The 72089-nt window shown below is 37.0% G+C and overlaps 2 protein-coding genes across 2 annotated transcripts; one reads left to right on the top strand and one right to left on the bottom strand.

Annotated features, from left to right (window-relative positions):
- Positions 1-40922: 40922 nt before the first annotated feature.
- Positions 40923-46649, top strand: LOC129278205 (uncharacterized). Its single transcript, XM_054914416.2, has one exon. It carries the CDS (start codon positions 40923-40925, stop codon positions 46647-46649), a length of 5727 nt encoding a protein of 1908 aa, XP_054770391.2.
- A 7920-nt stretch (positions 46650-54569) lies between these two features.
- LOC129256895 (cadherin EGF LAG seven-pass G-type receptor 2-like) lies at positions 54570-63376 on the bottom strand. Its single transcript, XM_054895117.2, has 2 exons — positions 60175-63376; positions 54570-55609 (listed from the first exon to the last, which is right to left on the bottom strand). The coding sequence occupies exons 1-2, from the start codon at positions 63053-63055 to the stop codon at positions 54585-54587; spliced, it is 3906 nt and encodes a 1301-aa protein (XP_054751092.2). The 5' UTR covers positions 63056-63376; the 3' UTR covers positions 54570-54584.
- Between the last annotated feature and the right edge of the window lie 8713 nt (positions 63377-72089).

Here is a 72089-nt window from a genome sequence, read left to right as displayed (position 1 = left end):
CGCTGTCCTAAGAAAAATATATTTCTACATAAAGTACAGTTCTCTGCATGATATTTGTTCACATAAAAATGAAGGCGTGTACATGACATAGGAACCAGTACAGAAATTTAATTTAGTGCCATCATCAACTTAAAATGTACTTCTAGAACATATATTTTCAAGGGAAAGACAAATAATAAACAAATATATCAGGCTTTGAGAAAGTATAGTGGAATTATTTATCCGAGGTTGGTCTGGCAATTACTATTTTTTCCGAGGGGCAAAGCCCCATGGGAAATATAGTAGTTTTGCCAGTCCAACCGAGGATTAATAATTTCCACTATGCTTTCGAATAAAACGCCTGATTATTTGTTTTATATCCTACTTTTAATAATTTTTAACCAAAATCTATGCGCTGAGCTTGCAAAGTCGGGTTACTTGCGTTGAATTACCTATTTTTCTCCGAGCCACTGCGCTCAGCAGAACGCAGATTAGTGCATGCGCCGACGCATCACGGGACTTGCCCGGGAGAAAGAGCTCGCTGGCCGGTGTGCCCAAGAGTTAAGCTTAATATCCAGTTTTCTGAAATAATGACGTCAGAATATTGGTATAGCGAAAAATATATCAAGGTCTGACGTCACGCAACATCATAGTTGAAATATATTTGGTCACATGATGCTATTTGAACCAATCACTATGCAGGATTCAATCTATGTAGGATATAAAATGAAATATGCAATGATCAGCAGAGAGAGAGAGAGAGAGGCCGGCCAAAAATAGGGAGAATAACAGATGTTATCTAAAGAAGATAGGAATACATTCAAACAGCTAAAATAAGACAGAAAGTGCCATGCGTCAAGTCATCTTGAAAATATAATGAATAACTAAATTTCCATTTCTGTTTCCATTTCTCACAAGGGATAATGGAGTCCTTCCAGTGATGTCACTGAAATGGATGTAGTCCACTTAGCATGCAATTCAATTTACAATAAGTCCTCAGGGTTTGAGGGTAACTTCAAGCATCCATTATCCAGAAAGAGAGAGATAGGAACCAATTCATTATTCTAACACAGAGGTCAATGTGTGGGTACACAGTGACATTAATCTATAAAGAAAAAAATAATCAGAGGTCTCAATATCCTAATGAATATCAGGTGGATTATCAATCCTTTTAAATGTTCTTGTCAAGATGTAAGAAAGAAATGAGAAAGATTAATTTTTTTTATTTCTTCATAACAAAAAAACTTATCAAATTTTTAGAAAATAAATACAAATTTAGGCATAATTCATATGATAAACTTGATACTCATCATATCCTTTTTGTTAATGTTTATTTCAGTACTATTCATTTTTTAAATATACAATTATGATTTCCACTTCTATTCTATGCATTTTAAAGCAAAATGTAAAAATTGCAAAAGGTTTTGATTTTCAGCAAAAAAATTAAAACAAATCTTTTCTTGGGAGTAGACTGGTTGATATGCATTTTCAAATATTTTATGTTGTTTTCTCCTTTTTTTCTGTACAAATGGGTAATTGATCTGTCACCTCAAGACCAGAGTACAGAGGAAAGGTAAAATATTATGAAATGGCATGACTCCCAATTGGATTTATCTCCTATGATTTGTGATGCAGTGGGGACATGTTTTATTGGATCTGACTGTCTTACGCCCAGCCCGAAACAGCCATCAAATCCACTTAATAGTTAGCCATGATAAAGGTCTGTATTCATATTGAAAAGTTGACTACAAACATGACTACAAACATGAATATCTGAAGTTATGAAGAGCAGGTCATGACCTAAGTCTAAATGAATACACACGTAATATCATATGTTAAAATTTATTCTGGATTGAGGTGTTTCTTCAGTATTTTGTATTTAAAACATTATTTACCAAGTTAAATAAAAATAGCTATCAAACGCTGTGTGGTTTGTTGTGTAATATATATATATAACATTGATTAGAATACACCCTACTGCACGTTGTGCATATGCACATGATTTCTCAGTAGCAAATCATTTTCAAGATCCAGAATAACAGCTTGATAACCCTATCTTTGTATTTTAATATTGACAATGTGAACAGTGCCTGATGGGATGAGAGGCTAAACCATTTAGGTTTTCATGTGAGCTGGTTGTTCCGCCACCAGGCACAATTTCAAATTGATGTGCAGTATGTCTGGCAGACCTGTTGGTGATTTATTGGCGCTTTATCATCAGAGTACTAGGGAGAGACTGGTGGATGGTAAATCCGCTTGATTAAAATTAAATGATCAATCAGGGATTCATTTGCCTTGAGTGGAAATGCATGCAGTTTGCACATTTACCTGGAAAACATAAAGCAGGTCATTCTCTCCATAACAAATATCACACTGTTGCTTCTCTTGCAAGAGAGACTAACAAAAATGAAATATCCAAAAAGGAAATGCAAGCCTGCATTTCCTCCATCATAATGAAAACTGCTAGAAATTCTCACAAAGTTGCTAATGTTTTTATTTCTATCAGTTAAAACTTTCATAAAATTCTGTTCAAAACTTCTACATCAACTTGTCTCCAGTTCTTGAGGTACTAAATAAAGATGTGGTGAAGGAAGGAAATGATAGTTAATGGAATGTGGAAATTAGGAAAATTCACAAGACACATAATGAACTTACCTATAAATCCTTCTTCACAGAGGCAGGTATAACCAGCTTCTTTCTGAACACAAACTCCTTGGTTCATGCATGGGTTGGAGTAGCAGAAGTTGATCTCTGTCATGCAGTAGTTCCCTGTGAACCCGGGAGGACAATCGCATTTGTAGATCGTCTCTGGATGGATGGAACGGAAGATGACCGAAGTTGTTGCGATGAAACCACCTGGTGTCCAGAAGACAAGAGGGGCAATGCACTGGTAAAAGTCGCTGCAAATCTCATTGAGGCAAAGGTTATCCCCAAATGGAAGAACGGTAGCACCTAGCGCTTCAGAAAGCTGGCTACGCTTGAGATAGACCCTTTCCTGTAGGTATTGAGAGCTGAAGAAGGATCCATCAGGACGTTGTGCAGCAAAGGTGATGTTGAGGATCATAGTTTCCTCATTTTTTATGCTGAAGAGGTACACCAGGTCCTGGTTGGCAGGAATTATACCAGCAAGGGCATCAATGAACTGAAGAAGCTTTGGAGACAGGAATTCATGAGACTGCATATCTTCTACCTGAACAGTGACACTGCTGAAGAGCATGTCGTGGGTCACCATAATCATGCGGAACTTACAGGTTGCCGTCTCAATGTTTACACCATCTGTAGAGGAAAACAAAAAGGAGGACGAAAATGGTAAATCATCATCATCACAGTTTAGAACTAGGTACAGTAGTATTATATCAAGAATGAAAGTGTATTACAAGCAGTAGCTATTTCAGCTAATTTCCTTATCAAGAATATTCAAATGACTTAATTCTTTTTTTTTTTACAATTTATATTTTACATTCATATTTCCCTGAACTTCTATTAGTTATTTTTCCAATACAAGTATTAATCTAAGCTAATAATACGTGACTCTAATTCATGTATCACTGCTGATACAACATCCAAGATGGCAGTCATCAATCTATTCATTAATATCATAACATTTAAATCAAAATTTCCTCTAAATTTACTATAATTCATCCTTCATATCATTTAAAATTCATCATCGATTTTCAACAAACACAAAAAAAGGAAAAAAGAATAGTGCCCCCAAGAGATTTACAAACACTCAATTTAAACTGAGCTTGCAAATATTTATTGAGCTCTTGCCAAAATATTGCCTCAACTCTCACATAAATATTAGTTTCCTTTTGATTCCATTCAACAAAATTCTCTCTATGTGAGCATCGGGCATGATTGTTTGCAGAGCCTGGCTATGAGCTATTTTTCTTCTTTTCATGAACACAGATTCCAGCGCCATAGTTCTTGATACATGAACTTACCTAATACTATCCGTGTTCATGCATGAAACAATCTAGCTCTCAAAGTGTCTATATTGGACTATAAGCACATCTTGAAAATTGTGGATTTCTGATAATTATACACTTTACAGTGTCTACATGTTTCAGAAGCACTCAGGATTTCCTAAACTCACAAGAAAATTCTACAGGTCAACAATTTCTAGTTCAATCTAGTTGCATTACATGGACATAGTATGTAGATAGGCATTCAGGAGGAGAAAGTGAGGAATCTAATTGAAGGTAGATATCCAACTGAAGAGGAATATTGCTTTGAAAATATAAGCATCATCCAAAGAAACATCTTCTAAAAAGTGCAACATGCGCACAATTTTTGAAGAAAAAACTGGGTAACCTCTTTACTTTTATAAAAGACTACTGCCCTTACGGGTCCAACCATTCTAGATTTATTATAATGATGTTCAGACTACAGACAAGTTCATAACTTCTTTCTACACAATGATTGAAATAATCGTGTAAGTCTGAACACAGATATCATATCTGAAAGAAGAAGAACCAGAGAATGATCCCAGTGCTTGATACATCCGGTGACATTTGGGCCCCGGGGTTACAAATGTTACTGATGTAGCATTCCATGTGCAACCCAGGTTGGCCTCAAGGGTGTGAATATCACAGCTCCTGGTTCAACCTGAAAATGGGAAGCTATAGTTACCTAGATCCACTCACTGATATATACTTGATCTTCTCAATGTTTCACTGTTGGTGTCAGATAGGGTGATTAGGTATGGAAGTGTAACAAGAAGACCAGCTCGCAATGTACATATGATGGATTTAGCTTCATATATTTTAAAGTTATATCCCCTAAAATCCAAATAGATCTTAAAAAGTGCCAACATAGTTTAATGAAAAATGTATTACTCATGAAAAACTAAAAAAATAATAATTAAAACTTAATAATTCATTCAAATGATCAGTACAGCTTTGTAGCTGTGGTGTATATATCACTTTTGATTATATAATTGCAATCCACAGCACAAAATGAATTAGTAAAGACTTCCATTTATGGACATTTCTATTGGTAACATTATCAAACCTTGACTATTAAAGTGAAATGACTTCACATGTTTTTAAAGGTATTCAGCCTTTGGATGGGTCTTGTGTCTGATAGTAGTCTATGGTGTGCCAATGTCTGATTATTCATGTTGTATATTTTCAGCATTACTCTTGTTTCAGCTAGTTTTTTTTATTATTTCATAGCATTAAAATTGATCAATCTATTTCAGAAATTATTGTGAATGGTGATGACTTGAATTTGGCTTTCATGTTATTTGTTAGGAAAGAATCAATATTGTCCCCTAAAAAAAATCTCATGGAATGAGAGGTTTGCTTATTTTTTTCCTAGTGTTCAACCAGCAATACCTGAATGTTTTAGACAAAATGGTAGTATCTTAAAAAGCAATAAATAATCAAGGCTTATCAATATCATCCTACACCATGCCAAGTAGTACAAAGGCAGTTGCAGCACATGGAAAGCTATAACTATGAGAATTCTTTAGGGTACATTATTGAAACATGAACATTTTATATTTAAAGGTCAAGTCCACTTCAGGAAAATGTTGATTTGAATCGATAAGGAAAAATCAGACAAGCATAATGCTGAAAATTTCATCAAAATCGGATGTAAAATAAGAAAGTTATGACATTTTAAAGTTTCGCTTACTTTTCACAAAATAGTTATAGGCACAATTTAGTCACATGCAAATGAGAGAATCCATGATGTCCATCACTCACTATTTCTTTTGTTTTTTATCGTTTGAATTATACAATATTTCAATTTTTACATATTTGACAATAAGGACCAACTTGACTGAACCATAAAATGTTGAAACAATGGTATTTCCACATGTTCAGGGAGAAATAAAACTTTGTTTCACAGGACAATGAGGAGAAAATTAGAATATTTCATACTTCATATAATAAAATACAAAAGAAATAGTGAGTGAACGATGTCATCAGTACCCTCATTTGCTTACCGCCCCGAATGTGAATATAACTATTTTGTGAAATTAAGCGAAAATTTAAAATGTCATAACTTTCTTATTTTCCATCCGATTTTGATGAAATTTTCAGTGTTATGCTTGTTTGATTTTTCTCTTTTTATTCAAATTAACTTTTCGTTGGGGTGGACTTGTCCTTTAATATATGAATTTCTGCTAAGTAAAGCTCAGATGATTGCTACCTGACATAAATGTCTGCATTACGATTATGATGGATGCAAGAAGGGTGATTTTCTTTTTACATCCTGGACAAAGTTCAAATCAAAACCTTGCATGATACCTTTAATATTAGCATAAGTATTCCTCTTGCTTACTACTGTGTCTTCCTTCTAAGCATTCTTCTCCCACACCTCTCTCCTAATCTTAATACTGGCCCCATAGTGACACACTCTATCATCTCCAATTCAACCTCATCTAACATTCACATGCTTCAAACTATCCTAATGTCGATCTGTGCCTTACATGTGTGAGCATTCTCCAGCATTGCTCCCCCAGCTTTCCTTTTAAACCCACTATTAAGCATGTGGAAATTGACACTGCCTTTTCATAAAAAGGGGTTCACAAGAGAGGGTTATAAATACATCTTGAGGCATCTTTCTAAATATGAACGAGTTCCTACACTTTTTTTTTTCCAAAAAGATTATGTGAAGCATGTTTGCATTAATGTCAATATGAGGCCATCATTGGTATAGCTCCGATTTGAGTGTACAAGTCATATAAAGTCCACTTCAATATGATGTTCTCAAAATGAGATGCCACAGTTCAAACAGAAAGCAGTGCATTCATAAGTGTTAATGTCAATATGAGGTCATCGCTTTAAATTACCTCTCGCATTTTAGTTTACAAATCTCATTACTTGATATGGAAGTGTACATTATGACACAACTATAAGAGGTTGCTCTCTTACTCACGTGACAGCCACATGGTGGCTTGTAACAGGGACAGATCCAAGATTTTTCAAAAGGGGGAGCACATTTTCCGAAGAAAAAATTTGACAAGCAAAAAGAAAAAAAAAAGGTCTACACTTTCAAAGGGGGGGGGGGGCCACTTTTGTTTTACTGGCATTTTTACATTACAAATTTTTATTGTGCCTCTCAAAAGGGGGGCACGGGCCAGCTGTGTCCCCCTCCCTGGATCTGCCAGTGGCCTGTAATGATTTGTACCTACTTTCATATTCATGAATATTTTTTATGTTAATATCTAAGTCAGAATGTTTAGGCCTAAACATTTACTTGTCAAAAAAATGTAGCAAATACAAATGATCATAAAAAAGCAAATCTATTTAATATGGTGAACATAATAATAAAACATCACTGATCACTTTAAATATAAAACTTTGTACAAAGTAAAAAAAAAAAGAATTTTATTTTTCATTAAAAATAGAATAATGATCACATTTCAATGCAGAGCAACACAAAACAGGGGAAAACCTTTTTTGTTCTAAAATACAGTGATGTAGTAAATCAGTTCACATTTGAGAATTTCATTTAAATATTTTCTAAACAATTCCATTGTATCTAACAATCACTATAATGCAATTTTCAGGAATAGTACAGACCATCATATCTTATATATATCTCCTGTGATTGTCCTGCATATTGTTTCACATAAGTACTTTATGGTTTAAGAACATGAGAGTGGCACTGGCAAACAACCCTTGAGACCAAACTTATTTATCCAGCCTATATCGCCATGTTTCTCCCGAATACCTCCGAAGACCCACTTCCTCTCAAAAAATTTCTCATCTAAAAAGGTCAGACAAGTTCACCATGGTTAGAAGATTCATACAACATAGCTGGGAAATTGACACTCCCCAATAAAATCTGACATAATACTGCATTCAATTTGGTTTAGATTTGTCATCAGTATTGAAAATGTTTGAAAACAAGTAATTTATTTTCAACAAATATAGTCAAAGAATAATTTGGAAATCGTTAAAACTTCAGAAAATTATTGATAGACATTCTTATTCTCCGTTCCAGATCATTCCATATTCATAACAACCACTGTTATCATCCTTGATATGACTTAAAGAATGGATCACATCCAATCAGATTTCATAAAGTTAATTGCTTATAAATGGTTTTGACATTGATATCAAAGAACATTTTTTTGTGAGACAGCTCTTGATCTCTGTTGAAATTCACTCGTTAGGAAAGGATAGATCCATTTCTACTGGATGGTCTCAGTAGCCAATCCACGCCATTAGACTGAATTGGGTGGATTGATTTCTGATCTATCGTAATAGACAGAAATAGCTATGGCACTGCCATGATTATGCATAGTAGCGAAGCTCTGTCTACCATTTCATTAGGGATCATGGCATCATGGTGGTGCATTATCAACAAAATCAATTGACCCTTTATTGGCATCGAGCTGCATGTCCATGAACAGACAGCAATTCTCATGTACCGTGACAAACATTATGAATAAATTGATTGATTTCATTTGATTTTGTATGACAGAGTTTACTTGCATGAAAGAGCAAGTCTGTTAGAGAGGATCAATGCAGCTCATAAATTCTCCCCATATTCAATGTGCTCAAATTTTCTGGAGCAACAGGAATGATAACAAAATAGTTTTGTCATATTCATTCAAGTGATAAATGATGCATGGTATCTGTATGAAATACAATTTTCGAATAGCCCGCATCAGGAAAATTCTTGTTGTTGGGTGATAATAGAAACAAAATTTAAAAAAATGCTACATGTAGTAATCATGTAGTAATCATCTATACGTACATTAAATATTATTTCACAAGCTTTTAACAGAAGAGATAAAACCATACTCACCCACAAATGTCATCACATGGTCAACTCTATCTATTTTGTTGTATTAATAACTATATTTAATTGAATTTCAATCTAGTTACTCCCCTCTCCTCTTCCTTATGCATGCTTACTAACCCATATAAATACATAGAAATTTGTAAAATTGCAGGGGATGTAAAAATATAACTAAGAAATTTATTTCAAATGTCATATTCCGCTCACGATCTAGCATTCAGTTATGTAGGCTAATGGCAGATTGGGGAAAACAGAAAAGTAAGTGAGTTCTTTTCATGACAAGGTCTTCTTCTATAAAAGTCAGCATCGTGTCTGCATCTTGATGCGGGCATCGATTGGGGTAAAATTGATTACAGAGTAGGAAGGAATGAGATTAGTATGCGAAAGACCCCTTCTATGATCGAGGGAAGAAATGGATGGGGTTGGCAGTTTATTGATGGATATCTATTGATAAACAGGGTCGTAATGCTCTTCATTTTCTGGAATAAGAAAAAAAACACTTGCAGTATTTGTTGTTATTTTACATTTTTATCAGTGCTTTTCTATTCTTTTATTGATGTAAAGAAAATGGGTTTTTTATTCTTTTATAAAAACTTTACTAATGGTACTACAGTACATGCATGTTAAATTTTAACATAGATATAGTTTTCACTTTAACAAATAATGGATTTTGATCCAATAATTAAGTGCAAAATTCCAAGATGCATGTATTTATCTTTCCTTATAACAGAAAATGTGGCTTAATAAATATAATGACCAGGAAAAGATATTATCACACTAGCAGAAGTTACATTATAAGCATTTAAAAAAGAATTAAATATTCTCATCACTTTCCAATTGAATCAGAAAGCATCATTTCCTTAATACATCCAATTATCACAAGATTAAATATCCCCCCCCCCCCCCCGACTGGTGTATTGTTGATGTAAGATTGATGCTATTTGGAAATTTTAACAATGAAATAAAAAGGATTTTAACCTTGACATTGATTTTTTATCAACCTTTTCGAATAATCTTTTTCTAAATCTATTGAATCAAAGCAGATGGCACCAATTTTGAAGGCCGATAATATACCTAAATGAAATTTAAATTGCTATTCATACCCCAGTATAGTAAACAATATCCTGGTACTCCACTCATTGGATGGCTTTCTCACGATAATGATCAATTGAATCAGAATGGTTAGACTTAATTTGGAATGATCTACCATCGGTGCAGTGGCATCAAGACAGATGACAAAACTTGTCAGAGTAGATATGAATCTAGGGTTGATATAGTGATATCATCATGTTATCATAGACAGAAAAAGATTTCCTCTATCTCCACATTCTGGAGTGCGTTTGCATTTATTTTAAATATTGTAATTAGATTGTCCCAAAATGCATTTGAACTCAGACTCACTTTGCCATTCACAGGGAGGAATATCTAATTTGTGATCAACTTGAAAGGCATAGTCAAACAGTCAAGTGCAACGTCATGTAAATACATAGCAAACATGTGTATAGTGTCCCAGATAAATCATATATCCTACACCTTCTAAAAATGAACATTTTGAGCACTTGATGTCAATCAGCATTCTAGATTTATATTTAAGGAATTGGAAAGGATGCATTTTGTAATGCATATTTTGGCCCCTATCTTGGCATTATTAAAACATATTTTCAACAAACTCCTCTCTTAAAAAACAACTGAGATCTGACAATTTCTTAGTTTATATTGAAATTTGGGTTTTGTCGGATAATCACTTAAAGTGAAACAATGGAGTACTTGATTCTTATTTAATGTGCTGCTTTTGAATGTATATGTCTGTGCATATGTTTGAGTTTCATTTTAATATTATTGTCAATGTAGTTCGTGTGACATATTACATTGATTGTTGTTGATACTTAGTTATCATTGTTTTCTTCACTAGGGCCAAATACTTAAATGTAAAACAAAATCACTATAATTGTGAATACATTGGTGAATCACATAGATGGTGATTTGCACAAGAGTTATGCAAAGTCAGGTTTATCAGACTTGCATTCATGATAAAACTATGAGCACTACATGCACTTGCAGATATAAATGTGTAAGTGGGGGGGGGGGGGTAGTGAACATCTATCACTCTTGATTTAAGAACAAATGCATAATGGGATAGCAAACGGACATCGTTTTTCGAGTGGTGCTGAGAAGAGGTCCATCAAAATAAGTATTGCTTGAGGCCAAACAAGTCATGTGTGCATTTGCATTTCTTTACGAATCTAGAACGTTGTTGCACCTCTGGGCTTTCAACCATTTTATGGCAAAATTTCTCAGTCAGAGATTTCAGTTCCCCCTTGCAAGCCTGTGCTTTGTGGGGTCAGACAGGGTAGTATGCTCAAAAGTTAACTGAAAGGGGTTCACTGCAAATACTTTTGGCAGGGTATAGTTGAATGGATTATAAAGAATATATCACCTGTTGCAAGCCTGAAGCAAATGTTAAGTATCTTATTGAGTACCAATGTGGTTCAAAGCATATGATGCACTGTACGTCATTCTTGTGTGTAATTTCATGTGTTCTGTAAAAGTGGCTGTTGAGAGCTCAAGTCTTTCCATTGTAGGTCCATGACCTTCCAAAATTAGTAACCAGATTCAAACCAATCCTTTCATCTGTTCATCTGAAATACACTTCCTCTCTGATAAATTTATACCAAAGCAACATGCATGTAATACCGCTTTCAGATGATATACGATAGGACCTAAATGCTCTTATCATTCAACATAGGATGTAAATAAAAGCAGTGGTTTGGGTAAAACATTCTTAGGCAATTGTCCTATATCCATAAAACATTTATTCACCTCAGAATACTCAAGTACATGCCATAGAAGAGGTTGTGTATTTTTCATAACACACCCTTTTAATGTTTTTGTGCAATCTTTGGCAACTCAGCAGTACAACCATGCAAAGCCTCCACAAAGTTTGTATCATGCTATGGACTTGTATAGGCCTATATACACATTATACACCATTTTCATCATAATGGACCACATTATTCTTTTTCATTCACTATGTTTAATTGAATTTGACATCTTAAAACAATTATTAGACCTTACAAGACAGAAGACATAAAAACATATGCAATGAATATAAAATTTTCATATCAAAATTGGAAATATGATATATTGTTAAGGGACTCTCCAAGACAGGTGAAATTTAGCTGTCATTCTATGTCATCATTCTATGTCAAATTGTCAATCATATATCCTAGATTCACAACCTAAATCTTGAATATGCATTAAACAGAGACAGGAAGATGCACTTCACTCTTTTAAAGCATGACAAGCTACTTGCCATTGGCTTTATGGAAGGGGTGCCAAGAAAATGAAACGAGAATCGGAAACCGTCAAGAAGCCCATAATAATCTGGAGCATGGCTTGAAGCTTTGAAACACCTAGCCACTTTTGTTTGTCGGTATTTCTCGAGTTTGAAATAAATTGGTATATTAGTTGCTTATGAATCACCAGGCTAATGTATTCCAATCATGACAGGTTCTAAAGTAAGTGTGGTTGTCATTATCCATTCTACATTTAGGAGATATTAATAAACAGAGTACCGGGTACTGTAGTTAGTTAGGCTTACTCTTGCTTTACATATCAACTCATTATCATTTTTTTTTCAAAAAATAAAAAAAGCTTTTTTAATGATGCCATAATAAGGCATGCAATTAATTAACTTCCACAATTTACAATATGTAGTATGCCTTGCAATCGAGTCTTGGAACTCTTGTCCGAATGCTCCCCAGGGAGTGTAAGTTCTTACGTTGTATGCGGGCATGTCAGGATCCGATGACCAGGGTAATATATATCTGTAAAGCACTTTGAGGCGTTGTTCTGATGTATCAAGCCAGGGCTCGATTTTAGCGGGAGCCCGGTGGCAAAAGGCTCCCTAAAACCTCTGCGGGCTCCTTAGAAAGTAATTGAAAAAGCCCGGTGGGCTCCCTAAGATTTTCTAGTACCAGCCACCAAAAAAGCAATTTCTTACCAGCACACTAATCCACGCTTTATAAGTCTAAATTATGTTTTCAAAATCATAAAAAACCTTGAAAATAGCGAAAATAGCGAGTTTCAAATTGCTTAGCTGCGTCTTTTTTTCTGTACCACGTTTTTCCGCACACATGGTACCTATGGAAAAAAGAATCGGGCTACACCGGTGCGAGAAACAGTTGCATGTACAGGGGTCCATTATCATTTATGCCGTGTGTAATTTTCAATGCACACATTTCCCTTAGAGATATCACGATTCTGTGTCATGTAGACTTCGGCTCTGCTTGTCAAAAGGGCGCCTATTAACATCCAAAATAACTTACCTCGGTAGTGAATTATTCCTGAAAAATCATTTGTTTCATTTTTTCAAGGGAGGGGGTAAATATCAGACAGTAAATCATCAAACATAGCAACATCTGATTTTAGGAGGACGCCGGATTTTACTCACGCACGCACTGACACTTGTGCAAGTCGGAGCTCTCTCTCTCTGCCTGAGCTCTGGGGGACAATTCGATCAGTAAAGGCCTCAATGATGGTGATTTTCTGTTTCAGATAGAGTTTACATTTCAGGTTTTTTTTTTTTAACTACCAATAAAGTTGGATGGTTTCTTCATTGTGATATATATTTAAGTTATTGATGAATACTTTTTCACCGAATTTAGACTCCCCCATAGAAAAATGCAATTTTCGTGGAGATCTGCGTTTTCAAAGAACTGCAGGAAAAGTTAGGGTATACATGTACATGCATGTACATGTAACATGTGCCTACATGTGACATACTTAGCCTGTGTGGTTTTTGTACTGATATAAACACAATATTTGGAGTAGAAATTAGATGATGAATTAATTTCTTTAACATATAAATGTATATCCAAGTCCACCGCACAGTCACACCCACACAAACACACACCAACCCACATCCATGATGCAGCATGAAAAAAAAATCAATTTTGTTTATGTATTTAATTTATTTCCTTTTTTTTATTTTATTTATTTTTTTTTTGAGGGGGGGGGGGGCATTAAAAATGAAAAAAAAAAGTCATTGACTTATGTGTTTGTGACCGGTGTCTAAGTGTGTTGGGGTGTCAAAATCTGATTTACCCTGAATAAATACAACTGGTGCTGATGATTATTAAACAAAAAACGTATCGTGATGGTGTGCTTTAATATTTTAATAGGTAATTATGCAAACCAGTATTATGCAAACAAAAGGGATAAACTTGGGCTCCTTAAAACCCATGCGGGCTCCCTAAAAAAGTGCTTGAGGAGCCCGGCTGGCTCCCTAAGAAAAAAGTAAAGGTCAGGCCCTGCAAGCGCTACATAAAAGTGGATTATCATTATTATTACATATAGGCCTAGTGGTGGATATTTTAGAAAAAAAAATTAATTAAATTCATACCAAAGTCTGTATAAGGGTTTCTTATTCTAACATCTACTTTAACTGCACAGAAAGGTCACAAAAATAAGAATCAAGACAGATGGTGAAAATATGAGTCATTTTCTAGGAGTCATAAAAAATCCTTTATCTGGTTGCATTTCAAAGTGAGGGTGTTTTTAACATATTTGTAAACAATAGAATGAGTACTACTGACTTTAACGTTATAAGGTAGGTTTTGCGTCCATTACAGCAATTTTAAATTTATTTTAAATATGACTGGTACTATCAACAAAAATTAATTTAGAAATGCTGACAAGTACCTTGCAAGTACACTACAAACAGGGATTAAAAAAACAAACTTTCTCTTTCAAAAATCATGGTTTGTGTTCTCTTGTGTAACACAGTGTAAGCCATATAGCCCACGTTTCACAAACATTCGAGAGATATACACCAAAATAAACATGTAGGACTGAAGGATGAACAGTGTAGGACAAATAACTCTAGCTAGACACTGATCCTCCTAACCTGGGAAGGATCTGGGATAAAGGTATCTCTCAGTGCACTTGTGAAGAAGCCGATGTCATCTCACTGACGAGGTACGTGCTGGAGTCGCTAGTGGGTCAGGAAATGGAGGTGATACGTGAGCCTTGCTAATTCAAATCAATATTAAAGAATGCATATTGAATTATGAATTTTATATGAATCACCAGACAGGTAAATCTGATATTTTGGATTGTTTTCACCATTTTTTTCATATTGAAATGGAATTTCCTCTGCATTCTAACTAGTTTTATAAAATATAATCTGATATGAAAAACTTATAAAACTTCATGCCCAGCATCCCTACCAATCTCTTTCCCTACCATTATATCTCACCCCACCATCTCTCTTTTATATCTCATTGTCTTCTTCTCCCTTCCGCTCTGCTCTACACCTATCTCCCCGTTTTCTACTATCTCTTTCTAGATTTTATGCAGATATCATTTATTTAAAACCATCTCTTATCACACTGTACAAGCAGCCCTATATATTTTACATTTTGAACTGTAATGTATTTTTGTAGGGCATTTGTTTGAAGGATTTGGTTCAAAGGCCATGCCTGACAGACCTGAACCTTTATCGTCACTAAAAATTTCTTACATCTTTATGTCTTAGCATTGGCTAATTATCTAACTTGATCTTCCCATGATGCATGGTTCTTTCACCAAAATTACACATTAGTGTAGTTACCCAGACAAGAGAAATTTGTGAAGGACTCATTTCCCCTGACATACGTGTAATAACAGGCATATTTTCTTTAACTTTTCTAACATATACTATATAGTGCATCACTTTCCACAATTCTCATTGTTCCATTTATTTCCAATCTATTGGGTTCCTCCATCTCTTCATCACTCCTTTTCTCACTACCTTTATCATCACATCCCTCACTCTTATTTCCTAAATTAGACAAATCAATCCTGCTGATGTTGTTGGTTGCCAAATCTATCTCAAGTGCAGATATTCATGATGAGCATATTTCTTCATCCTAAATCAAGGTACATGGATGATAGGGAAGACTATTTCCTCAAATTTATCATCAGTGTGTCTGTAACTCCTTGAAGGCTCTATGACCTTTAGCATTCCAATAAATCAATAGTAATAGCCTATCCTTCTCTGCTAAAAGAGAAAATATGGACCATTTAGTCTTTCTCCCTTCCATGTTTCCAGTATCTATATGAATCCTGCCCATGAGATATGGCTAAATGTCTCAAAATTAGAATAGATTTTATGGAATGATTGGCATCATAAAATGAAATGGAATAGATGAACATAAAAAATTATCATTGTTACAAATTTATCTTTTCACGATTGTATTTTTGTCACTTTGTGAATTCAACATAGAAACTTGATCCCTTACATTTCCAATTTTGTTCATCACCTCTCACTTTCTCTTTGTCAACTCATGTTACTTTCTCTATCTACCATATCCATTTTTCTGTCTTAAAACGATATTGAGGAAACTTTGCAAGAGGAAGCAACTTTTTGTGTAGAAAAATCTTTGTGATCAGAAGTCACATTTATGTTTATCAACATTTCAGCACTTTGCAGATTGAAAGAATAGTTGAATAAACAGATAAATGATAAGAGCTCATAAATATCACCCTTCTGAATTTAAACAATTGTCATGAGATTTAAAAAAAAGAGTGGAGATAAATTATCAAATAGTGAATGAAGTATAAGCTTATTAAAAAACACAGGATTTCCTTTTGTACATAGGCAATTCAATGGCCATTATTCAGGTTTGAGTGCTCCATGTACTTCAGAATAAAAATCTGACACTCTTTATGATATAACTGTCATAGAAAAATGGGTGGTAAGACTATTTCATTTCACAGATATGATTCCTGCAATATGAAATTCCATTTTGCATGATCTGGTGTTATCTTAAAAAAAACTTTTAACATAAACGCAACATCTATGCATATTAAACAGAAATATCTATCAACTGATTGCTGAATATGCTGTAAAACAAAGGAAAACCTTTTTTCTAAGAAATTAATTATAAGCATATTCATCCATGCTTCATGAATGAATAGTACAGCCTGATTCTCATGGTCGGTTTTTCTTTATAAAATCTACTTCTTCAAATAAGAAGAATTTCAGGAATAAAGATATCTTCTTTGCTGCGAAAGTGATAATAATTTTTTTTCATTGATTCTTTTCTTTCAGTAACAAACACTGATGCCTTGTAAATGAGATGAATTTCACTATATTTCAAAATTCCATGTCTATCTTTGTTTCTTTTCTTGACAATGACAAAAGCTATGGAATGGATTAATTAATCAGTGGTGCTTTAATCTTACGCTGCTCTGAAGGGCTGTCAACATCACGTTCAATGACGAGTACGACTCCATGGAGTCTGCGTAAATAAGGAGATGATTTTCAAGAGGGAAAGAGGCGAGATCAAGACTTTCCTTTCTAGATGCCAAGTCGGCCATGTCGTGAGGAGACAGACCGATGCACGCAGTATTCCTAATTGCATCTATTTCACAAGTCATGGTAAATACAGATGTTATATTGTGTGTGTTATGAGCACATATCTCTCGCAATATATCATTAAGATATCTCCCATGTGAGCAGTTTTAAAAACAAAGAAAGCCAACTCATTTTTTTTTCTCCAGAAAATGGGTGGTTACTAATTACAATAATTACAAGTGTTATCTGGTCAGTGATAGGCTGATCTTATAAAGAAAATTAAACTGAAATATTTTCTGCAACAATCAACAAAGAAAATCTGCAAATTTAGATCAATAAGTACACTGCATTTTTTTTTTTCTGGTGGTGATGCATGTACCTATTACAGGAGTTAAACAAAATTCAAAATATATGTAGCCTACACCAAATTACCATGTATCATTTTAATAAATCAAATAAAACTTTCTGTTGTACAGCATTCCAAAAGCAGAAGATTACCTAATACCACCATGCATGATGCATGATGTGTGGACTCTAATGTTTTAATAAATATTTTGAACAGGTATTATTTGTTTGCAGTTGAGGAGCGGGCTTACACTAAACATGTTCCATTTGATTTGCCCAATATAATAGTAATCATTGAAGCTTTGACTATTAATATGAAAGAATTATAACACTTAGAAAACAGATAGCTTAATAACTGACCTGGAAATAACCCCCAAGAATAAAAATGTCCATGCTTTAGAAGCCTCCTCTCTAAACTGTTTGTGAAAGATTAGAGGTTCCATCCATCAGAACTGACCTCATTGGGACGCATTTTGCTCAGCCGGACAATAGAACCTCCAAATACTCACAATAGTCGTGCTAGTCAAGCAATTTGTACTCATATTTGGGACCTATTGAACTCATTTTGAAGTATTAGATTCAATGGAGGTACTTTAATAGAAACTTGTCAAACATGGCATATTTGGCTACACACAGACATGACGGTTGTTCAAATATGTAATATTTTTGACAATACTGTAAACACCTGCATATGTGTTAGCAATTTCAGCTGGGTAACTTTTTCTCTCTTTTCCAACTCTTAATCTTCCTTTTCTCCCATTTTGTTTTTGTCTTAGTATATTTTCTTCCTCACTTTTTCTCCAGAATAACATATTCTCCCAGGATTATCTGATAGTTTTTCTATAGTTCTGCATAAATTAAAGATCACTCCTATCATAACAACTAAATTCAGGCGAGAAAATAAGTGATTCTACTAAAAATAATATGATGATCAAATTCCACTTGGATATTGGTATGTATAATTAATTTTTCAGGGCAACACACCAAGACTAATATATAAGAAATAATACAGAAATATTGAACAGAAGTGATGAGATGCTCTGGAAAGAAAAGATGACAGGTTAAGAACCTCGACCAGGGTGAATAACCTCCTCCAGATAGTCTTACAGAGAGATTGTATTTGTCTCTAGCAGCTAGGCTTTCAACTGATGCACATGACATGTATCAAAGACACATATGAGGCAAGATTTCTCTTCGCACCACACCAGAGTATGCATGAACTTGATTAATGTTGTGCTTTAAGTGTTAAAAGACAGAGGTGTTAAGGCCCCAAGCTATGAAAATGATTTGCAAACATGATGCATGAATGTTTCAATGTATAACAAAAAGAAATTAAATATGGCTGATATAATATACGAATGCAGGGTCATTACCCAGTGACAATCTTAAATTTGACTTGACGAGGAGAAGCATGATGAATACAATAATCATATCATGATTTTTTTTTTTCAACAGCTCATGATCTGAATAAAAGATTGTACACTTATTAATGACAAGAAAGAAAATGGAAAGACTTGGTAGATTTCTACAAGCCCTTAGTAGGTATTCCTGAATAAAGGTTCTTTGCATTATTTTAGTTATTACACTTTGGTGGAAATGATACACAAGTATAAGACCTAGTAAGCAACTGGCAAGCATATCAAACCAGGCATTTTAAATCAAATAATGAAATTATGTTTGATACACTGTACATGCATATTATACTTGGATAATTAAATTTTTTTTAAGATGGATAGATGGGTAGACATTTTTTTTCTTCTCTTCTCAGAATCTGCCTGCTTGATATAAGTGATTCTGCTTAATCATAATGGTTGACTGTTTCTTGGAATCCTAGTAACAAGGTATTCCTTTAATCAATCAATAATTAATAGACTACAAAACTTAGAATGCAGTCTGCATACATTGCTTTTTGCTATGTCTGGCAGCCCTCATGCAAGCTTACAGGTCAAGAATAGCCCTTGTTTAAAAACTTTCATGAAAATATGGTAGTAGAAATGACATTTCAGATAATTGCTAATATATAATTTCTCTGGTTCAAGTGTAATACCAAATTGTCCAATCAATGTTGGGTTTCTGATTACTGTCAAAGTTATATGATTGATCCAGACTGGAAGCATTGCCATGAGTAAATATGAAGGAGCCTACGAACACATTCCAGACAAGCAAATAGCAGTGAAAACACTTTGAAGCTGAATACATTATTCAACAGACAAAGTGCAACTTGGGAATATAGGAAATGGAAGATATCAATGCAAACAAAGGAAGGGCAAGAGCTCTCATCTGGAACAAACCTCTAAAAGAGAAATAATACCTTGATGTCTATCATCCAGAAGGAATATTATCGAGATCAATAGGAGACCAGCAACATGCAATCAATACTGCTCCCCAGGACACCTAAACATTCAGACAATTCATGCAGAAAGAGATTCTTAAATGCGATTAAAAGCAGAATCGTGAACTGCCTTTGGAGGAGGAAATGCTGGGCCGATTTTGGCCTTTGGTCTAGGAATCATTAACCAGTGACAAATGGATGAAGAGCAGATGCACCCTCTATCATTGTTTCATCTCCTATTGATCACCTGATGAACCTGGCTTTGTATCGCCACGGCAATAGCGTACTGGATTTTTCAAAGCAGTCAACGATGATGACTCATTCCAGTTTTGTGGATGCATGCTGAAGTGTTGAGTTTATTAACACTTAAGTGAAGATGGTGTTCAAAGAAATAGGGTACATACCCTTTCTCCATCAAATCATTTTCACTGCTGGGCTGAATACAGATTAATTTTTAGAATCTTTAAGATTTTGTAACGTTGAGACAAATTTGTTGAAGATGCTGAAAAGGACCTCATGCTGGGAGCAAAGATTAATGGATGCAATTTACATCTGAGATTCAGTAGTTAACAGTTTTTGCAAAGACACAGCTCTTTTCTCTTAATGCATCTCTAATCTAATTCAGGGGGATAGAACAGTGATGATTCATTCAAACAAGAGATAGTGCATACACTCTCCTTTCTATTTATGACATCATTAACTGGTTAGGAACAGCTAGTGTTTAATCTAGATAGCGCTTTAACCAAAGGAAATTGTGTGCTTTCTTCCTTTCATAGATCAGCCTTGTGAATCTTTGAAGTGTGGCAATATTGATTCTGGATGGCTTGAAAAGCATATTACATGTAATCAAAGCCATCAAGTCATGTTACATGGATGACACATTACAATAACATGAATTTTAGCATGCCTGTCTCCTACTCTTTCACCATCATAATACAATCACAGCCATAAAACATCCTATCATTTGTCAGTAATTGAGAAAGCCCCCATCAAGAAATATGGATATTTATGCATGAATTTGAGCCAAACCCATAGGTTGAACTCTCTTTAAAGCCAGGGAGGATACCCTCAAGCAATAGCCAGCGGGCAGAAGGAGAGACGACACAGGGTGGGTCAGGTTTTAATATGGATGTGAAAGGCCTTATAACCTCTACCCAATGCTGTTCTCTGCAAACGCGAAGAACAAACAATGGGGTTTTACGGGAAGGAAGCGAGCAGGCAAGAGATCCTTACAATGTATGCTTTGGAAGTGAAAAACATACAAGGAAGCATCGATAATGAAGATGACAAGAATATCAGACTAAATCTTCAATTTCTTTTAGAAGACACAAAGAAGATACAGTAATCTATAAACGAATCATTAAACAGAATGCTGTAATCTATGTTTTCACAAGGGTCATTTCTTTCTGTCTAAAGGAGAGTACACTACAGCTATCTCATTTGGAATGTAATATCATTTCAAATTAATTCAAACTTCATTATGAATTACCAGTATTAGCAAGGTTAATTTATAATAAATTTACATAAAGTATAAATTATAGGGCACTAATAATTACATATATTATAAAACGAACAGATCAATATAAAGACCTCAAAGATAGTATTTGATACGGAAATATTGAACTGCATTTCCAAAAGTAAACAATATTCTTTAGAAATCAAATTTGGGCTCATGCTCTTAATTTTTTTTTACCACACAATTTAGAGCTACATTTCATCTTACATGTATATTATTGTTTTTCACAATTTCTTTAAAATATGTAAATAATCCATCTCCCTCATTTAACAGATCAGCAATGTATTTATTGAAATGATAAAGCAAAACCTGTATATCCAAGTGCACTGTGCTCTGTGAAGTAACAAACACAAAGTATTAATTAAATGTCTTCCGATCAGGTTAGAGGAGTAGTATTTTACTTAATCCCTGCCGGCAATATGCAGCCATTCTAAAGTTTGTTCTCTGATACTCTCGTCTCTTGCTTAAATAGCCCATTCGCTAAACTTTGGAGGCTATAATAGCTACCCTCACTGATCGATAAGCACTGAAATGCAAACCAGCGGATCACGTTCAACATTTAAAGAGCCTAATGTTATGAAGAATCCTTCAACTGAACTGGTACTTCCTATCCTCAAACGAATGTACTAATAATAATCTGATATTTTCATACGGTAACCACAGATTTGAACATGAACAGAATTACATTACCATTTCAAAAGGCTAATCATGAATAGCTAGAGGGGTTGAGCTAAGCTTGCCTCATGCATGTTCAAAATTAAGCATTGCATGATGCTCTATTGCTATAATCTGATAGTCCAAGTCCACTTTAAAACTATTCCCATAATGGATGATAATTGGAGAAAGGATCACATTTATGAAGATATCAGCCATTCCATCAATAACGACACATGAATGAATAATGATATTACAAGCACGTGCATAAAAGCAGCTTGGAAACACGGCGAACGAAGACAGAACCTGAGCATCCACCTTGAGCATGCACCGAGGGACAGCACAGCGTTGGGTCGTATTACAGTGAGACATTGACAGGAATGCAGCAACACATTCAATCTTGAGAAGTAATTCATGGAACAAAATTAGTCAGTAATTTTCACTGACAACTGTTATAAGCTACTGAAATCATAGTATATGATCAACTCTAAACAAATTAGTCAGTGAAAACGATTGAGAAGATGCTTCATAAAACACTAGCTTAGTTCACTCATTACAAAACATTATCTTAATGTTAAATGGCATGAACATTTACTTGAATATTCCATCTAACAGACTTTATGACATGTAGCTCTCCTTTCATGACCACATTGCATGCATCTGTTCTAAAAAAAACTGCACCCTATAACCAATGAATTTTCAAAACCATCCCCTCCCCTTCACATTTTCTCATGAGGGCGTAACATCAAACCGACTCTCAGCTTTCTGTTGAATGAAACCAAACATAAGGAGAACTCTTACATGCTCCCTCTTGCTTTCAATCTACTCCCTGCATCAGCTTCCACAGGAAGAACTTGGCAGCCACATCTTAATTGGAAATTTTGTGCTTGGTGACCCAGCAAAGGCAGATTACATCCTTCATTTCACAACCACTCATCAGCAATCACTGCATTTTATCATTCTGACAGAGATTTCAGTTAAAACTGAAAAAGAAATCCAGTAAGGTGACCATTGGTGTAGTTCCTAAGGAGCTCAGAGGCAATTTTGAATGGCTCAATGCCTTAGAAGAGGACATGTACCATTACCAAGGCCCTGCAGTTTGATTTCATGCTTTCATCAATACCAAAGAGCAAGGCATGAACATGGAAAGTCAGTAGCTGCCACCCCCCCCCCCCCAAAAAAAAAAAAACAGCCCAAACGTTGAGATAGTGTTGGTTAAAGGTTATTTTCATGTCTATTTGTTCATATTCATAGAAGAGCACAATCATAAACAGATACAAGAAACCTACATGATATTAATATAAGGAATGAAAGTATAGGCCCTAATACACCTTCCAGTTGACAGGAGTGCCATACAACTGGTTCTTGATAAGAGTAAAACCACCACAGCTCTACATTGCCAGAGCAGTGTTATTCATATCTAAGTATACCTGTTCCCCAATTTTGCAGTACTATAACTTCTCCATCTGCCAAAAACAGAGAAAACATTATACATGTACATATCTTGATCACTCAACTATGATCTACACTACTCAACTATATTAAAACTTGATGAAGATTGATGATGGAAACTTTATCTTGTCAAAGCACACCACATTCAACCCTCACCTCCTCTGGCTAGAGTAAAGGAGGTAGAGACACTGAATGGGGTATTCAAGGAATAAACAAGTGTTGTTGAGTGGCCCCAGAGACCCATACAGGCTGGCAAAATGTTCTCATCTATCACTCCAAGGAGGAGGCCCTGAAACATGAAAAAATGGCACTTAAAGAGAAGCTCACATTCTAGACAAAATAATAATCTCTTTGACAGTCCAATAAAGATACATATTAAAATGGCTCATGAAGAGAATTGGTATATTCTGTTAATATTGAAAATGTGACATGTTACTGCTATCTGGACCAGGGAATTGCAAGCTAGACCAAATTGTTAGTTCATAAGGGCCTGCACATACTTGTAGTTTCATATAGGCCTACCCATTTTGTCAAGATCAAGTCATTTTTAACTGATCAATCATATGATTTTATTATGAGCACCAAACAACACCCCAGCAGTATTCTATATATTTCAATTCATGTGTGGTATTACCTTTCAAATCAAAGAATAATATAACCTACACCCTAAATTGCTGTGAGACTTTTCTTATTGTAAATTATAGAATTTATCTTTAAATACACAGTCTCCAGATTTAAGGGCTTGTGATTGCAAATCATTCATGGAAGGTGATTGTTGCATTCACATTATGCGCTGAATGTAGCATGTAGCTCTTGAAAACTAAAACAGGATTCATAGAAGGTCAGCTCATTCAAAGTTACATCAAACATGGAGGAACTGAGAATCAGAGTGGAAGTAAACTTCACAAATAATTTCCAAGCCAGAACAATAAATACATTGTTACTGAATTACAAAAATCAAGTCTAAATAATGCAATAATACACAGCATCATAAATCCCCATACCAACTTCCAATTTAATTATATGCCTACAAGTGATGAAAATTGTGTTTCTAAGGAATATTCCTTACCCTTTTTTCCGACATATTTCCTGTGAAAGATCTCATAAAACAAAGAGCACAAATGTGAACAAATTAAGAGCCATTTTGACCTTTTCACAGGAGCTCTGAAGCCAGGCTCACAAGCCCTGGTGATTTACGAGTCTATGGCTCATGAACTTGGTTAGAGAAGAAAAATATCTGCCCTGTTCTGCTACCCCTAGCAAAATAAACTGTGAGTTGAGCAATATAAACCAAGAGAGATAGCTTGCATGGAACTGAGGATCATAAATTGACTCCGGTGTTTTTGTTCAAGTGATATAAATGGAATAGAAACAACAAAAATTTAAAAGATTGCATTTTTAAAGCAACAAATGTGTATTATGAATTTGACAAAACTAGTGCAATACCATTATGTCATTTACTATTTCTATAATACATTTCCAAATACATTGTAAACCGTTTTTTTTGTAATATATAATGTTATTTCAATTCAATATAGGATGCCTACAAGTAATCAACATCGATAAGAAATTCAGAATTTTCTTTTCATTTTCAAAAGACGCTGCAGTGTTAAAATATATTTTTCTGTCTCTTTTGGTAATCTTTGACAAAAATACACGTATAACGAAGCAATACTGTGCTTAGAAGAATTTTAATTTGACTATAGTTTCATCCTATATGACCTGATATCATGACAAAAATTGTAACAACCACTTCTTTAAGACTATCTTCAAATCTTGCAATGTGTATTAATATCCAATATTGATAGCAGAAGCTGAAAAGGCCTATACTTGCATGTATGTGAAGACAATTAACCCATACATGACTGATTATTCACACACAGATTACATCAAATTCTTTCTAAAATAATACAATCAATAGTGTTAGAAAAACAGTGGTTCACAAAAGACTTCCCTTTTAGAAGTGGAAGCTACACCATGGGGTAAACAAAAGAACTATGCAGCGTCTGGGAAGCTCCAACTATGCACAATAAAATAATACAGCCATGGACAGCCAATCGTGGAGTAAAGGGTCCTATACAGGGTAGCATACTGAGTGATAGGCTCAGTTATATTGGTTAATAAGATCGGACAAAACTGCAAAAAAATTGAAGATCATAAAATCTGTAACATCATTCATACATAAATTGTAGATTTATCTGAAAGTCGTAGAGTTTGATTTAATTTCATTACATTCTACCTTATTTTTCATGCAAACAACTACATTCCAATAGTAGGCCTACAATTTGTAAATTCTTCGAATGCGTTAATAGCCCAAACAAAATAGAGAAGCCGGTTAACTCTCCACTATCAAAGACGTTGCTAAGTGAAATGTGTAACTTTGGCAATGGTATCAAATTGGTTTAGAGTATCTTATACCTTTATTTGTTTGTATGTTGCTGTCTGATACTAGCATACACCATTCATGTACTTGTTGGTCTATTTGTATTTTGTTACCCATGTACTATCAACAATACGAGTATCACTTTCTGTTCTGTGTAGTAGTTTGAGGTCTAATATGGATCCTTCCTTTGTGAAAAAGGTTATGGGGTAGAGTTAAAAACATGATCCCCCTCTCTATAGGACTGAACTTGAGATTTGAAACTATACTATGTCTTCTCCTAGATACCATACATCTCACTACAAACTGTTGCTGGTTGACACATGCAGAACATCTTCACTGAGCACGATCAAGTACACCATGCATGTAGGCCTACATATCAACATGAATTCTAATTAAGACAGATGGGAATGTCGTAAAATTATCAGGTATTCATAAGGTGGTTTCAGACCGCCTCGAAGTTCGTCAGTTCCAGGTATTCTCGGATCGGGAAATTTACCCCAATCAGAAAATACCAGGTATTTTGGTAATGTGAAAGCAAACTACGCGTAATTTCCCCGAAAGAAAATACCCGCTAAATAGTAGGTACTTGGCGAAATTACGAGAACTTTCGCAGGGATTTTTCCAAGGTCGCAGGTATTTTGGCAATGTGAAAGCAATTAACGGGAACTTTTAGCCCAGCGTGTCGTTGGGCGCGGGCGCCGTGGGTGGCTGCTGGGCTAGTGGTTTTGAATCTCGCGCCTTGCCTGCTTATAATAGAGAAAGATACTCCTCAGTCAAAATTTAAGCCATCAAATGTAAGCCCCAAAGTCTCAAATTATTAACTGTTGTTTGTTTGACTTAAGATAACACTACCGTTTATATAGCAGAATGAGAACTCATTACTGTATGAAGCCTTTAGCCTGTCAAGATGAAAAAAAAATAGAGTCAAGACAACAATGCTAAATCTCCAGCATCAGCATTACAAGATCAGTAAACAAGAACATATTGAGCAACTGTTCTGACAATTCTCCTCATTCCTTGGTTTACATACATACACACCACATCAATATCAAATGTCACATATATACGTCAGGTGTAAGTCAGCTCTGATCCAAAAGAGAACAATCATATCAGACAACTTTTGAATTTAAGAAATGTTTCTCTCATATCTGCAATGTCAATAGGTCTCACGATCACTCTGCATTTGAACAATCGCCAACATACACACCAAAAATAAAATAGTTTGATGTATGACATAGAAAGCTAATAAGGCTTTAATATGATGGATCAACTTTAACAAATAATTTCCTAATTGCATTTTCCCAAGATTTAGTTCAAAGTAGAATGGTTGTGTGGTTAATATTGTGAAGACTACTAGATTCTTTAACTCTCTGTCATTTCACACACCTACTCATCCACATTATGAACTGCACCTGAGAGATTCAGTAATTTCAGATTAATAAATGCCTTGATGTGGTAGTAAAATATGAGTGCTTTTAGATTCCTAGAAAGCATCTGCATCAACAGATCCTCCCTCTTGAAACATACCATCTACATTGAAGAACAGGCAGAAGGAGTAAACAGGGAGACATATATCATGGAATATAGGGGCGGTTAGTGCCATAAACACACTGACAGTTATACCTTCCATTCTATAAACACAAACCAATGGATGAAATATTGCCGTGTATTACTACGATGGCTTGAGCATCATGTTTTAACACATTGCATCTGATATGATTTGATGTTTTCATGGATACTACTAGTATGTTCCACGGTTAATAATCAAAGAATAAATGTATGTAATGTATGACCCCTGTTACATCTGAAAGTTTCCTACCCAAGACCCGACCGAGTCCACTTGCAACCTTGACTGGATTATTGGTGGATTAGCTTCGCGAACGGACCGAGTCCGAAATGTGGTCTGTTTACATCACAGCGTTCATTCCCTCCCCTATCGGTTTCGAGCGGTATCCGATTGCTGACACCAAAGGGCGCTCTCGATCTAGGCTCTGAATAATTTTGCGCGCGCTAATTGAAGTTGTTTACATTTCGTTACACTCGTCGGCTGCTAGCTCGCCATTTGAAGTTGAAGATATGATCGACTTGAATAGGATACGTTTAAAATGCTTCCTTCTTTCCACTCGAATCAAAGACTTTATCAATCACAATTCACATGTCGCATGCCGCAAAACATTCGAAGAACGACGGTGCAGGGGAGGGGATAGCGCGCGCTATGACGTAATTGAATGGACCAAGATAGGTTCAAAAGCTTGTGTGCGTTTACATCTACGAATCGGTGGATCGGGGCCGGCCCGATACCTACCCGAGACTACCTTTGGATGTGGTCTCGGGTAGGTTCGCTAAAAGGTGGCCCCGAGGTAGGTTTGGGATGTTTACATCTGATTTCTTTCTGACCCGAGGTAGGCCCCGGGCCGGCCCGAGGTAGGGAATCTCTCAGATGTAACGGGGTCTTAGACACTCACTCATAAAGATCATGCAGTAAAAATCTTTGTCCCATTAGCCAGATGTAGTCAACTAATGAGGCTGAAGACATAGGTCGAACAAGATTGTACATAATATCTTAATCTGAACAAGACACGTTATAGAATCATGGTATTGCATCTCTTCAGCATATATTTGAATTCTGAAAAGAAGTCTTAATGTAACCAAGGTTTGCACTAAAATGTCTTTGAAAGTAATGATTCTACATGTAGGGTAACAAAGTTTAGTAATTGAACACAGCCTAATAATTATGCATGACCTGAAATTAAGCATAATCCTAGTTTGTATACATAAGTTAACCAAAGATTTGTTTTTCAACATGAAACTATAACTTTAGAAATACTTAACTTTGGTGCAAAGATATTCTAAATTACTACATCTAAACATTTTTTCTGATCTAAATTCTCGGTCTGATCGAGAGGTACGACTATTCAAATATTTGAGGTTAATGATTAACTCTTCATCAAACAGAGCACAGTATACTCTACTGTATAGTGGCTCCATACATTATTTCTCAATACTACTCAGTAATACTCTTCTACTAGATGTATTTAATAACTCTATTAATTTGATTACTCATATTTTTCATTCTACAGATAGCCAGGAAGAATATCTCTTCAAATGAATCCACTATTTTAAAACCCATTGACATCCAGGCTTTGTAGACTTTACTTTCAAATCATTACCAAACTAAAAATCAGGATAAAAGAAGACTAAGAAATCAATTAATGCCAGTAATTAGGCTTACAGGGGGATCTTGTTTGTTTTTCAATCCAGATCATCGAGTCACACCACTGAAATGTATATCATGGTGAATTATATTTTTATCATAAGCTGTTTCATGACAAGAATAATATTTTTTAGACAAAAAGGATACCCTCTATTAAAGTTGAGACAACTATTTTAGGTCTCAATAGACATCAACACCACTTATTACCAAGTTGGAAATCATCTTTTTCCCCTCTCCTTCCTATTTTATTGTTGATGTGTTTATTTATGCTAGAGGTCAAAGTTCAAGTTCCTGGCCAATGCAACGTTTTGAACTGAGTCAACGGGCATATATTCTGGATCACTTCTCACTCTCTGTACGGCCTGCTGCCTGGCCCTAAGCCTGTGGATATACCCAACAACAGAAAAATATCAAGCTTTTGTAAATCGGTAGCGCGGGCAGAATTGTTGCAGCTGCCTGGCTTTCAAAGAGGAATTTCATTTCCCCTTTTCTTTTCAAGAGAATATGTCATGGGTGAATATCTTTTTGATAAATAGAGGTTTCTTTGCACTTTGAAGAATCTGTGTACATTGACTCTGCAACCGAGACACTGAACCATCCATGCATGGTGCATTTAGAGTCAAAATGATTTCATTTGTACATCATAAAATTCACATTTGCTTGACATTGGATTTCAATCTTATCAGATTTGGATTTCCTTATCACAGACTTGGATCATTCTAACCTCCATTGAAACTATTTACACTAAAATTTGTCATGACCAGATTCTCAATATGTTGGAACCGAAACATTATCATAAAAAGTTTGAGAATAATTGAAATAAATGGGAACAAATTGCAAATGACTCAAGTCAGCCAAAGGGCATGCGAATCAATACCACTGGTAACACCAGATTGATTAAGGATCATGACAGAACCAAATCAAGAAATCCCACTTCAATCATAAATCTTGACTAATCATCTTGAATTAAAAATTCAAATTGGTTTACTTAAAATGCGATAAGTAAAACATGTGATTTGTTTTAAATGGTGTCAAAATCATCACAATAATACGCCATAAATTTCTTGAATGATTGAGAGCGGACGAGCCTCAGGGCAGGGAACCATCGCAAGAAATCAGAGATCCTCCAACTAGGCAGGGAAAAGTTAGAAATGTGTAATGAAAAATTGAAATCATGTTCTCTATCTTTGCAGACGACCTGCATACAAATGACATTAGAACTCTCGAAGGGAACATGACCCACATGTAATCAGGTCACATCATGGGGGTGCACCAGAGCCTAACAGAATAGGGAAAGATAAAGAAAGCATGATGAAAGGGGAATAACGCTCTCGGTCAAATTCACACTGCATTGTGGAGAAATAGGGCTGAAAACAATGAGTCAGATATATTTGAGACCAATTAACCTAGTTTTAGTGGGCCTTTAGAGAATCTTCTCTGTAGTTAGATATAATCAGGTAATGGTATGCAGAAGGGTCTATCATCATTCACATCAGAATATAGCATCTCATGACACCGTTAAGATCTCACCCTCCCTCCTCATAACAAAAATATTATAATCATTATTTTATTGCAGGTGTTAAGTATGTATGGGATTTCATATTTTATCTTTCACGCGTTACATTAAAAAGTAAAACACAATGTAGATTCCTGTAACTGAATGCAATAAAAGGTTTATTCATTGCCATCAGAAAACAAGATATAATGATACAAAGGAACTAACAAATAAAAAACAGGTAAACATTTTTAAATGTTGGATCATAAATTACAGAGGAAGTGCTTGCATGACACCAGAATAGTGCAATTTCAAAATTCAACAATAATTTCGAGGTATTTTAAAAACATATCAGACACGGGTGACGAGTGGGACCTTGTAGCTCAGATATTTAAATTAAAATTAATGTTATCTTTGATATCTTCAACTTCAAGAATCAAGCATGTTCTCTCTCCCTTCCCCACATCCTCATATATCTGGACGAATAGTCCTCACTTTCACGCACCACCACTTAGGAATTTGAGATGTAGAAGATACCCTGTCTGTCCAAATCCAATGACAGATATCATCTCTCTACAACACCCAGACCTTCCCAATTATTATGTACACATGACCTTGCAACAGTCTTGGTTCAACAAATAACCTGTAAATGTCATGATTTCCATATAGGCCATATTTTTTAAGTAGATGTTTACAAAATAATATTATCAAAACTTACTTTGGTTAAAGCTTTAACATTACACATACATGTATATACAACTTTATCACCTCCCCAGAATCAAAGTCATAACTTTCCTTAAAAGTTCACAAATTAATTTGATGTTATTTTCAAAGAATGAACTTCCAAGTTCCAGTTCTAATTTATGACTAAAAGTCTCCAAAACACTATAAAAGTCTTTACTCCTCTGTCTGACTACCATGAGTGTTTTTATCATCAGCAGATGGAGTTGTAATTTGTCCATACTCTATTGAGATCAGGACCATATGTAATCACTTGCTCTAAGATTGAAGACTGCTGTCTGCATTTAGTGACTGCATCCTATTCTTAACTGATAGACATATCAATCCACAGGTCAGTAAAAAAATCATTGTGATAACTATTATAAGATAGTAAGGTAATAAACACTGATTGAATTAATAGAAAATAGTCAGAATACATGTAAACAATTTTTTCACAGCTGCCATTTAAGCAGGGTATTACTTTCCTTTTGAGCAATTTTGTATTGAATTTGTGGTGTAAGTTCATGTGAGCCTTCATACAACTTGCTATTCAAACTTGTCTTACGCATGAAGCCATAGTGAAAGAAGGCATGGAGTATGTAGAGGGAAAGTGTTATTTTATTAAAAGCCTGAGGATTTTCTCATCATCAAACATTCAAATATAGATTGGGTCTGAGCATGGTAATCTCCTATACCCTTTTTACACACGCTAAAATTTCCTTAACCCCGTACTATAGGTGGGGCTAAATTGCCATTTAGCCCCACCTATAGTACGGGGTTAAGCTTAGCCCACTTTCTTTTTACACAGCATTTTTGCAAAGTGGGCTAACCCCACCTTTAGTACGGGATTATTTGGCCCTGCAAAAAAGCAGGGTTATCCCAGCAATTGCGGTGCTAAGAGCGATAGTACGGGGTTAAAATCGCTAGTGTAAAACGAAAGTGGGCTAAGCTTAACCCCGTACTATAGGTGGGGCTAAATGGCAATTTGGCCCCACCTATAGTACGGGGTTAAGGAAATTGTAGCGTGTGTAAAAAGGTACGAGTGAAGTACTTGTACTACGAATGATCGACAAGAACCACTAGTCCGGGGTTAGCGAGTTTCGTGTGTGAAAAGCAAGCATTCCTTATCCGGGGTTAGCAATAACAATTTGGCATGTGTAAAAAGGAAAAAAAATAGTACGGGGTTAAGGATAGTACGGGGTTAGCGATAGTCCGGGGCTAAGAAAATCCTGTGTAAAAAGGGTACTAGAGTAGGATAGCTCTTGACCTCAAGTGAGGGTCACACTACATCTTTAACCCAACAAGACAGGCAGGATAATCCTTCCTAGTCCTCCCTGTGATGATGATGTTGTTTAGCATCAGTTTTAAAGAGAGGACCATTGAGGCATATGGGCCACTTTAGCTACAATATGACAGTGCTATACACTTCTCAATGTTCCACTTCTCTGATTTTTTTAATTCTCATCTCTACACAATTTCTTCTCTTCTAGATCTCTCTTTCTCTCTGGCTCTTTTAATATCCTCTTTCTTGTTCCAAAGGTTTCATTCTCCTTCTAATAATGAAATCAGGTTACCCACTTCTGAGAAGATGTACATGGGATAGTCCTTTCAGCATCATTCTTGAATATCAACCCAAATCTATCATACATCATAAATCTGTATGATCTTGTTGACAATCTTTACCTGGCTCATTGGACCTCTTTATATCTTCACTCTCCATGAGAATGAATGATCCAATGGTCCTATACAATGGACATGGTCCTGATGGAACATCCCATTCTTCATATCTCACTCACTCCTCACACTCTCACATGGCCATGTCCTCATCTAAGGTCAAATCACAGTACCCCCTACTTAGTACCTGGTCTTCGTTCCAAAGCATTTTTTCTTTACAAAATATCAACGATCTTAACAAAACTTTTAGATAAGTTCTTGAATAACTGTTCTATGTTTGAGAAACGGACATACAGTGAAGGTCATCTAGACCATTAAGTGCCAGCAAAGAATATTAAAAAAAAATAGATTGTGGAACAGTACAATATACCCTCCCAGGTCTGGAAGTAAGTCTAACTTTAGAGAGCATGACTGGGTGAGATGAGTCCCAATGATAACAACATATAACCACAAATATTTCTCCCTCCTGATCCCTTTCTAACCACTCATGTAAGCTTCATGGGAAATTCATAGTTTATGGCACTATGCAAGGGTAGGGTTAGTCTGCTGGGCAAACCCTTCACTCGAGTTAATGGTCTGAATGTGCAGCCTACTCATGCCTTGTGTACTGAAGGCTCAGTTTTGTATGTGCTAGTCTTTGCATGGAGGCACACTTGTTGATCAAAGTTCCAATCGGGGTCTGTGCCTGCAGACTAGGGTAGGGTAGGGTCTACAAATTTTGGTATCAATGTAGATTTAATCAAACTTCCCAAATGTGTTTCTAAAGAAGTTTATAAAGTTCAAATCCAACACCAGTTCAAACAGTCTTCCCAAAGTTCCTCCTTAATTTGAATATTGAATGAACAAGAGGGGAAATGTAATTTATCTTGTCCAAGTAATAAAACTATGCAATGTAGTACAATTCACAGCCTCCTCATATGTAAGCATGTAGTATAGTGTAAATTAGTACTTTTTAGACAAGATTGAATGATGAACATGAAGGCCAAGGGTTATAAAAGGTATAAAAGAAAACTAGAACTTCATATCAGTTGTCTGAGTGCAAAGATGACAGGAAATTTATCTCAGACGTGTTTCACTTTGATAGAGAAAAGATGGCATCTAAACTCTTGGTGACATTTCCTGCTTTATCTTTCTTGTTATTGTTCTCTTGATTTCCATCAAACCTGAATTATGATATCATCAAATTAGTAGGAATAGAAGTAGGCCTACTTGTTCCTACATGAGGAGATTGGAGACTGCACAAATTCTACATGACACCATGATGAAATTTCTGACACATTTTAGTGAACCCAGCTGGGTATGATAATTGCATCCATGAAATAAATCAGTTGTAAAGGTCTTCCAAAAGGAGAAGAAAAGTGTGTCCCATGTTTCCCTATCTACCAAAAATGTTTTCATTAATATAGATACAAATTCATCTATGATATAATCTTGAGCTGAACTTTCATATTATATATTTGCTAAGAAATGCCCAAAATTAACTTGATACTATTCATTAGGATTCAGATTTATGTTCAATTGGATGTAGCTTTGACGAACCCACAAAAATCTAATTTTGTAAATGTGCTTCATTTTTCGCTCATCTTTTCCCATCATCCTTCTTCATGTTGCATTTTTCTTCAAAACAACGAAAAAGAAAAGAGAGCAAGTTATACATGTATTGGAGGAATGGGAGAGTTCACAATACCATGACACTACAGCTCCTCTATAGTGGTGGAAATGACTTGAATGGCGACAGATGGGCGATAAGAAGCTAAGAGAGTGGAAAAAAACTGTCTCTTTCACCCTCCAGTCAGAACACATTGTACATCAAACAAGACTAAAAGCATCACGTTGTCATACATGGTAGAAGTGAATGGCCACAGAGTCACGATCTAACCATATATGACTTAAGTAAGTGCCAGACAAAAAGATGTGGTGGGGAAAATGGGAAGAAGCTTTTTAAAATAAAAGTGGCTGGCAAAGACAAAATACTTGATGCATTTAATGAAGTACAGCTAAAGGGGACTATTAAGAGAGTTAATACATATTATGCATTTGCTAAAATAATAGTATTAATCATGTTTATATAATGAAACCATCTCATACTAAGTACATGGGCAGAATGCTTATTAAGTGAATAAGATTATAAAAGATGCAGTGTTTATTCTCATTGTCTTCAAGTTATTTTAAGTTTACCAATCAAAAACCTTTCGACTCTTGGAATAAAAAATAAAGATGGCTCTAGACCAACAAAACAGGTATGTTTGAATAGCATAACCTATAGTAAAGGCCAAACAAAATATCTATCGGATGGTCATCTGGAAACAAGTCAAGTACCATGAGGAATCTTTGTATCAGACAAAAATATGCACATGTATGGTATCAATGAAACCAAAGTGAAATATTTAGAAATGAGAACTAGATTTTACAAATTATATTTTTATTGAAATAGTCAACATTTGTCACGATTACACGCTTAGCGCAAACAGTAAATAACTTGGTGTCAGCAATGAGACATTCCGAAAGCTACCATAACTATCTTCTTTAAACATTTTTTATTCTCCACATTTTATTCCAGCTAAAATTTTGTGTATATTCATACGATGGGTCAATATGCAATATCTCACTCTGTTAAACCTATATGACATTGAAAGAAAATAAAAAAGGAGGAGAGAGTGGGATTCTTGGCGATGATGACATGATGCGGATACAGCTGCCGAAGCACAAAGCGTGAAAGAATTCCCACAATGCCTCAGAGCACTGACAGTCAATCACTCATCCTACATAGAGGCTTTTACCTGCCTGCAAGGCTCAATTATGATGAGCACATGAATTCATGTTTCCTGCACTACAGGCTTTCCTATCATTCTGGTCTCGGGATGATCATTTTTATCTAGGCAAAAATTGTGATTCATCATTATTGAGATGAAATTTTGATGGGATATTAATTTAATTAACTTATTTAAAGTTTAGCTTGGGAATATGAAAGAAGTGAACTTTACCATAATTCACACCTCTGTGATTGCTAATTTGATAACCTAACATTAAAATGGTTATAATCCTATTTCAAATTTAATCTAGAGGGCAGTTCTTACCCTGTAAAAATAACAACTAGTGACAAAAAAAATTAGTTACAGGTAGGTGGAGTTTGTCGATTCCTTATTATATAGGACATATACACCACTTCAGTAGGGTTGCTAGTTTTATGTTGATTTTTATCTGGGGGCTCAAGTCTACATAAAAATACGACTACTTATGAAATTAATGGAAATTGAATGTGTCTTTCTTTCTAGATTGGAGGCCAATAAGACCCTGTTCTCATGCTTTCTAAAACTAGTTTACTGGAGACCGGTTCAGGAAACCAGTTTGGAAGATCGCTTTGCTAGCGTTCCCATTTGATCACACGAAAGTGGTTTTCATAATCACTTCATGTAAAGCTATCTTGTTGCTATGGAAACGCTCTAAGTGGGGTGAAATGTTTCGCGGGAAATTCAAAACCGCAGCGAAGGCATTCTACACACAGTGTGTGGAGTAGCGCGCTCAAAATGTGCGAAGATCGCTTCCCGAAGAACGGTTGTGTCCTCACACTAAAACCAGTTTAACGAGGCAAAGCGATCTTGAAAACTACATCAAGAGGTGGTTTTATGAACTGATTTGGAAGATCGCTTCGACCATTCTCATTACATGTTAAACTAGTTTTTACTAAACTAGTTTCCACTAAAACAGTTTTAGGAAGGTAGTGAGAATTAATGGTGTCTATCTTGTTGACATGGGTTACATGTATGCCATATTGTTTCACCAGTACACATTATACATGTAGGTATGCATGCTTCGTGCGATGTATGGAAACAAACTTCACTAGAATCATCAATGCACTTTAACTGCAGAGTGAGAAACTGAAATGGCGATGGTCAACATCATAAAGGTGGACTAAACTTGTAGTTAATATCAATAAACAGTCATTAATATAAGCAAAACAGGTTCGAAGTCACAAAGAGAGAAAATAAAAGAGGGTGAAGATTTGACCTATATTCCATTCAACATCTGAGCTCTCATCCTCCCTCATGTCTATCCACTATACACAATCTATCCATTCCAATGTTCTGCTTACTTCTTACCAAGGACAAGAAATACCAAACAGAAACCATACAAAACTATACTAAGCAATGCAAAGCCACACAACAAATAAAAAGAGAGTGCACACACCAATCCTCAAATCCTAAATGTACTTTGTGTGAATTTATCTGAATGTCTTTTTGTGTCTGGTTTCAAAAATATAAAAGTGATATGGAAATAATTTATTCTTTTCGTAGTGAATCGATATACACAAATACACAGACTAAATGAAGTTATTCCAACTACTCTGGAGAAAATGAAAGGTAAAGACATTAAGAAAATATATTATCCTACATTGTAAAACGAGAAATCAGAGCGCAAGTAATGGAAAAATAAGAAATATAACTGGAGTTTTCACAGGGTAAAATGAAAGCAGAAGAGAGTGAAAGATAGATCCATTGAATTTGGAGATAAGTATGATGTCTCGGTTCTACTCTTTGGCTGATGACTCCACACAATAGGCAATTCCCCTAATTGGATTGACAACAGCTATGGGAGGACAATGCACAGAGAATGGGTGAGAGAAATAAACATGCACTTTGCTCTTCCACTATGAACACAGACTCTGTAGGGTTCCACTGGCTATCCCACAGTGTACTTGATCAACATTCTTTGTTGATTCTTTGTGTAAATGTGATAGGAAACCCTGTGTTTCAAGGACCTATAATGGAAAAACTAATTTTTGATAATACTGTACATGAAAAAAGGACTAAAAGTTCACTGTCCACACAACCATTGTACCCAGACAAATATATGAAACTTGTGATATCCCTCACAATAAAAACATAAAATATACATTGATGTAGGGCTATAGATCAGCCTATGCAAAACAATTTTTTTTAATGCAAAAAAAGATGAAATAACCAAAATTTTCACAAATGTGTGAGGAATGTTAAGTCATTGATTAGGCCTATATTGTAATAAAAAAGGTTTGTCTATTTGAGAATTCGAATTTGAACATCGAAAATTTATTTTCAGGGACATCTCCTGAGATATGTAATATGAAATTTCTAACATAAAAGATTAATGTATAAAAAAAGAGAGTGACATTAAGTAAAGAAATAACGGTAGGGGCATTAAAATCTTACAATGCTCAATACACATTTTCAAAGAGTAGTTGTCAGAATTTCCAATACACAAGGCTCGACATTAGCGGTGGCCCGGTGGCCCGGGGCCACCAGAAATTCACCTCGGGCAACCATTATTGAAAAAATGTTAAGTTTTGGTGGCCCGAATCGGGCAACCAATAATTTTCAAAGTAGCGCAATTTTTCTCCCAATTTTGCACGCATTTATCAACTTTCTACAGTTCAAATTGCAAGTCAATTCGTCATGCGCCCTTTTTGTTAATCTACACACAAATACACACACACAAAGATTGCATACAGTAAACTATTATCCAGCCGGCTGCGCCGGCCGTCTGGCGAGAGCTTTGCATGCATGAAACCACTGCATGCAGTGTAAAGGCACTTCATACACCGTGCGGTTGTAATTGTCTATTTGGCATTCCATAATTTTATCGTCTGCGAAGATTGTAATTTTTGGCCCAAAACTGGGGCACGTTATGGCGATGGAAAAGGAATTGCATCGTTAATCGGCATATTATTTATGCCTGCCTGAGACTTTGGTAACAAGTGGCACAGTGGTAAGCATAAATAGAACTTTTAGGTTTAATTTCAAGAGAACTCGCTCAGTATGCATACAGCAATCAGTGTTATCCTACTGTAGAACTTCAATAGCTCGTGTATCAGATTGATGCATTGTACGCATAGTGTGCAGGTCTTTGTGTAGTACTATGATTATGAATATTTGTTTGTATGGAAATATACAGAAACTCTTAATCAGTATCGAATTTATTGTGTAATGATAACTCAACTAGATTAAACTCAAACCTCAGTCCTGAGGAAATAAGCACTCAAATACGCCAAAACTTGATATAAGATGGTTGACATTACATTTATTGCTCACATAACATTTTTGCAATTACATTGTCTATTTAAGCTGTTTTCGACACCCATTGTATACAGTTAAATACATTTACAAATATTCCTTATTTGTAGGATATCAGTTTAGAGTTTATTTCTAATTTTCACAACACTTAGTGTATTAAATACTGGACAGTATTGCTATTATGATAATTTAAGTCCAATTACTTTAAATTGAAGTTAATTGTTATTCACCTTAGTATAATGTTTAGACTCATAATACAGTGGAACCTTATTATTAAAGGCACTGATGTGGCAGACTTTACCTATAACAATGTATCTTCTCTCGTCCCAAGTGCCTCGTTATAATGCAGTTGCACTGTAACATGCTTTGATATGATGATATACTTATGTTGGATTTTGTTCATTTGTTTGTTTGTTTATAGTTTTTACGGGAATCTAAGGAACAAAGTGAATCAGCAAGCCAAAGAGTCAGCTTTGACCATAATGAAGAGACTAGATTCAATAAAGCTGTTTTGACTATTGTTTACCCAGTATGAGAACACGTGCGAGCTTTCGTTTGTTTGTCGTCGTAGTCCGGGCAGGCACAGTAAAAACACTTCCAACGTAGCGTCAAAATGGCCTCATCATCATCAACAAGCCTGATTATCAAGATGGAGCCAATAAATAGACGCTAGACATTTGAGTTGAGTTCAACATGACATTTCAGCTGGATGAACCTACGAACATACATATGTAACTACGTTTGGCGACGAGCACAGGATATATGCTAGAGATCAGCTAGAATTGCACCATAACGCATGAATCTCAGAATCTGAGTGGATGTTGATGGATTTTGATTTGGATTGTGAAACGATGTTGTGATCCAGTCATTTCTCATATGTCTCAATAGTTCGAGGTATGTAGAGCTGTGTATGGACGCTATGCAGTTTGATCTACACTAATGTTACAGTTACAATGAATTATGGTTGCAATGCAGCAGTGTCATCGATTTATTATTGAGGTGTATTATGGACGCTAAGCTGGAATCGGCCACAATCGTTATTATACACTGTTATAAAATACGTGGCTTTACCATAATTTGCACCAGCAGTTGGCATGCAGCCATAATGTAACAGGACTAAAGCCCATGTTAGCGGATCAGCCAAGCCCAAGTTCAAGACTATTCTGTGTCAGCCTCTCGTAGCAGCCCTAGCATAATTTATGAACTAGCCTAATCCAGCTGAAGTCCAGCTTGAACAACAGCCCGGGAATCGGCCCGGTCAAGCCATACAGCCCGGGAGCCAGCGTGGTTTAGTCTTGTACAGTCCAGGTCCAGCCAGGTTTGAACTTGAAGCATAAATCAAGCCAACAACATTGAATTTATAAATGAAACATTGGATCTGAACTTGATGAAATAAAAGTAGTTAGAACCAGAGCTATAATAGGCTCTGTGAAACTTCAAGACTCTTGATAACAAATTAACAGAGGTCAAGTAAAAGTTGAATTTTAATAACTATTTCATGTATAGTAGTCTATTGAAAAGTGTTTCCAATATGATTCTGCAAATACTGCATGTTTTGTTTGCAGGTAGCCAGCATTAGTTTTGTGCTCAAGTGACAAGAAAGTTAAAGGTGTAATTTCATTACAAAGTGATATTGACATCGCAGTTCAGAGTCAAGCAAGGAAGGAATATGTGGCGATGTTGAACTTTATCGCATGATCGCGTGGTCTGCATTTAAGCCCTTTTGATAAGCGAATTTTGAGGCGTGCGTAAAGGCTTTATTGGGAGATGTAAAATCAAATTACTATGGAGTATTTGTAATTGCATTAGCAAGAAGCATTTTAAGCGGTTTTACATTGATGAGGTTGGTAGGCTTAGCGCTGTAGCTTTGCTTAAATTGATGTTTGATTTCACTCTAGTTGCATGACAATTTAATTTGGTCAATTTGCTGTACAAGGTGCAAGTGCATGGTTTAGCATAAGAGGCCAGCTCCTTATTACACTTCTGTTGTGTCAAAGCCAATTAAACATGGCAGATTCAAGAAAGTCATCAAGGGAGAGGCAGCCCACGGAAAAAATGGCCGCTCTTCAGGCCTCTGAAGAATCAAAGACAGAGCGGAAGTTTTTCAAGATGTATGGCTCCCTTAAGGCCACAGTAAAGGCAGCTAGAACAATCATTAAGACAGAGACAGAAGAAGGTCCCATCAAACAACAGATATCCATACTGGAAGCTGGAGAGAGGGAATTGATGGAAACCTACGAGATTTTGAGGAGACACAAGGTCCCCATAAGAGAGGCCACCACGAGGATGGACCGTGCCAACGCAATGGTCAGAGATAGCCTCAACGCCTTGGAAGAAGTTCTGGGATCCCTAGAAGGTCCTTTTGACGCCGAGGATCGGAAGCAGATAGCGAAAGAATTCTTGAAACAAGAATATGCTTCATCGGTCTTCAGCTCAATTTTAAGCGAAATGGACCAAGGGGTTGAAACCAGCCAACTGCGTGGAGCCACACCAGTAATTGACATTGATAGCAATCCTGGACAGCCTGTAGAATCTCGTAACACACCATCACTTCTTCCTCAAGACAAAATGTACCCAGGAGTTGGAGTAAACCAACCACCTGAAGGTATTCAAGGGCAGTCAGCAGAATTTCCTGCCAAGACGTCATCTCCTTCCTTTCAAGATGAGATGGGCCCAGAGTTTAGAGTAGGCCAGCTACATGATAGTCTACCTGATTCGCATGTGGAACCTCGTGACAAGACACCACTACAGCCGCCTCAGACAACGTCGGTTGACGTCCAGGGCTTATGTAAGGCTTTAGCAGACAACATGTACCACACAAGACTTCCGATGCCAGTGCCACGCACCTTTAGTGGGGATCCGCTCGAGTTTGTAGAGTTCGACAAAGGTTTCAAGACTTTGATCGAAAACCGTGGCATACCACCAACAGAGATGCTGTATTATCTGAAGCAGTACCTGACTGGTCCGGCAAGGGAGGCCGTGGAAGGTTTCTTTTTCGGGGACTCCAAAGAGGCATATGATGGGGCATGGAGGCGCCTTCGACAGAGGTATGGTCATCCTTTTAATATCCAACAAGCATTCCGGAAGAAGCTAAGTGCTTGGCCGAAGATAGCCTCCAAAGATGCCATAGGTCTTCAGAAGTTTGCGGACTACTTAAAGTCTTGTGATGATGCTATGCCATATGTCACTGGCCTCCAGGTGCTAAACGACTGCTATGAGAATCAAAAGATGATAGCCAAACTTCCAGACTGGCTGATTAGTAGCTGGAATAGGGTGGTATCAAATGAGTTGGAAGGCGGCAGCTATCCTTCATTTTCTAAGTTTGTGAAATTTGTTGCTAAGGAGGCAAGGATAGCCAACAATCCCATTTCTTCTCTAGGTGCCCTGAAATCTGAGGACTCTCAAAGAGAATCAAGTCCCAAGACCTTCAAGATCAAGCGAGAAGCAAGAAATAAAGGATCTGCTTTGGCTGTCAACACCAAGGAAAGTGCCAAAGGCAAGAACATCCCAAACCAAGTCAAGAAGGCTCCAAAACCTTGCTGCCTGTGTAGTGAAACTGGACACAAGTCCGAGGACTGTGACAAGTTTTTGGCCAAGCCACTTTCTGAACGCAGGAAGTTTGTTCAAGAAAATCATGTATGCTTTGGTTGCTTACAGAAGGGGCATTTTTCTAAGGCATGTAAACAAAGGCTGAAGTGTAGTACATGTGGTAAGCGCCATCCCACGGCTCTTCATGAGGAAAACCCTACGATAAGAGAGGACAATGCACACAAGAGTGAAGGAGCTTCTACGGACAGGGCTACGTCTTGCCAAGTCCGTTCTGGAAAACAAGCTAGCACTTCGATGATTGTACCAGTGTGGGTCGCGGCAGAACAAGCACCATCGTCAGAGATTCTGACTTACGCCCTCCTGGATACCCAGAGTGATTCATCGTTCATTCTAGATGAAGTAGCGCAAGCCCTGAATGCTAAGCAGCAACCCATACGCTTAAAGTTATCTACTATGACTTCGTCATCGAACATTGATTGCAGCGTGACCTCAAGTATCTTAGTTAGAGGTATGATGTCGCCCTCCCAGCTCAAGATAGGAAAATGCTATACGCGTGACTTCATACCGACTGATAGAGAACACATCCCAAGCAGAAGTACTGCTGAAAAGTGGACTCATCTCCAAGATGTTGCAAGAGAGATGCCAGCACTTCAGAGATGCGAAGTCGGCCTACTGATAGGCTATAATTGCCCAAGAGCTCTGACACCAAGACAAGTAGTTACTGGTAGCGATGTAGAACCATTTGCTGTTCGAACTGACCTCGGCTGGAGTATTGTTGGCTTTGCCGAAGAAGAGAATGCCATGGACTTCAGTAGCCAGTGTGGGAGGGTTTCTACTCGCGAGATACCATTTCCGAAGCCAAAGGAGATCATAGGGTTGCTTGAGGCAGATTTCGCAGAGGACAAATCGCCGGACAAAGCATGCTCTCAGAATGACCTACAATTCTTGAAACACCTTGAGACCAACATTGTACAATGCGAGGATGGTCATTTGCAGATGCCGCTGCCCTTCAAGACCCGGCCAAACCTTCCAAGCAATAAAAGGTTGGCAACCGTTCGATTCGAACACCTCCATCGAAAGCTTAAGAAGGACGAAGCATATAGAGACAACTATACAAGCTTCATGACAGATATCATTAATGGTGGCTTTGCAGAACAAGTAGAGACCAAGGCGCCGCCTGGAGAAACAAATTACATACCACATCATGGTGTGTACCATCCAATGAAGAAGAAGATGAGAATAGTGTTTGATTGTTCCGCGAAGTACGGCGGCACCTGCCTTAACGATCATCTGCTCAAGGGACCGGACATGATAAACTCATTGGTGGGAGTCCTTTGTCGGTTCAGGAAGCACAATGTAGCAGTGCTATGTGATGTTGAGAAGATGTTCTTTCAGTTTAGGGTCGCTGAGGATGACCGAGACCTCCTGCGCTTCCTGTGGTTCCAAGATAACGACATCAACAAGGAGCCAGTGGATTATCGCATGAACGTCCATCTTTTTGGTGCCGCTTCTTCGCCAGGTTGCGCCAATTATGGCTTAAAGTATCTGGCTAGACATTGCAGCAATGAATTTCCATTGGCATCTCCTTTTGTCGAGCGCAGCTTCTATGTGGATGATGGGCTGGTGAGTGTATCCAGTGAAGAGGAAGCCATTCAGTTGGCCAATGAAGCCAGACAACTTTGCAGCAAGGGTGGCTTACGTCTCCACAAGTTTGTTTCGAATTCTAAGGCAGTTCTGGAGAGTCTGCCAAAGTCTGAGCGTGCCAGTGATGTCACTGACTCAAACTTGGATTTTGAGGATCAAGTAGAGCGTGCTCTGGGGATAGTTTGGAATGTGGCCACGGATGCCTTTTGTTTCAGAATTTCCCTGAAAGAGAAACCAATGACACGGCGGGGAATTCTGTCCATAGTCGCATCCCTTTATGACCCTCTCGGATTTGTGGCTCCGGTCGTTCTCGATGGCAAGAGAATCCTTCAAGAAATGTGTCGTAGCGGGCTTGGGTGGGATGATCCAGTATCCGAGAACCTGCAATCAAGGTGGGAGCAATGGTGTAAGGAAATCCCGCAGCTAGAGGAGCTAAGAATACCTCGGTGTTATCATCCTGCTGAGTTTGGTGATCCTGTAACAGTGCAGCTACACCATTTCTCGGATGCCAGCAAGTCTGGTTATGGCCAATGCTCTTATTTGCGTCTTGTTAACCAGAAAGGAGAAGTTCACCGTTGTCTGATCTTCGGCAAATCAAGGGTTGCGCCAACCAAGGTGGTTACAATTCCCAGGTTAGAGTTGACAGCGGCAGTTGTGTCAGCTAAGGTGCACTCTATGTTGAAAGAAGAGCTAGAGTATCATGATGCCGAAGATTTCTTCTGGACAGATTCCCAAGTAGTCCTGGGATACATCCACAATGATGCGCGGAGGTTCCACACGTTTGTTGCTAATCGAGTCCAGCTAATTAGAGATAGGACTTCTCCCGACCAATGGCATTATGTCTCGACTGATCAGAACCCTGCTGACCATGCTTCCAGAGGATTGAGCGTAAGTCAGCTGGGTAGCACAAATTGGTTCCAAGGACCAAGCTTCCTCTGGGAGAAAGACTTTGCAGTAGGAAGTATCTCTCCGACACTCGCCGTTGGGGATCCGGAAGTGAGAGCAACCAACCTATCGACAACTACTCATTCGGAACCGTTGAACCTCCTCTCGCGCCTTACCAGGATCTCTAGTTGGAAGATGATGATCAAGGTATTGGCTCGTCTACGGATGGTAGTGAAGGGAGCAAGACAAGGTTCCTTAGTTCGTGAGAGAAAGGACGCAGAGCTGTTCGTTCTGCGGTTAGTTCAACAGGAAGCTTACCCTGAAGAAATCAAGGCTCTGACGTCGGACAAGACCGTTAAAACGACAAGTACCATCCATGACCTTGACCCAATAATCCTTGATGGGATCACGCGAGTGAAGGGCAGACTTGGCGAACTATCGACAGAAGTGGCTCACCCTGTTATCCTGCCCAAGCGTAGCCCTATCACTCGGGCGATTATCCGCCACTTCCATGAGGACATCAAACATCAGGGTCGAGGAATGACGCAGAATCACCTGAGAGCCAATGGATTCTGGATTGTAAACGGATCTAAAGTCGTTGCAGAGGTATTGCGAAAGTGTGTGTCATGCAGACGTCTTCGTAGGCCTCAAGAAGAGCAGAAAATGGCAAACTTGCCAAGAGATCGAGTAGAACCTTCGGCTCCTTTCACGAATGTGGGTATGGATTGTTTCGGTCCTTTCTTTGTAAGGAGAGGTCGTTCTGATATTAAGCGATATGGGCTTATATTCACATGTCTCTGTTCAAGAGGTATCCACATTGAGATGCTCGACGACATGACTACCGACGCATTCATCAATGCTCTCCGCTGTTTCATAGCAATTAGGGGAGCTGTCAGACAGATTAGGTGCGACCAAGGCAGTAACTTCGTAGGAGCAAGAAACGAGCTCCAATCTGCATTGAGAGAGATGACTTCAGACCAAGTGAATACGTACCTTGCAGACCAGCAATGTGAATTTGTCTTCAACGCCCCTCACTCAAGTCACGCAGGTGGCGTGTGGGAAAGACAGATTCGAACCGTCAGAAGTGTCTTAAGGGCTACCATAGACCTGTGTCCAGGAAGACTCACAGACTCCGCTCTTCGTACCTTGTTTTACGAAGCCATGGCAATCGTCAATAGCCGACCGTTAACAGTGACCAATATGAATGACCCAAGTGCGGATGCACCTCTCACGCCAAACCACCTCCTTACTCTGAAGAGGACGGTTCCGTTGCCCCCTCCTGGGCAATTTGTGAAGGAGGATGTGTACACGCGTAAAGCCTGGAGAAGGGTTCAGTTCTTACTGGAACAGTTCTGGTCAAGATGGCGGAAAGAGTACTTGTTGGGACTTCAAAGACGACAGAAATGGACGATGCCCAGACGGAATTTACAAGTGGGAGACATTGTATTGCTCACTGACGATGAAGCTCCGCGTATGAAATGGCCAATTGCGATGGTCGCAGAAGCCACTCCTGATGAAGATGGTCTGGTCAGACGGGTACAGGTGCGCGTTGGAACGAAAGACCTTGACAACAAAGGTCGTCCAAACAAGAAGCTTGCCGAATACTGGAGGCCGGTTCAGAAGCTCGTACTGCTTCTGGAAAAGGTACCTCCATAGAGCAGGTATGTATGTACACTTGAGATTGTTTGGAGCGGGTACAAATGTTTGACCTTGCATTTGCACATGTGCTTCGTTTTCTGGTACAGTTTAAAAATTTAGGACTCAAATTCTGATCTTGTTTGCTGCGAATTTTAGATACACAGCGCTTAAATATTGTCGCAACCTTTAAGCTTGCCTTACAACCTTTGCAGTGTGTGTTATAATCTTTTACAGCACATGTTATAAACGTGCATTGTTTGAGTTCCGCATCATCACTTATGCCATTCTGGTTTGATCAAGCTATTCAATTGCCATGTTATTCGTGTTGTAGATTGCAAGTGTACCAATTTACATGCAAGAGGTGTATGGAGTGCTTGCTTAAAAATTTCCATATTATGGTCACATTATTTCACATGCACCACTTATGTAATACTAGTAAATGCATTTTCATATATATGTAAGTGTACTCATGCATGTGATTATGTTACCAGTGAAGGCAAATTTGGTGGGAGTGTAAAGGCACTTCATACACCGTGCGGTTGTAATTGTCTATTTGGCATTCCATAATTTTATCGTCTGCGAAGATTGTAATTTTTGGCCCAAAACTGGGGCACGTTATGGCGATGGAAAAGGAATTGCATCGTTAATCGGCATATTATTTATGCCTGCCTGAGACTTTGGTAACAAGTGGCACAGTGGTAAGCATAAATAGAACTTTTAGGTTTAATTTCAAGAGAACTCGCTCAGTATGCATACAGCAATCAGTGTTATCCTACTGTAGAACTTCAATAGCTCGTGTATCAGATTGATGCATTGTACGCATAGTGTGCAGGTCTTTGTGTAGTACTATAATTATGAATATTTGTTTGTATGGAAATATACAGAAACTCTTAATCAGTATCGAATTTATTGTGTAATGATAACTCAACTAGATTAAACTCAAACCTCAGTCCTGAGGAAATAAGCACTCAAATACGCCAAAACTTGATATAAGATGGTTGACATTACATTTATTGCTCACATAACATTTTTGCAATTACATTGTCTATTTAAGCTGTTTTCGACACCCATTGTATACAGTTAAATACATTTACAAATATTCCTTATTTGTAGGATATCAGTTTAGAGTTTATTTCTAATTTTCACAACACTTAGTGTATTAAATACTGGACAGTATTGCTATTATGATAATTTAAGTCCAATTACTTTAAATTGAAGTTAATTGTTATTCACCTTAGTATAATGTTTAGACTCATAATACAGTGGAACCTTATTATTAAAGGCACTGATGTGGCAGACTTTACCTATAACAATGTATCTTCTCTCGTCCCAAGTGCCTCGTTATAATGCAGTTGCACTGTAACATGCTTTGATATGATGATATACTTATGTTGGATTTTGTTCATTTGTTTGTTTGTTTATAGTTTTTACGGGAATCTAAGGAACAAAGTGAATCAGCAAGCCAAAGAGTCAGCTTTGACCATAATGAAGAGACTAGATTCAATAAAGCTGTTTTGACTATTGTTTACCCAGTATGAGAACACGTGCGAGCTTTCGTTTGTTTGTCGTCGTAGTCCGGGCAGGCACATGCAGCTAGCTAGCTGTGCGCTAGCAGACTATTTAGACTCAGGGAGCTGCGATACGAAATGTTGCTGCTAAGAAATCTTCCACAGAACTTTGAAAATCTACGTCAAAGTCACATTTTACACCAATGAAATGCCCTTCTACAGTCCATATTACTAAAATCTGGTGTAACCTGATTATTTGCAAGCATTAAAAAGAGGAATTATGACCTCTCTTTTGACTCAAAAAGACTGATTTCCAAATGCATTAATGCACATAAAACACATAGGTGAGTACATCACAGTCCCACGTGTGCATTTGTATGTATGTTGATACTTTGTTTCTTTCGAAGCTGTGTCTTTTCTAGCCAAAAATAAGCAGACAGTTTCTTTCTTTCTTGTTTATAAATGACTTCTTAAACCACTCTTGAGGAAGTAAATACTTTGGGAAGGCATTTCATTGATATGAAATGTGAATTTTTCCAGCATTTGGCAAATATACGGAAGGACTCTTCTCACAGTCACACTGTTTTTTTTCCAGATATAACTTATGCCATTTTCTTATTTTTTTTCTTTCATTTTTTTTAATAGTGGTTAAACCATTTATACCCCTTCCCATTGAATATGCCTGATTAAAGAATATGTTTCTACTGAAAAATAATTATAAATTTTCCCCATTTTTTATAAATTTTGTTTTATTCATTTTTCTTTTGTTTTTTTTCCTCTAAATTTTTCTTTTCTTTTTTTCCCTGTTCTGTGTTTTTTCTTTCTTCATTTTCTTTCTTTTGTTTTATTTCACTTATTTATTTTATTATTTTTGTTTTCTTTTTTTAATATACTTGGTGGTAGTGGCTGCAGAATTAATATTTCAGAAGTTTGTTTTATTTATTTTAAATTAATGTTTTTCTTTATATTTTTCGGGCCACCAGACTTTAATATCGGGCCACCAAAAAAAATTATTTGAAGGTTTTGGTGGCCCGAACGGGCCACCACCAAAAAAAGTTAATGTGGAGCCTTGCAATACAACTTTAAAATCCATACAAAATCGATATTCTACAATTTATTTGAACATAACATTTAACTTCCTCAAAGACTTGATGTGAATCTTAGTTTGTAAGTGGGGGAGTTCATACAGACCACCACTGTATTACTGTGTTCCTCTGTGAGGGGTTACTATTATATTCCCCTTCGCTTGGTCACTCAAGCACACCTACAGCATTATGAAAGACCATGAACAGTGAAGCCAACCTTGCAAACAATGAACAGTATAGAAGTTTTGGATGGATAAAAAACAATTGTGGGAAACTATTTGACAAATACTGGAAAACAATTTTTTCAACCAGTCAGCATCACCAAAATTAAGAATAACAAAAGCTATAAAACACTAATATAGGGTCTATAAGACCAATGACTCAAATGAGTGTCTTCAACCTGACATGCTACCCACAGACAATATGGGATTTTACCAAGCATGAATACTATCCATTCATTAGTGAATGCATTTGAAACTGGTTGGATTACAATAGGGAGATTATGAAGATAGTTTATAGGCAACACCTTTGTTCTTCAAGCAGAACTCCATAGAGTCAAACACCAAGATAGACTGAACACTTCTGAATTAATCTTTTAATCCTATTGCCAGTTTAAGAGATTATCTCCATTTATAAGTTGGTCCTCTTTATTGATCAGTCAATGAGAGAGTACCCAAGTCTTCAGGCTTCTTTGAGGAAGGTGCCATATGCACAGACAATGCAAAGACAAGCTTTGAAGGGCAAATTTCTCAGGCATGACCACCATTCTCCATATACTTCATTGGGAAGATGCAGTTCTGCAGTTTCATTTTGATTTCAATAACCTGTGTAAATGGATAGTTTGAAACTCTTTTTTCTTTAAAAGAAAATATTATGAAAATATTGCACATGATAAGTTTACAGCCACAGTAAAATGAAACAAATCAAATTAGCCAAACAATTCATCAAATTCATTCCAATTCACTAGAGTCATTTGATTAAGATATTTCATCAGTGATTTTATCAACTGGCCTAAACCTTGACTGCTCTCAAAAATATGATTTCGATATACCGGTAATCCCATTCAAAGTTTTTATGGTTTTTCAACGTTCGTAGCTTTGCGCTTTGACAGAAACCAGAGAAAAAACCAATTGAAAGCACTACCATTTTACAATGTGCAAACATATTTTCACAATTCAAATTAAATTTTCAATATTTTAAATTAGGCACAGTTGGGCATTGCCGCATTCCAGAAACTAAAATAACAAAAAAGGGGGCTTAGGTCACTTTGTAAAACAATGAGTATCATGCACATAGTTTTTAGCCTCACAAACCATGGTTTATGCCAATTCATAAAATCACTCAATGCATGTATGCGCAACATGTAAGTCAGGTTTATGGCCACTGCACGCCATTCAGGAGAGTGATATAATATAGAAAGAATGGTTTGGGACACTTTGCAAAATCAAAGGAGGGGGATATGCCAGTTCAAACAAGATCTATTATTCTTTAAATAATAAGAATTTTGACCTAAAATTATAGTTTATGCTTTCGGAATAGACAAAAGATTACAATTTAAAAATTTGACCGAAAATTATGTTCATGCTGGTTCGTAAAATCAGTAACAATTTGTATGGCACAATCTTTTGCTCAATATACACTGTACTGTAGTGTACAGTAATTTAATCAAAATTTTTTTAAACACAGTTTTGGGGCAATATCTATCTGCTTGTCTCTGTACCCACCCAACATTAATCATCCTGCTTTGTTCTATCACCATGTCCAATTACTTAATCACAGGAGAATCCAGCATAGTAGAGACAGACTGAATATTATATGACCTAATCATATCTGGTGACAAGAATTATAAACCTTTTTATGGTGTATAGATACATGTATGCCTAAAATCCTCTATTTACTTCTATCCCTCCTCTCTCCCTCTACATGTACAGTTAATGTACCCCCCTCCAACTCCTTGATATTTGCAGATGAAATATTGTTTTCATACTTATTATTTATGTTCCTTATTTAATTTCTACAATGAAAAAAAAATTGACAAGGTCATCCTGTCTGGTAGCTTTACAATAGCAAATATCCTAGTAATATCAAATTAATTGTATTCTGCAAGATCTTAAAGCAGTCAGGATACAATCACTGAAAGAGACTGCATGCATTTTGTTGAAAAGACAATTTCAAAGGTATTTCGTTTTATTGCAATGCAATGTAGAGATTTTTTAGAACAATTTACTGAGGTTTTCCAATATCATATCAAGGTGGTATGGTGATACTTCCTTGGTCATACTCACTTAAAGTGATAATCTACCCAATGTGAATTATTAAGAGAGCCATAACTTTAGGCGCCAGTGAGATCCTGTATGTCATAAAAGTCTCAGTAATGTTTATCTGTCTCCTCAATATTATGGTTATATTGAGCATAGTTAATGCCTGTTTACAGATAGTCTATTGGCTAGCAAAGCTAAATGTTTACATGAATGTACAGATGAAGCTTCTTAATATTGTGGAGAAAGACAACAACATGGCACTAGGCTACTACGGGTGCGTTTATCCGCCACTTTTTTACCCTAGAATCATGATCTGAATCATGATTCAAATCATGATTCTGCAGAATCACGATTGCGTTTAGTCGAAATTGAATATAATCATGATTAGAATCACAAACATGAAACACGAAAAAAGGGGCGTTTGGAAAGACGTTTCTGCAGAATCACGTACGAAAATGTTCGAATAAACGATATCGTGATTTGAATCATGATTATATGACCTCACTGTTGTGTCAGGCTACTTTCGGTTTGACTCTTGCCTAGCTCAAGGCGCTGTATGTACATGAATATGTACTACGCATGCATTTCTTGTCATGTTCAAGCTCTGTGTTGGTCATCGCATCGTCCACTACTTTTCATTTATTGGTCATGTCTTCAACTTCAAGTTCTAGTAAATGAATTAACTGGACAGACAATGATCTCAGTTGTTGAGTATACAGTATCAATACTAAATTGGATCTACGCTGAAATTCACTTCCGAACACCATTTTGGATAAACTAACAAGATGAATAGAAGCATATGGACCCTATATGATAGAAGTAAACAAAATGAGGTATAGACTGAATTCTGGAAGCAAAAGATTTTTCGAGAGCCGAAACACGTGCGAAAAACTTCCTCTGTCAAACTGCGCACTAGTGATGCGCACTGGATTGGCCCGAATCTGAGGAGAAACAGCATTGGAATGAAGGTCGTCTAAACGCTGATTCTGTGATATTGTGATTCATGTTTGTGTTTTGAATCATGATTCAAATCATGATTCAAATCATGATTCTGGCTTGAGGTCGCATAAACGCAGCCTACATGTAGTTAACTAGACCACAATGTGAATACGTCCAATGATGTCACTTGTTACGTACCTATTGAATTACATGTTCATTTATTATTCTCTGAATTATGAAGACATACTTTGTGAAATCATACAAAATATGTTATGGATTCTTTTCTGTTACTCTTTTCTAATTTATATGTACATGTAGACTATGAATGTAATTAATGTATGCAGATATTTAAGATTGAGCAGTAATATTAAGTGTTTACTCTTTTACTTCTAGTCTTGCTGTGTGGGCCTGTAAAGAAATGTCAGATGAAGTGTATAAATTTGAATACTTAACATAAAGAAAGTATTCAGTGCTCTCTAGAGCATATTTACTATCAAGTTTGATTTGCAAACAAATGACATGAAATCTTGATACACATATCAAGTCTTGATGATATATATCAAGAGATCACATAGACACAATGGCCCGTATTCTGAATTCGGGTTTAACTTAAACTCAGGTTTAAAGTTGTGGTTTAAGTATGGCGAGCCAATTGTTACATAAATCACTAACAGTAGAGATATCATACTTCAGCTCATTTGGCTCTCAAATCATTCATAATTGTCTAGGAAGTATAAAAAGATTATTGGCTTCACCATCGATGAATCAGGAAAGAGCACAGTAAACATAAGAAACATACAACTTAATAACAAATTTGATACTTTTGGCTTCCCATACTTAATTTAAACCACAACTTTAAACCTGAGTTTAACTTAAACCCGACTTCAGAATACGGGCCAATGTCTTTCCAAAGTAATTTAGAGCAAAAAAATAGACTGTTTCTCTGATGATTTATTTCATATTGAACAAAATAAGCCCCCAGCATTGTCACCACCCCCACTCCTAGTCTACTAAAAGTATGTATCTAAAAAATTATCATACTTAGACACAACATACTCTTAAAGGATAAGGAATAAGAAAAGCCAGGCTCCCAATGACGGAAATTAAAATGATGAGACAAGATTAGCAGCAGGTGACAAAATACAAGAGAGGTCTTTGCCTCCATCCGACCAGCAATAATCTTTCTCCATTCAGTATCCCAGCATCATTTAACCGAATTCATGCACTACGATAAAACGGTGACTCATTGGTTTATTCTCAGAGCAAAATGTCAGATTTGTTACATCAAAGAATGTACTTCATGTGTTAATCTCCCTTTCATTCTATAGGTCCATGATTCTACCCATCATTTGAACTGGATCCAATGAAACACCCTGACTTCGTTATGTACAATGTATGTAAGTATGTAATGCTCCTGACATCAATATATTTTAATTTGTTGAATAACTATACTTGGAAGTATAAATGAGGATTTAATAACCATATAAAATCTAAGGTATTCAACTTCAGTATTCAAGCATTTATAAATATCTTGTCGAGTTGTCTCATCAATTTTTTAATGATATTCAACAAGTATTTAAGTGAATGTTTCATCTATAAACAGTTAAGTTGTACACTCTGTTCTAATAATAATAATAATAATTGTAACATTTATAAGGTGCTTAATGTTGGTGTTTCTAGGCCACTGCTCAAGCAACCAAATTGGTTGATAAATCTACCATCTGTCGGTGAAGAAAACCAGCATCAATTTTATATGGAAATTTGTTTAATATATTAGTAACCCTAATAATTCCTCTAAGTGGGCAGCATCATCTCTGAAAAGGTGCTGCAAACTGGTACTAATGATGACACATTTAGGCAGGAAAGAGAAAAGACACAATCAGCCAACTCCTTGCATTTGTTACTATGACAATCCCTAGATTGTGGCTCCAGTATCATCTAAATCACATTGAGCGCTACAAGCAATGATAAATGTTTGTAGGAAGCTCTTATTCAAAACTCACACCGGTCCTCCGATAGGTAGATAGCAGCAATTTACAAAATGGTGTGCACACGTCCAATTAGTGAAGATGTACGATGAAATTTGACATCATGAATAAATTAAACTAAGAATGACAAAATAAAATATGTCAACCTTAATTTACCATAACTCCAGTAGATCTATATGTAATATTTCTCAAATTTAAAGTAACTTCTGAATGTTACCATGGTGAAGAATGAATCAATGTAGACTCTAAACAACACATCATGTATTCTTTTGTGGGTAAATATGTTTGCATAGACTTTTTCAGGGCCAATATGCCCACAATAGAATTGAACATGAAGCATCCACATTGATGCAATTAGCAACTTATTATCACTAACTGTAATGTATCCCTTTATTTTATAACACATTCTGATATTAAGTGAAAGTGTCTTACCTGATACTTGAACAGTAAACTGAATGGTTTGTGGGATATCTGATCCTCTAAGAGTAGGATTGAGTCTGATTCCACCTGTAGTTGTATTTAGAATCAGGTGCTGATTGTTGTTTCCACTTGTTATCTCATATGTCAAGGTGTCAGAGACATCAGGGTCTGTAGCAGGGACCTGTCCTATATCTTCCTCATGAAAATACCCTTCATAATTGTTGAAATAAATCTCAAAATCTCCTAGGATAGGTGCATTGTCATTGACATCAAGAACCTGGATGTGGACTGTTGCTTCAGCAAAGTATGGGACATTAGTAGCATGAACTATGATCTCATACTGATTCCTGGCTTCATAGTCAAACATCTCTAAAGAGATGATTAGTCCAGTGTCAGGGTTGATTTCAAAGTAATCCTGATCACCCCGGACGATGGTGTATTGGACATGAGCATTGAACCCAGAGTCTGGATCCGATGCCATTAATTTCATAACCTGTTCTCCAGGATCACGATTCTCTCTGATCGTAACATAGTAGTCTCGTTCATCAAACACTGGTGGATTGTCATTGATGTCGGTGATCTCTACAGTTATCTCTGCCGAGGTCTTCAATGATGGGACTCCCTGGTCATATGCAACAGCAACAAGGACATACTCTGCCTGGTACTCACGGTCAAGCATAGAGGCAACTCGAATGACACCAGAAGTCTCATCAATCGTGAATCGTCCTCCTCCACTATCACCATCTTCAAAGGTGTACTTTACTTCACTGTTTGAACCTGAAATTCAGAGAAAAATAGAGAATATTTTATAAAGGAGGATGTTCTCTCTGACCCTGACGATAAGTTGATTTTAATATTAAATAGCAGAAAAGTTATAGAAAATATTTGTGAAGGTGAGCTTACAAGAGCAAGATATCTATTTTAAATATGACCTCTGTGACTTTTGACCTAAGCCCCCTAAAAATCATCACTACTCCTACAGGCTAGCCAAGGAAAAGTGGTATTACTAATCAATTCTTTAAAAAATATATAGAATTGTTGAAATTGATCTTTTCAGTACATTCTAGCTAAATAATGATTTTTTTAAATTTATATTTTTTATATATTAAACTGCTTATTGATGACGTGTCCCCTTGAGCAATAGAGAAGATACTTTGAAACACAAATTGGGAATTATTATGCACTGTATACTTCAAGACTTCATTTATACCGTCATGCAATACCACAGAGATATGAACTTTGGTAAATAACTTTACTGGAATCCTGGTCTTAAAAGCTGATTAATATTAGGACATTGTCAGTAATATGGTTGTGCTCAAAAGTTAGTGAACCCCACCATAAAATGCACTCCTTCATGCTGAGTCTTGACTGTAGACAACAACACTACAATGTTTGGTAAGCACAGAGAAACAAACTTTATTGAATATAATATTTAATACTCAACTTCACAATTTAAAAAATATCTTAAACATGGCAGAGTTTGACCACTTTTAAATATATTCATTTTCTGGTGGAGTTCACTAACTTTTTAGCACCACTTATGTATACTGTATGGAGCATCTGTATACATTTTCCACTGATCTGTATATATATGTAAGCCTATAACTTTATTTCCTGACATCGTGGCAAGGCATAAGTTTTTTTTTCAACTTAAACACTGACAATGATTCAGAATTATATAATGCACAGTATAATCATAAGGAAACAAAGATTTCGCTGATGAGATGTTATCCCATCGCTGCCACGAAAAAAAGTTTGAAAAAAAAATCATTTTCTCTGGTCTTGTTTGTAATGGTATGCATGGATGAAAAATGTGTATTGCAATTTGCAGATATATCAACACAGCATAATAGGATAACCATTAATAGTTACACTCTGCTCTGCTCTGTACCATTAAAGCCCCTCCAACATGTCCTAATAACACAGGTACACAGACAAGATAAACAGAAATTACAACAAAGAATCAATGGAAGTATATAGCTGGTCGATTGACTCATCCTGTCATGGGCTCAGTTACATGAGCACTAAGGCACTATATGGATGACTGCTCTTAAGGTTGGAATTTGAATATCAATATCTATTGTGAATAAGAATTCAGAGATCCACTACACACACACACACACACATGGTACTTCATGAACAGGCTCAGCCAATCAATGATAATTATCATTGTTGATCCTCCCTTGGATTGGAAGTTTGGCATCATTATGTGGACTATGGACATGCATTTGAAATTTTCTTTCTTAACTGTAAATATACCAGTTTGTTTTAGATAAAAAGAAAAAAGAAAAGATGACAGTACATTGTATGTCATCATCACCAATGTATGCTATAGGCTGACATTATACAATTTTATTATAATTTCATTACTTTATATTTGATAAGAGATCTGGCCTGTCCAATCCTGCTGTATCTCGAGGGTCATTTTAGCTACCTCTGCTGCTTATGTTGCCATGGGAACTGGCTCTGCTCCACTTCGAGCCTCTTCAAACTAACATACATTCATGAACATATTTTTCTTAAATATAAAGCATGCCACTGTATTTGGTTTTTATAGGCTGTGTACATCTTTAATCAAATAAATTGTTTAAGAAATAACTGTTTTCTGAGTTCCTAAACTGATAGCCTACCGCAAATTAACAAGTTGAACTTACGGTAGTTTTAGAATTAATTAATAAAATAATGGTCAATCAATTCATACAGTTATTTGACTCAATCCTTTTAGGAATCCTATGTTGTTATGTTTAATGATTAACGATCATTCATTCATGAATCTACAATATTAGATAGGTAAACTATATTTGTATGTTGAAAAAAATAATAATTTAAAACATTGATGCCACATGTATCACATTAACCAGAATATAAAGTAATTCAAATCTCACAATTTGATTCAAATTATAAATAGAGGAAAGTAAGATTAGCATTTGATTTCCATCTAAATTCACTGTAAGTTGAATACGAAAGTTATAGTAATAAAATAAAAATATGTCATTTTCTCAAAAAATTGAAAATGTTTTTTAATGTACCTTCAGTACATCAATAAACAAATTATTTCACACCTGCTACTGAAAGAAAAACATTTGAAGTCATCATGAACCATTCAAATATTGAAATTTATGCATTTAATATTACATAGCATATATATGGGACAGCTGCTCACATGTCACTAATAAAAAATACAATTCTAATAATCGTTTTTATCTACAATTGATTTTCCTCAAACCTTCACCAATATGTTTTCTGGTATTTTTACAACAAACTTTTATTCAGGGTGAATTTCCCTTTTAATATGAGCCAATTTTCCAGCTGCTAGGAGTATAAAACAAATCATACAAATCTATTATACACATGTATCTCATCATGCATATTTCCCCAACTCCCAAACAGACAGAAATGTATATCACATTCCTATTAATCTCTTTACTCTCCAAGTCAGAGTAATTAAAGAATTGTAATATACGGACATAGATTTTTGAATCGTCTTGCACCTACTGCCTAAAGTCCATAAAAACAAGCATTTTCTTTTTTTCTGTTCTCCTGTGTTGGAACAATCAATCAGTGAGTAAATAGACAGAGTAACCATACAGTCCATTGGATGTGAGTCAACACTTCTGGACTCTCTTTGTCCCATGTTAAAATTGCATTTGAATAACGTCTCCCATTTGCACACAAACATTTGAATTAACTGACCAAGTTGTAGGGAATAGCCACAACAACACTGCCCTAGAGTTCAAAGTGGCATACCTGTCAAGAAATGTGTATCACACAATTTTGAATTTATCTTCCAATTAAAAAACAAGACAACATTCATGTGCACTAATGTTTTAGATTTTATCTTTATAATGTTTCAGCAAAGTGACATTTCTCCCCACAAGATGGGTAAATGAAAAAAAGAGGAATTTATCATACATGTATGATTTCAATAAGAGATATCTTCATAATGGATAGGCCTATATGATGGAGTAAAGCAATCAGCCACTTCTCTTGGCAGACCTTTGATCTGTCAGTTTCTGTCTTTCTTGGTTTACAACATTTGCATGAATTGAATAATGCTGTGCCATTACTGATCAAGCATTCTGTTAGATTGGCGAAGGGTGTATCAAGAGATTAACAATATATTTTTTTTAATTTCATCATTGTAGATTGTTTCTAAAGGGTTACTCCAGGCTGAACACATATGATTTGAACAGGCGAAGTGAAATCAGACAAACACAGAAATGTCATCAAAATCAGACAAGGAATAACAAAGTTTAGACATATTCAAGCAGTCAAGGTTTGCATTATTTTGGTGAAACGGTTCTCTGCATTTCTTCATGAATATGCAGTTTAAAGCAAGTTGATGATATTGTATCGCCAATTATTCTTCTGTATTTTATTATATGAAAATGTTTATTCAAATTTTGTCTTTAAAAAAACATGGAAAATTTGATTGACTACTGATTTAATGTGTAAGATAATCACCGCTACAACTTCAAATTTTGTTACAAGGGAGATATATAATAAAGTATGAAATGATTTTCTGTGCTCCATGATTTTTACTCTATACTTTCAGCCCAGAGTATCCCTTTAATAAATGCAAGTATAACAAGTTTAGTGTGAATGTGTAGAAATATACACAATAAATATTTAAACTTGACATATTCTATTGCCTAATACATCTAGGGGAATATTGTCTGCATATCATTAACAAATATCAAAATCAAGAATCAATTAGTTTAATAGATGTAAGGTTTTTTTACCCAAAAAAATGAAACCAACAGAAAAAAAAATAAAATCAATCAATCGGCTCTATATATCATCATGAGACAAAATTCAGAAGAATCACTACATCACAAATTTTAAATAAAAAAACAGCAACCAATGCTTCTGAAAATTGTGTCTTGCACCTTTTCACTCCAAGACTCATGAGCATGTCTCATGAGCATGTCTCATGAGCATTGGCCAAAAAACTAAGAAATTAGTTTGCTGCACAAGATATATTTTAGATTCATTGCCATATATGTGGTAAAGCAGCATCAAACACATTAAAATATATCTTTACTCTTTAGCATATACTTGTATATGTTCACTTCCAAATATCACCATATATGTGCAAAAAAATCTCCCGGGCAGTCTGTGGAAACTGAGTAAGTACAATTTACTGTCTGCTGAACCTTAGACTAGTATACCCCTTTCTAACTTTGTTTGATGAAGGTATAATAAATTCTATGGATAAAAATAACATACATCATTTCATGTACTGTCTGATAATTTCAAAATCATATTGATAAATTTTGAAACTTCACAAAATGTAATGGTTTGGTTTAAGAACAAAATAGATTATATATATATATACAAACCTTGATCAGCATCGGATGCAGAAATTGTGATGACACTGGTAAAGGCTAAGGAATTCTCTTGGATTTCAGCACTGTAGCTTGTTTCTTCAAACACTGGAGAATTGTCATTTATATCCTGGACAGTGACTTGAACAAATGCCCTTGATTGCTGTGGGTTTATTCCATGATCACTTGCAGTCACATACAAGGTATATGAGGAAATATCTTCACGATCTAAAAGAACCTTGGTGCGAATCTCACCACTCTCTTCATCAATTTCAAACACTGGAGAAGGATCCATACTGTAGCTTACTTCTGCATTAGCGCCGGCATCATTGTCTGATGCTGACACTCTAACAATAACCTCTCCAATATCTGCACCTTCACTGACATAAACATTGTAGGGTGAGTTATGGAACACTGGAGCAAAATCATTAACATCAGTCACATTTACGTACACAGTACAAGTGCTTTCAAACTGCCTATCTGATGCTGTAACTGCCAAAGAATAAAATGACTTTGCATTGTAACTCAGTTGAGACGTAACAGTAATTGTTCCTTCATTGTTTTGTGTGAGAATGTTGAAAGGGATACGGCCAGTAGGGTCCAGGGCATCTACTATCCTATAGGAAATAGCATTCTGTTCATCAGGATCTGTTGCTGTCACAGTCAACACCTCAAAACCATGGTAAGCATCTTCAGCCACAGAGGCATAATAGACATCTTGAGGAAAGATTGGAGCATTGTCATTTACATCAGTTACAGTGATTGTGACCGAAGCTGTGGATGATTTAGGAGGTTCTCCATGGTCCGCTGCAATGACATTAAACTCCCAAGTATGACCAGACTCTCTGTCAAGACTGACACTGTTTGTTATAGAACCAGAAGTAGGATTGATTTCAAAAGGAAATCCACTAGGAGGGTTTGGAACAGAGAAAGTTATCCTGGCATTTTCCAACTGATCATCATCTCTTGCCATCACTGATAATATGGAGTATCCAACATCAACATCTTCCCGCACTATACCCTGGTAAACATTCTGGGTAAACTGAGGTTTGTTGTCATTCACATCTATAACTGTTACTGTAACAGTTGTTGTGTTCTCCCTTGGTGGATTACCAGAATCCTGGGCACGAATGCTCAGTCTGTAACTCCTTGTTGTTTCAAAATCCAAACCATTTTGAAGTGAGATATAGCCATTTAGCGAATCAATCCTGAAGCGATTCTCAAAGTTGCCATGGGTCAAACTGAAATGGACATCGGCATTAGAACCTTCATCAGCATCTGTAGCCATGACATGCAGAATTTGGCTCTCAGGGTCACCTGGACTTACATCTTCCCGTACAGATACCTCATAACTCAATTGGGAGAAGTGAGGGGAATTGTCATTCAAGTCAAGAACTGTCAGCAACACTTCTGCTGTTGAATTCTTCTTTCCAGGATCAGTACCCATATCTTGAGCCATCACCAATATATTATATCTTTCAATCAGTTCCCTGTCCAATCGCACCAAGGTCTTAATCTCTCCACTTGTGGGGTTCATTGTGAAAACATCATTCGGACTCTCGTTGTTCACAATGCTGTACCTGATTTCAGCATTAGGCCCAACATCATTATCAGATGCCCTCACCCTGGCAATCAAGGTTCCTGGGTTCTGACCTTCATTTGTGGTCTCCACATAGCTTGGTTGTTCAAATATAGGGGTATGGTCATTGCGATCCTCTACATTGACCGTCAGATAAACTTGAGCAGATTTTGGAGGGGTTCCATGATCTGTTGCTGTGAGACGAAATGAATGAGATTGAATCTGCTCCCGATCAAGTGAAGTAGTGGTTGTGATAATTCCTGTGTTTTCTTCGATGGCAAACATATTTTGGCTGCGAGCATCGCCAAGAGCTACAAGGCTGTACGATAATCTTCCATTATCACCATCATCATTGTCCGTTGCAGTGATTGTTGCCACAACATATCCTTCATCTTCATTTTCTGGTACTTGACGGGTATATATGGGCTGACTGAATGTTGGATATGTGTTCCTAAGTTGCCTTCTGAAGCGTTTTAGAACAACTTCTCGTTTTCTTGATGTTTCATCAGCATTCAAACGATTAGTGTCTGATGCTCGCAACTCAATCAGAATAGGCACCATCTCCTCCTCCACTTTGTCTGTCAAGTAAGAAGGAGGCTTTGCTAAGCAAGATGACGGAATGTGTACTGATCCACTTATATGTTCTGATTGGTGTTCAAAAACACAAACCACATCATTTTCTATACGTAGTTTACCTGACGCAGCATCAATATCAAAATCATGCTCCTTGCCATTACTCATAAAGTATTTAATTTGACAGCCCGAAAGTGATTTAGGAAGGAAGTTATTGAGGTTCAACAAGATATCTCCAGGAAACCAGCATGTTCCTTCTGGATATTCCATCATTATCTGCAGTGGTCGTGTTGCAGATAGAGGGGTGTGTTCAATGTCATCCTGATCAAAATTCTTTTTCTTGGCTTTCTTTGGATGGCAACCAAACCCATGAACATAAATTGCTATAGGTAACATCACATACAAACCAACTTTTTCTGAGCCTAAAACTGTAGTTCTTCCACGAGTTTGCACATAAACCAAGAAAGGGTTCTCATGAAGCATGTAACATTCCATAGTTTTTGACAGGGATAATTCTCCTGTATAAGTGTCAATTTCAATGTTTTCTTTGGCATCTTCCCCTGTTAAAGTTGGATGAAGTGAATATGACCATTCACTTCCAAGAGATGCGTTAAATAGTGAATACCCCTGCTCTTCATAATTAGAGAGATGAGTATCAAAAGCTGCAAGTGCCGCTCCGTGGAACACGGCCGCGGCGAGCCACAGGATACGAAGGAGATGGGCCATAGCGGCAGGTAACTCCATTTCAAACTTCCGTTCAATAGATAGATGGACGAACAATAACTTTGTTGAGGGATTCTCCCAGTCACAATTGGTTTTTCTCAGCACCTCCAAACGGTTTACATGATATCCATAGCAAGTATTCACAAATTCGTTATCCGTTCGGTGAAAATAACGCCCTACATTCCATTTTGATAACTTTATCGAGAAATTTGGAAGAACTGAACCAAACTGGTCTGTGAATTCCACATTCAAGTGTTTGCTCGAGAGCTACCGTAATAGAGAGTCGCGTATATATGAACGTTGATCGAGCGAGTTTTTTCCCGGTGTCGAAGATGCCTTCACGTGAGATGGCGCAATTAACTTATATGAGCGTTGGAAGAAGCGACAGGTGTATCAGATCACACATGATCAGATGTATCGGTGATCACGAGTACTGGGGACTAGATCCGGAATAGAACTAGGCCTATATTTGTTTTTATACATCCAAAGAATTTGCAGGCCGGATCAAAAAAGGGGGAAAAAGAAGACGAATAGAAGAATAAAAATATGAAGTATCAGAAACAGAGGAAGAATCCGAAGAAGAAGAACAAGCCCGTATAGCCCCCAGTAGCCTTTTTTTTTTTGCGGCAGAGTTCTCGATTATAAAGTGATGGACCATTCTATAATTTATATTAGGCCTTTTAGGGGCCTAATCAGGCCCGTTATGCTACTTCCATGGGTGGATCCAGCTCTTTAGTATCCGGACCACTACCCCTAGATAACTACCCCTAGACCAACTCCCCTAGGACAATTACCCCAGGACAACTACTCCCACAATAATTAACTCTAGGACAACGACCCCCTTTTGAAGGGTATTTCTAATAGTTACTTTTTAGCTTTATTCTTATAAATCAACATAAATATATATCATACTGCTTATTTATATAATGCGAGCGCGAAGCGCGAGCTAATTTTTTTTGGAAATTTTATGTATTTTCCTAATAAAATTTAAACATTCTGGGCAATGCTTGTTATCCTGAAAAAGATGTATATGCAACTAAATAATTACAACGAACGCAAAGCGCGAGCAGAAATTAACGGATGGAAAAAGTACCTGTTAAAGACTGCTTGCAGTAAGCCATAAAGGCGTTACGTATTTTAAAAGTCCAATAATGCGAGCGCGAAGCGCGAACTGAATTTTTTTGACATTTTTACCTAAAGAATGGAATATCTAAGCACTTTTGTAACTTAAACAGATTTAACTAAACATTTGATGCGAGCGCGAAGCGCGAGTGGAAACTTTCGAGATTTAGACCTACTAAACGACACTCTATTCTTGTTTTCTAAATCATGAAAAGCATGAGTAATCAGGGATCTTCTTTACATTAATAATGCGAGCGCAAAACGCGAGCAGAAAATTTGTATATACGTTTTGAGCTGATCGAAAAGGTATTAATGACTGCTTGCACTTAGCCATGAACAGGCGCGGATCCATGGGGGGGGGGGCCGAGGGGGCCTTGGCCCCCCCTTCGGCTAAAAAAAAAAAAGAGAGGGAAAGAAAGAGAAAAAAGAGGGGAAGAGGGGAAAGAAAAGAAGAAAAGAAGAAAAAGAAGAAAGGAAGAGGGGGAAGAAGGGAAGAAAAAAGAGAGAGGAAAAGGGGGGAAAGAAAAGAGGAAAGGAGAGAGGGAGAGGGGGGAAGGAAAAGGAGAAAAAAAGAGAGAGGAAGAAGGAGGAAAGAAGAGAAGAGAGAGAAAGGGGAAAAGGAGAGGGGAAAAGAGAGAGGAAGAGGGGGAAGGAAGAAGAGGAGAAAAAAGAGAGAGGAAAGGGGGAAAGAAAAGAAGAAAAAGGGAAGAGGGGGAAGGAAGGGAAGGAAAAGGGAGAGGAAAAGGGGAAAGAAAGAGAAGGAAAAAGAGAGAGAGAAAAAAGAGAAAAGAAAAGGAGAAAAAAGAGGAAGAGAAGAAAAGGGAGGAGGAGGGAGAGGGGGAAGAAAAAAGAGGAAGAGGGGAAAAGAAAAGGAGAGAGAGGAAGAGGGAGGAAAGAAGAGAAGAAAAAAGAGAGGGGAAAGAAAAAAAGAAAAAAGAAGAGGGGAAAGAAAAGAAAAAAAAGGAGAAGAAGAGGGGAAAGAAAGAAAGAAAAGGGAGGGGGAGGGGGGAGAAAAAAGAGGAAGAGGGGAAAGAAGAGGGGGAAAAGAGAGAGGAAGAGGGAAAAAGGAGAAAGAGGAAGAGGGAAGAAAGAAGAGAAGAAAAAAGAGAGAGAACGGGGGGAAAGAAAAGGGGAGAGGAAGAGGGGGAAGGACGAGAAGAAAAAAAGAGGAAGAGGAGGAAAGAAAATGATGATGATGTTCGACCAAAAGGGCGCCGAAATGATGTTCGAACTGGGGGCCGAATTGATGTTTGAACGGGGGGGGGGGGGGGGGCAAATTGATGTTCGACGTAGAGGCGCCAAATTGATGTTCGATCTAGGGGGCGCCAAATTGATGTTGGAACTCGGGGGCGCCAAATTGATACTCGAGCTAGGGGGGGGGGCCGAAATGATATTCGAACTAGGGGCGCCTAATTGATGTTGGACCTACATGTAGGGGCGCCGAATCAATATTCGAACTAGGAGGGCGCCGAAATGATGTTCGAAGGGATGTTAATATGATGTTCGAACTGGGGGCGCCAGATTGATACTCAAACTAGGGGGGGGGGGAAGGGGGCCGAATCGATGTTCGAACTAGGGGGAGCCAAATTGATACTCGAACTAGGGGGGCTCAGAATTGATATTGGAACTAGGGGGCGCCAAATTGATACTCGAACTATGGGGCGCCAAATTGATGTTGGACCTACATGTAGGGGCGCCGAATTGATATTCGATCTAGGAGGGCGCCAAAATGATGTTCGAAGGGATGTTAAAATGATGTTCGAACTGGGGGCGCCAAATTGATACTCGAACTAGTGGGGGGGGGGCGAATCGATGTTCGAGCTAGGGGGGTGCCAAACTGATACTCAAACTAGGGGGGCGCCGAATCGATGTTCGAACTAGGGGGGCGCCAAATTGATACTCGAGCTAGGGGGGCGAAATGATATTCGAACTAGGGAAGCAAAATTGAGTTCGAAGGGATGCCAACATGATGTTCGAACTGGGGGTCGAATTGATATTCGAACGGGGGGCGAATTTATGATCGACCTACATGAAGGGGTGCCGAATTGATACTCGAACTAGGGGGGGGGGCGCCGAATTGATGTTCGAACTAGGGGCACCACATTGGTGTTTGAACTAGGGGGCGCCGAATTGATATTCGAACTAGGGGCGCCAATTTGATGTTCCAACTGGGGGCGCCAAATTGATGTTCGACCTAGGGAGGCCAAATAGATGTTCGACGTAGGGGGGGGGGGGTTGCGCCGAATTGATGTTCGACGTAGGGGCGCAAAATTTATGTTCGACATCTGGGGGCGCCGATTGAATGTTCGAACTAGGGGCGCCAAATTGATGTTCGAACTAGGGGACGCCGAATTGCTATTCGAACTTGGGGCGCCAAACTGATGTTCGAACGAGGGGGGCGCCAAATTGATGTTAGAACTAGGCGGCGCCAAAATGACGTTCGAACTATGGGGCTCCAAATTGATGTTTGAACAAGGGGGAGGGGGCGAAATAATTTTCGAACTAGATGGGGGCGCCAAGTTGATGTTTGAACTGGGAGGGGCGCCAAATTGATGTTCGACCTAGGGGAGCGCCGAATTGATGTTCAAACTAGCGGGGCGCCAAATTGATGTTCGAACTAGGGGAGCGCTAATTTGATGTTTGACCATAAGGCGACAAATACATGTTTCAGAAGGGGGAAGGCAAAGTGATATTTCACATGGCGCCAAATTCATGTTCAACCGAGGGCGCCAAATTGACCTTGAACTTAGGGGGCTCCAAGAAAATTCATGTTCGACCGGGGGCGCAACATTGCTCGTATTGCCTGTTTATAGTGAAATTTATTTCCTGCCATTAAAAAAAAAAAAAAAATTGCTTATTTTTCAAAAAACAGTGATATGCACAACTCAGTGACATGCAAATGAGACAGTCGATGATGTCCCTCACTCACTAATTCCTTTGTTTTTTATTGTTAGAATTATAAAATATTTCATTTTTTACAGATTTTACAATATGGACCAACTTGATTGAACAATGAATTTAGTAACAATGCTTATTGCTCATGTTCCGGGAGGAATTAATCGTTGTTTTCACACGACAACGGAGAAAAATTGAATATTTCATATAATAAAATACAAAATGAAGTAGTGAGTGAGTGATGTCATCAGTCTCCTCATTTGCATACCGACAAGGATGTGAATATAACTGGTTTGTGAAATTAAGCGAAACTTTAAAATGTTGTAGGCCTACCTATTATCTTTCTGTATTTCATATAAGATTCTCAAAATATTCCTTTTCAGGTGTCTCGATTGTCAAAAATGAAGGCCTATGAGCTGGCGCTGTGCGATCGCATTTTGATTGGTGAGTTCTGTATACCTATACAGTGGCGTAACTACCAGGGGGCATGGTGGGCACGTGCCCCCCCCCCCCCAATCGGCTGCCCCCCCCCCAAAAAAAAAAAGGGGGGGAGGAGAAAAAGAGGGAGAAAGGAAGAGAAACGTAATGGGGAAAGAAGATTTTATTGTTTATTATAATGTTATATTATATCTTAATCATGTTACATAAGAAGCATTTTTTTTTCATGACTTTATGAAACAGTTTGCTCAGGGCCTATGTCTTCATTGTTCCTGGTGCTCGCCAGTGGCGTAACAGGCGGGGGGGGGGGCAGGGGGGCAAGCTTCCCCCCCCCCCCCCTGGCGGAGCTCACCGGGAAAAAAAAAAAAACGGGGAAAAAAAAGGGCGAATTAGAAAGGGAAAGGAAAGAAAAAAGGGGAAAGGGAAGGGGAAAGGGAAAGGAAAAGGGAAAAGAAAACTAAGAAAAAACATAAAAAAGGGAAAACGGGAAAAGGAAGGAAAAAAGAACAAGTGAGAAAGAACAATTCGCCCCGATATACAAATACATTAGCATGATTAGTAAGACAGGGAAATAAATTAAAGATGACAAAAAGGCAAACAAAAGCGGGAAATAAATGCAGAATGGAATTAGCCAAAATCTAAATTGGAAATTAAAGAATAGGGACAAGATAACATACACTACCGGGCTGCCGAGGATTGAGATAACGAGCGGGAAGAAAAATGGATGGTATAGCATAATGTCGTATGAAAGTCTATCATAAACTTGCTAAATCTCCAAAGGCTCTGTCCAAAAGTCAAGACCCCGTGCAGTGGGGGCTCTTCATCTGTAACCTTTAGTGGGTTCTATAACGGGCCCCTATATGGACCCTTCCTGCATTAAGCTTTACGTTGAAGCACTGGCGTACTGGGGGTGGTTCCACAGCCAAGGGGAAATAAAAGAAAATAAAGGAGGCAGCGAAATGAGATGAATGAAAAAAAAATATATGACATGATATTTGCTATAATGATGTAAAAATCTATCACATAATTAGAATTTCATTTCATTTTAGGCCATTTTTTTTTCTAGCTCGCTTCGCTGGCGACTTTTTACAAATTTTCACACATTTGCTATGGTGTGCCCCTCACAATATTTGGATGATTGCGATACACAACTGCATTGAATTTATGTGTTGTGTTAAAGCTATATAAACATACACGCAATTTGATTCAAATAAGTGGCCATCTGTAAGGTTAAAAATGGCTTTGATATCAAGAGTTTCCGGGGCTCTGCCCCGGACCCCACCCATGAAGCACTGTTATATGGATGAGTTTGGACCATGGCCCCCAAAATAAAGTTCTACAACCAAACAAACAAAAATGAGGAAAGAAAGGAAAGTGTATTAAATTTTTCTGAATATCACGTTAAAATCTATCTTCATGTTAGATTCTCGTGAAAAGGTAATTTTTTTTATCTCGCTCGCTTCGCTCGCTCGGGACCTATATTAAGCTACTTCTTGCCAGAAGCGCCATACTCGGCCCCCTCGAGCATATAGAGCTTCACCTTGATGCTCACAATCATAACAAAAATCATGTTCACCGTGGCGTACAAAAAACGAGAGAAAAAAGGAAAGAGAGGAGGGTGAAATATGATATCATCTTTTTAACATTATGTCAAAATCTATCACAAAATTGGATTTTTGCAATAAAAATGTCAAAATTTTTTGCTCGCTCGCTTTTATATATATATTTGCCCGATACGCCATATCGCCCCCTCAAAATTTTTGCCTGTTCCATGATATGACCGGGACATTTTTGGCTCTTGCCCCCCCTGGCCACCGACCCCTGTTACGCTGCTGGTGCTCGCATGGACTGTTTAACGAGATGTATAATCCTGTTGTACTAAAACTTCCCGTTTTTAAATCAACATACACCAAATATATTTCCTCGCAATTCGAGTTATTATTGTTTTATGTAGTGACATTTGCTTCTTTTTCATGACTACTTAAAGGAGAATGAAAACTTTGGAACAAGATAGCTTGTGTGAAAACAGAAAAATCAAAGAAACAGATTAACGAAAGTTTGAGAAAAATCAGACAAATAATGAGAAAGTTATGAGCATTTGAATATTGTGATCACAAATGCTATGGAGATCCTCAAATTAGCAATACGACAAAGATGTGTGATGTCACTTGTGAACAACTCTCCCCATTTCTTTAGTATATATTTCACTTAAATTGCCGCTTTTATCACATCTATCAGTAGATCATGTGTTCTTTCTATATATAGGAGGGCATGTAATACAGATTTTAAAGAATACATCGTGGTTAAAAGTTTGTATCACCACAAAAAAAAAGCAGAAAGAGACATTTTGAGGGTATTTTATAGTCCATCAAAGGAAAAGTTGTTCACTTGTGACATCACACATCCTTGTCGCATTGCCAATGGGAGGATCTCCATAGCACTAGTGATTGCAATATTCAAATGCTCATAACTTTCTTATTATTTATCCGATTTTTCTCAAACTTTCTTTTTCTTATTCTTTGATTTGTCTGTTTCGACACAAGCCTACTTATTCCAAAGGTTTTATTCCCCTTTAAAGTGATTGCCAAATTTTAAGGTCTTAATATAAAACATTTCCTGTCCGTGCTAACGTTCGCATTAGTTGATTGGTGAGATGTCTGCTCTTCATTAATTCCTAAAATCAGTCCTTAAAATGTCAATTTTTCTGATCTGAATATAAAAAAAATTTAGCTCGCGCTTCGCGCTCGCATCATTTGGTTAGTGAAATACGTAAGGACTTAGTGAATTCCTACAAACAAGCCTTAGAATGCCCCTCTTCAGGTCTAAATTTCATAAATTCTCAGCTCGCGCTTCGCGCTCGCAGTATTTGATTAGTGAGATGCGTATGATAATCATGATTACAATGACTACAAAAAGTGCTTCATATGTATAGATGTAATTCTAACAAAATCAGCAAAGGATGCCACTATCATTAGATGACTATGCTGAGATATTTATACTCTTAATGGATACCTAAAATATAGTCCTTAAAATGTCCCTGTTTGGGGTCAATATATACAAAAATTTCAGCTCGCGCTTCGCGCTCGCATTGTTTGTTTAGCGAGACAGGTACGTATCACGATTACAAAAAATTTGCTTATAATTTCCCTTTTAGGTCTGAATATCAAAAATGTTCAGCTCGCGCTTCGCGCTCGCATTATTTAATCAGCGAAATACTTATCCGCTTTAATGGCATTGCATGTCCTTAAAATTTCTCTATTAGGTCAGCATACCTGGCAACTGAGTGCGCTCCCTAAGTGACACCAAATTTGTTGTGGTGCCCCCCCCCCCATGCCGTGACCCACGGTACGCCACTGTACCCATATATTCTATAACAAACTACTTGAATTCCCCCCCCCCCATTTAAAAATTTCGGATCGCGATTTGCGCTCGCATTATTTGCTATAGATGTATCAACCCATAAATGCTGTTCATGATTACAAAAAATATGAAATATCCAGTTTTTCAGGCCTCATGCATTGTCAACAAATTTTACGCACTCATTAGGCTTATTAGATTAATAAATATGAAATAATTTTTTTATGAATTCATAACTAAATTGTCCCTTTTTCAGAAAAATATATCGACAAGTTAAGAGGAATGGAAGATAGGCATCATTTTTATATAATGACAAAATGTCCTTAGGCCTAAAATGTCTCGATCCTAGTTTAAAATAATAATAAAATATCAGCTCGCGCTTCGCACTTCACAATTCCCCTATATACACAGTGCTTTAAATATTGCTTAAATTGACCCATTTCATATCGGAATTTCAAATATTATTTCCAGCTCGCGATCCGCGCTCGCATTATTGATTTTCATGATGAAAAATTAAATGTATTCAGAATGCCCAGATTCTGTCTAACTCTAAAACACGTGCACGCATGTTTTTTGGGATACGCATCTTGATCTTATTAAAAACGTGCTAAAATTAGAAAAAAAAGAAACCTTCAGAAATTATAAAATTATCCAGTTTCAGATCAGAATATCAAAAATTTTCTGCTCGCGCTTTGCGCTCGCATTATTAATGTAGGAAGATACAAAAAACTACCCATCATTTTTCATGAGTGACAAAACATGAATCGAGTGTCCCGTTGGGGGTTTGAAATCTAATTTTTTAGGTTGGAATATCAAAAATGTTCAGCTCGCGCTTCGCGCTCGCATTATTTAATCGTTAAAATATGTATCGTCTTAATGGCTAATTCAAAACGTCCTTAACAGGTCCCTTTTCGACCAGGCTAGAACGCACATTAAAAATTTCTGCTGGCGCTTCGCGCTCGTAGTAATTATCTAATTACATACGCATCTTGTTCAGGTTCACAAACATTGCCCAGAATGTTCAATTTTCAGGTCAAAATACATGAAATTTAATTATTTTTTTATCTCGCATAGGGCTTATGAGATTATTGCACATTCATTTTGTTTATAAAGTAAAGCTAGGAAATGACTGTTAGGACATGGGCGTTTTGCCCCCCCCCCCCAAAAAAAAAAAAATAATAATAATAAAAATCACGACCAAGAAAAAAAGAGAGAAAAGAAAAGAAAAGGGATTATGGTGAAA

This window comes from Lytechinus pictus, chromosome 3 (genome assembly GCF_037042905.1).
Source record: "Lytechinus pictus isolate F3 Inbred chromosome 3, Lp3.0, whole genome shotgun sequence".
Classification (NCBI taxonomy): Eukaryota; Metazoa; Echinodermata; class Echinoidea; order Temnopleuroida; family Toxopneustidae; genus Lytechinus; species Lytechinus pictus.
The sequence above is the reverse complement of the archived record's forward strand: the minus strand, read 5'-3'. Positions and strand labels throughout refer to the sequence as shown.

What these genes read in the sequence shown, in the direction of transcription:
- LOC129278205 (XM_054914416.2), top strand. Translation starts at nt 40,923, where the DNA reads ATGGCAGATTCAAGAAAGTCATCAAGGGAGAGGCAGCCCACGGAAAAA.
- LOC129256895 (XM_054895117.2), bottom strand. Translation starts at nt 63,055, where the DNA reads ATGGAGTTACCTGCCGCTATGGCCCATCTCCTTCGTATCCTGTGGCTC. An exon ending in TGCATCCGATGCTGATCAAG is followed by an intron (nt 55,610 to 60,174) that starts GTTTGTATATAT and finishes TCTGAATTTCAG; the next exon opens with GTTCAAACAGTGAAGTAAAG.